General features: G+C 35.9%; 2 protein-coding genes across 4 annotated transcripts; both read right to left on the bottom strand.

Moving 5' to 3' along the window:
• Positions 1-24,259: 24,259 nt before the first annotated feature.
• LOC131146447 (tetrahydroberberine oxidase-like) lies at positions 24,260-26,033 on the bottom strand. Its single transcript, XM_058096068.1, has one exon. The coding sequence runs from the start codon at positions 26,021-26,023 to the stop codon at positions 24,416-24,418; it is 1,608 nt and encodes a 535-aa protein (XP_057952051.1). The 5' UTR covers positions 26,024-26,033; the 3' UTR covers positions 24,260-24,415.
• Positions 26,034-53,962: 27,929 nt separating this feature from the next.
• On the bottom strand, positions 53,963-58,648 carry LOC131146428 (uroporphyrinogen decarboxylase 1, chloroplastic-like). 3 transcript variants are annotated; one of them, XM_058096041.1, is made up of 6 exons: positions 58,510-58,648; positions 58,218-58,375; positions 55,948-56,339; positions 55,577-55,861; positions 54,849-55,084; positions 53,963-54,369 (listed from the first exon to the last, which is right to left on the bottom strand). In XM_058096041.1, the coding sequence occupies exons 1-6, from the start codon at positions 58,530-58,532 to the stop codon at positions 54,201-54,203; spliced, it is 1,263 nt and encodes a 420-aa protein (XP_057952024.1). In that variant the 5' UTR covers positions 58,533-58,648; the 3' UTR covers positions 53,963-54,200. The 3 variants fall into 3 exon arrangements, with proteins under 3 accessions (XP_057952024.1, XP_057952038.1, XP_057952030.1); XM_058096055.1 differs by lacking the exons at positions 58,218-58,375; positions 58,510-58,648 and adding an exon at positions 56,921-57,031; XM_058096047.1 differs by lacking the exons at positions 58,218-58,375; positions 58,510-58,648 and adding an exon at positions 56,818-57,022 and having other exon boundaries at positions 55,948-56,738.
• Between the last annotated feature and the right edge of the window lie 13,441 nt (positions 58,649-72,089).

Genomic DNA, 72,089 nt, shown 5'->3' with positions numbered 1-72,089 from the left:
ATGCACCTACCTCGATCGACCGAACCATAAATCATTGTCACCCCAACTACTTGGTCAACCACACCATATAATTCAAAATTGTCTTGGTTGACTGAACCTCTTGAATGGTCAACCATTCTTTGCCATGGTCGACCGAACCCACAAAGGGTTCAAAATCGCCCTAGGACGTTCGATCATACCTACAGTTCAAGATTGCCATGGTCGACAGAACTTATTAAAGTGGTTGACCAAACCTTGCATATGATTGACCGAACATCTCGGGTTGGTCAAATTTTTACCGCAAATAAATGAGGTTAATTTTAATTAAACATCATTGAACAATTTCAAAATGACCTCTATGTCCCCAAACGATCATATTTTTCACGAGTCTATACATACCCCTCCCATTTGCTTAATTACCAACTTTGATTAGCAAATTTTTCTCTCAAATTTTTTAGTTAATCAAAGTTCCCTCAACTACTTTTTCATTGCAAAAAACTTTATGGGGTATGTTAGACCAAGTGGTTAAGGGTCTTTCATTCCAACTATGTTTTGATGACAACAACCCATTAGCAGTTCTTTAAGGTTACTAACCTTTTTCTCTAGTCTAGCTCAAATGCTCGGAATGGATCCAAAGCAAGCAAGTTTCAAACTAGCCAAAAGCAACATGTGACATGACTAGAACTCGGCCACTCAAACCAAAGCACTCATGGACTGTACATAGCAAGCACATGTTTTAAGATTGAGTATGAGAGTTAGAGAGATTGTTTATGTAACCCTTTGTAAATGGAGTGACTCAAAAGAACAAGCAAGAAATGGGCATATCTCATATACATCACTTGAATACAGGCACAAATCCCACACACACACAACAAGACAAGTAAAACTACGTAAGATGTCTAAAAAACCCTCAAACATGTCTTATTAAGCTAGAGACATCTTATAGTAGATCAGGGATCACTTCTCAAAAAGAATAAGGACCTTTTTAATTCAAACTTAAAGTAATTGTTTTAAGTAGAAAAAGGGGTCTCGTCGATGACCACAGGGCTTCGTCGATGAGAACAATACAGGACCTCATCGAGGTACACAGGGTACTCGTCAACGAGAAGATACCGAGAAAACCAAAAGTTTAGAGGCACCTTCATCGATGAATATAGGGAAGTCCATGACTTGTGCACATCTCGTCGCTGAACATAGGGTCCTCGTCAACGAAAAGAAACCGAGACCTACCTAAATTCAGAACCAGTATCTCATTGACGAACACAGGGTTTCATCGACGAAATTACTAAAGGGCTCTTCGATGAAGGTAAGACCTCGTCGACGAATGTCAGGCTGTAGGCCTCATTAAACGCAACATAACAGCTAGTTTTGCTCTTGTCTTACATCAATAAATGCCCAAAGACTCTCCAGCGCCCAGCTCGCCCATTTGGTGTTTAAATAGGTGTTTTGCATTAACTTCAAAAAAATGAAACTTACTTAGTTGTTGAAATCATTCATTGTGCATTTACTTTAGGGTTTCATTATGCAAACCACTTGCCCTCTTGCTCTTGCTCTTGTTTTACTCCATTGAAAAAAAAGGAAATAGTGTGAGCATTTTGTTGTGATACTCAGCTCAAAATGAGCATTTAAGATTGTGTCTACCTCTCTTCAGCTACTTGTATTGAAAGGCTCCTTGTGAGCCATTGTAAGGTATCTTTAGGTGAGTACCATTGTAAAAACTCTTTGTGAGCAGCTGTGTGTATAGGCTTCTCTTCCGGAAGGAGGATTGAATAGTGGATTTTGGGAATCCTTGAGTTGGTCTCAAGGCATGGACGTAGGCGGGGTGCCGAACCACGTTAATATCGCCGTGTTAAGCTTCTCTTCTTTCTTCTGTATTGCTCATTCATTTCCATTTGCTTTACTTTTATATTGTGATATAATACTCTTGTTCTTGGCAAGATTTTATTTGTGTTTGTAGAAAATTTGCATATCCACAAAAAATGTCCATTCACCCCCCCTCTAGACTCTTAACCAGGCCAAAAAGTGGTATCAGAGCGCCAGTCGCTAGATATTCGGAGTAACTCCCAGGCGAAAAGATCAATATGGTGGATATGTTTGCCCAAGGTTAATCCATGGACCGCCCCCCTAAATTTTGCGGAGCTAACTATCCTTCATGGAAAGATCGAATGTCAATCTTCATCCAAGCCTATGACTACCGAATGTGGAACGTCATCATCGAAGGAGACTACACCTTCAAGAATGAGGAAGGCGATGACATACCTATTGGAAAACTTCTCGAGGTGGATGCAAAGCTAACAAAATTGAACTTCAAGACCAAGAACTTCCTCTATTGTGCTGTGAATGATGAAGAGTTCAACCAAATCAGTGGATGCAACACGACTAAGGAGACGTGGGAAAAGCTTTAGGTAACGTATGAAGGTACAATTCAGGTAAAAATGTCAAAAATTTATATGTTGGTCAAAGAATATGAAATTTTTAAAATGGAAGAAGATGAAACAATTACTGTCATGTTTACTCATTTTACACACATCACAAATGGACTAAAAGCTCTTGGTAAAGAATACTCTATGGAAGATAACGTGCAGAAAGTCCTTTGCTCTCTACCGACATCTTGGCACGCCAAGTCCATAGCAATAAATGAAGCAAAGGACCTATCAAAGGTCACTCTTGGCTAGCTGATCGGGTCTCTCATGACCTATGAGATCAAGAAGAAAAATGCTACCGCAGAAGCTAAAGCACCCAAGAAGGCTACTGGAATTGCTCTAAAAGCTGGAAAGCAAAAAGAGCTCGTAGAAGAGGAAGAAAATGACGATGATGATGAAGTCACTCTCCTCACAAGAAGATTCAAGAATTTTCTAATGAACAAACAAGGGGGCAAACAAAAGGAGAAAGGAGAATCGAGCATAAGATGCTATAATTGCAAAAAGATCGGGCACCGCATGGCCGATTGTCCTCTCTTCAAAAACAAAGGCAACAATCAATAGGGAGACAAAAAGAAGTTCAAGGCAATGAACGCAACCGAATGGGATGAACTAGATGGAACCTTAATCAACGAAGAAATCGAGGAAGAAGTTGCTAACTTCTGCCTTATGGTGGACGAGCAAAGTGAAGTAAACTCTGTTGACGAATATCTTCCTTCTTATGAAGAACTAGAAAAAAACTGTAGGAAACTCTATATTGAATTGATAACTACTAAAAGGAAACACAAACTTTTAGAAGAAAATCATGCAAGATGCAAACAAAAACAAATCTGCTCATGTGATACTTTGAAAGAAGAAAATGCATCTCTTAGTCTAGAAATCGAAAAGCTCACTAAGGAATGTAAAAATTGCAAGGAGTCTTTTCAAAAAGAAGTTGGAAGCTTAAAAAAGAAAATTATCGAAATCCTTCAAGAAAACTCAAAATTGAAAAAGAAGGTGGAAGATCAAAATAATACAATTATAAATTTACAAATGGTAAAGAAAACTTTGATAGGCTACTTGGAGTTGAAAGATTTGGAATTTTCAAAGAAGGATTAGGATACGACCTATCGTCATCCGAATCAATAGCCTTTGCAAATATTTGTGCTAAAAGAAGCTCTATATCAAAGAAAAACCCTGCACGTAAACCAAACCCCTTGCATGCTAATAAATTTTGCTTATATTGTGAAAGAAGAGGTCATGTACGCTTTACTAGCCCCTTCAAGAGAAATAGAGGAAAAAGTATGAAATACAAATGGGTGATTAAGAACACTAACCCCATAGGACCCAAGACAATGTGGGTACCAAAACAAATCACTTAATGTTGTGTGCAGGTATGCTTAAAGACCAACTCCACAAGGAATAAATGGTTTCTTGATAGTGGACGCTTAAGACACATGACAAAAATGCAAGCAAATTCCTCTCTCTCACCTACAAGAAGGAATGATTAGTCACTTTTGGAGACAATGCCAAAGGAAGAATCATCGATAAAGGTAAAATAGGTAATTCATCATTGACTATTGAAAATGTAGCTCTTGTAGACACACTCAAGCATAACCTATTAAGTGTCAATCAGTTGTGTGATAAAGGGTTAAACATTACATTTCAATCCACCCAATGCCTAATAAATGATTTACATGGAAAAACCATACTTGTAGGTAAACGTGAGTCCAACATTTACACAATTGAGTTTGATGACATTAAAACTTGTGACATTGATGTTTAGCATCTACTAATGAAAATTGTTGGTTATGGCATAGAAGACTAGGTCATGCTAGCATGGATTTACTACATAAGCTATTGTCTAATGAACTAGTAAATGTCCTACCAAAGGATAATTACGTAAAAGACAAAGTTTGTGATGCATGTCAATATGGAAAACAAGTTAAATCTTCCTTCAAAACCAAGAAATTGATATCCACCTCAAGACCTTTAGAGTTAATCCATCTTGATTTGTTCAGTCCAAATGACATTGCTAGTATTAGTGGAAAACTATATGCCTTTGTTATAGTTGATGACTTCTCTAGATTCTCATGGGTAATCTTTCTTGCAAACAAAAGTGACACTTGTAATGCCTTCATCCATTTTTGTGGAAAAATTCAAAATGAAAAGGGAATGTCAATTGTACACATTAGGAGTGATAGAGGAAGGGAATTTAGAAACAAAAAACTAGAAGACTTTTGCAACGAAAATGGCTATTCACACAACTTCTCCGCAACGAAAACTCCACAAAAAAACGGAGTAATTGAAAGGAAAAATTGAACACTCCAAGAAATGGTTAGGACAATGCTCAATGAACACAACTTGCAAAAATATTTCTAGGCAGAAGCTGTTAGCACACCTTGCTATGTAAGTAATCATGTCATCATTAGATCCAAGTTAGGAAAAACCACATACAAGATATGGAAGGGTAGGAAACCAAATATTTCACATTTTAAGGTTTTTGGATGCAAATGTTTCATATTAAATGATAGGGATCATTTGGAAAAATTTGATTCAAAATCCGATGAGGGAATCTTTATAGGATATGCTTTGAATAGCAAAGCATGAAGGGTATTCAACAAAGGAACTCAAACTATTCAAGAATCAACCCACGTTGTGTTTGATGAAACAGACCCTCACACATCGAAAACAATTATTGAGATGGAGGAAGATAATCAAGTCACTAACTTTAGAATTAAAAAAGAACTTGAGCAACTTAAGATAAATAATGATCAAGATAGAAACTGTCAAGACACAAACATTAATCATTAAGAATCATCTCCTCAAAAGTCTAATGAACCAGAAGAAGAAAATGATGAACTACCTAGGGCTTGGAAATTTGTTAAGAATCACCCAACTGATCTTATCATAGGTAGTCCATCCCAAGGAGTTAGCACTAGATCTCACTTAAGAAGTGGATGTTATCACATTGCTTTCATATCCCATCTAGAACGAAAAAACTTTGAGGAAGCTGAAAATGATGAAAGCTGGATAAATGTCATGCAAGAAGAACTAGACCAATTTGAAAGAAACAAAGTATGACACTTAGTTCCTAAACCCAAAAATACTACAATAATAGGCATAAAATGGGTGTTTAGGAACAAGAAAGATGAAGATGGGAATATTGTTAGAAACAAAGCTAGATTAGTGGCCCAAGGGTATAACCAACAGGAGGGCATTGACTAAAACGAAACTTATGCTCCTGTGGCAAAACTAGAAGCTATTAGAATGTTACTTGCTTTTGCTTGCTACAAAAACTTTAAGTTATTTCACATGGATGTGAAAAGTGCATTTTTAAATGGATACATAAATGAAGAAGTCTATGTCAAGCAACCTCTAAGATTTGAGAGCCACACACATCCAGAATATGTATACAAACTCTTAAAAACTCTTTACGGACTTAAGCAAGCACCAAGGGCATGGTATGAACGTTTAAGTAACTTCCTCCTAGATAATGGGTTCACAAGAGGAAAATTTGACACTACATTATTTTTAAAACATAAAGAAAATGATATGCTAGTTACACAAATTTACGTAGATGATATCATTTTTTGTGCTACAAATGAAACTTTGTGTCAAGAAAAAACATTTGAGATGAGTATAATGGGTGAACTAACCTTCTTCCTAAGGTTACAAATTAAACAAATAAAACATGGAATTTTTATAAATCAAGCCAAATACGTTAAGGACGTGCTAAAGAAGTTCGGTCTTGAAAGGGGCAAGTCTAAAGTAACCCCTATGAGCATCACAACAAAACTTGACGCCGATGAAAAAGGGAAGAATGTAGACCAAAAACTTTACCGCGGAATGATTGGTAGCTTGTTGTATCTCACTTCTAGCAGGCCCGACATAATGTTAAATGTTTGTCTATATGCTAGATTCCAATCATGTCCCAAAGAATCCCATCTCCATGCAATCAAAAAGATTTTTAGGTACTTAGCAGGCACACATGACTTAGGACTCTTTTACCTCAAGAATGCTCCCTTTGATCTCACCTACTACTCGGATGCCGACTACGGTGGCTACAAAATCGATAGAAAAAGCACTAATGGAACATGCCATTTCCTAGGACACTCACTTGTGTCCTGGTTTTGTAAAAAGCAAACCTCCATAGCTCTCTCAACCACCAAGGCTGAATACATTGCAGCCGGTAGTTCCTATGCCCAAGCCCTATACATGAAGCAACAGCTTGAGGACTTCCAAATTTTAGTTAAAGGTATTCCAATTCATTGTGACAACACTAGTACCATTAACATCTCAAAAAATCCATGCCTACACTCTAGAACTAAACACATTGAAATTAGGCACCATTTTATTCAAGACCATGTCCAAAAGGGAGACGTTGAGTTAGTTTATGTTCCTACTGAAAATCAACTAGCTGACATCTTGACTAAGCCTCTCAATGAAGAAAGATTCAATAAAATCCGGCATGCCCTAGGCATGTGTACTCCCTCATATCTATCTTAGGATCTTCGTGTTGTTTCCTCCTTCATACTAAAGCTTAACCTAAGTAAAACTCCATTTTTCTTCCTGCCCTCGTCGACGAACATAAGGTATTCATCGCCGAGAAATATGTCCTTTTCGTCGACGAACACAAGGGTATCATCGCTGAATTTTCCTTAATTTCATCAACGAACATAGGGTTCTCGTTGAAGAAATCTATCGAGATGCTTCATATTCCCGCTCGCACATCTCACTCCTTTTCAAACCCTAGCCCTCACATCTCTACCCCTCTCCTTCCTGTCAAACCTCTGCCGATCTCTCACCTCCTTCCCTCGACCCACATTGTCCCAAGCAACCCAAAATCCTTCCGCCCTCCAAGCCTCCTTTTCTCCCTCACCGCCGCACGCACCCTCCAAGCTTCCATCTCCTTGACCACTCCTCTAGTGGTTGTGACTGCAACCACCACCACTCCCATCTCCAAGCCCTCTTCCCACTCACTCACTTGCCGTCAATGGCTCCCCGACCTAAGTGCCAAACCCTTCAAACTGAGGCCGGAGAGGGCTCGTCTCATCGTCCTCCCACCGCTCCTCCTCAGCCGACCCCCGCCAACTCTGATCCCTGTTTCATCTCTGCAGAAGCCACCTATCATCATCAAAATGATATTGTAAAATGGCACATCGTTCATGGGAAGATTGTGTTGTTCGATTTTCTCCAGCTCCATTTTCCCACTCTGCTCACCAAGATTAAAGCAGTCAGATGCGATGCTCTCTTTGACCTAGAAGAGCTTGTCTACGAGGACCTTGTTTGTGAATTCTACGCTAACTTTGTCCCCTAACATCGTGGCATTGCCACATACTCCATGGTCCGCGGCACCCTCATTTGGCTTTCTGAAGATACATTCTCTGCCATGCTTAGTTGTAGTCCCTATCCGCTCCAAGGCCTTCTGGCCCAAGTGCTTTGAGTGGTTCAACTCAAGCATGACGTTCAAGCTCATTACTGGTAATCCTCGTATCCCTTCCATTGCCCGCCCCAAATCCAAGAACCTCACGGTTGAATTTAGGGTCCTCCACCATATGATTACATATAATCTTTGCCCTCGAACAGGTGGATGCGATTGGGTGACTTTGGGCGACATTTTCAGTATGTACTGCCTTTGGGTTGGGCGCGATATCTACTTGCCCTCTATAATCATTCAGAATATGGAAGAGAGCCTCAAACAGCAGCGGGGTGGCCTTCCCTATGGTTTTCTCCTCATGGCCTTCTTCGATCATTTCAAGCTTATCCGCTCAAGGATACCTTGCATTCATCCTGTGCCCAAGGATACATACACCAAGGCGACTCTTCGCCGCATGCATTTTGAAAAGGATAATGCTACCAACATGTGGGTCAAAGCCCATGAGCAGGGTCAGGCCTCAGTTGATGAAGTTGAGGCTGCAATGGAGGAAGATGAAGAGGATGAGGATACCTCCTCTGATGATATCTTGGAGCACCTGGACGGCCTATAGCATGCTATGCAGCAGTCGAAAATGCATAACCATGCTCGTTTTGACTCTCTTGATGCCGCACTTGCCCGTCAGGAAAACACCAATCGTGCTCGCTTCGATTCTCTTGACGCTTCCTTCGCTACTCTTTTCGACCATCTTGGTTGCCCGTGGGAGTGGTCCCCCGTACTTCTTTTCCCCCAATTTTGATAATTGCAAAGGGGAAGAGATAGATGATATAGATATAGGCCTTCCCTTCGGATGTACTTGGTTTGGATATTTTTGGATGTAGTAAAATAGTAGCACTGTCAAATATAGGCCATGTCATAGTTCTGGTTAATAGTAAGTTTAACTCTGCATGTACTTGCGACAAATGTTCTAATTCCTTTGAATGTATTGTAATTGATGAACGTGATTGAGGAACATGAATGAACTGACATTGTATGCAAAGTATTGATATGTTTGTTGATATATTGGACTGTTAAATATTGGTTTCATGCAGGATTAAAAAACTTGAAAAATGCCTTATTTATAAACGACATGCTGCCAAAAATTTAAATAAAATCTCCATTCAAATAATGCAAACATTAAGGGGGAGGATTTTTTAAAATTCTAAGCATTTACATTGCGTAAGAGGGAGCATATTTTTCAAAAAGAACACTAATGGATTGTCATCATCAAAATGGGAAAGAATGTTAGACCAAGTGGTTAAGGGTCTTTCATTCCAACTATGTTTTGATGACAACAACCTATTAGCAGTTCTTTAAGGTTACTAACCTTTTTCTCTAGTCCAGCTCAGATGCACAGAACGGATCCAAAGCAAGCAAGTTTCAAACCAGCAAAAAGCAACATGTGACATGACCAGAACTTGGCCACTCAAACCAAAGCACTCATGGACTGTACATAGCAAGCACATGTTCTAAGATTGAGTATGAGAGTTAGAGAGATTGTTTTTGTAACCTTTTGTAAATGGAGTGACTCAAAAGAACAAGCAAGAAATGGGCATATCTCATATACATCACTTGAACACAGGCAAAAATCCCACACACACACACACAACAAGACAAGTAAAACTACGTAAGATGTCTAAAAAACCCTCAAACATGTCTTATTAAGCTAGAGACATCTTATAGTAGATCAGGGATCACTTCTCAAAAAGAATAATGACCTTTTTAATTCAAACTTAAAGTAATTGTTTTAAATAGAAAAAGGGGCCTCGCCGACGAACACAGGTCTTCGTCGATGAGAACAATACAGGACCTCGTCAACATACATAGGGCACTCATCGTCGAGAAGATACCGAAAACACCAAAAATTCAGAGGCACCTTCATCGACAAATACAGGGGATTCGGTGATGAAGCTTATGCACATCTCGTCGATGAACACAGGGTCCTCATCAACGAAAAGAAACCAAGACCTACCTAAATTCAGAACCAGTATCTTGTCGACGAACACAGGGTTTCGTCAACGAAATTACTGAACGGCTCATCGACGAATGTCACGCTGTAGGCCACATTAAATGTAGCAGAACGACTAGTTTTGCTCTTGTCTTACATCAATAAATGTCCAATGGCTCTCCAGCGCCCAGCTCGCCCATTTGGTGTTTAAATAGGTGTTTTGCATCAAATTCAAACCAAGGAAGCTTACGTAGTTGTTGAAATCATTCATTGTGCATTTACTCTAGGGTTTCATTGTGCAAACCACTTGCCCTCTTGCTCTTGCTCTTGTTTTACTCCATTGAAAAAAGGGGAAATAGTGTGAGGATTTTATTGTGATACTCAGCTCAAAAGGAGCATTTAAGATTATATCTACTTCTCGTCAACTACATGTATTGAAAGGCTCCTTGTGAGCCATTGTAAGGTATCTCTAGGTTAGTACCATTGTAAAAGCTCTTTGTGAGCAGTTGTGTATATAGGCTTCTCTGCCCGAAGGGGGATCGTATAGTGGATTTTGGGAATCCTTGAGTTGGTCTCAAGGCATGGATGTAGGTGGGGTGCCGAACCATGTTAATATCACCATGTTAAGCTTCTCTTCTCTCTTCTCTCTTCTGTATTGCTCATTCATTGTCATTTGCTTTACTTTAATATTGTGATATAATACACTTGTTCTTGGCAAGATTTTTATTTGTGTTTGTAGAAAATTTGCATATCCGCGAAAAACGTCTATTCACCCCCCTCTAAATGCTTAATTGGGCCAACAAGGTACAATTTTATACTCTCCAAACTCTCTTTATTATTCCTTAGAAAATATTTTGAAAGAGAGCATATATTTTTGTTTGGGCATTTCTTTTTAGAGCACTCACTCTCACACATACTTTATTTTCTTGAAATCATTTTTGAGAGTAGCCTTAAGATTTCTCCCGATTAGCTTCATATTCTTGGGAGAAATTATTTAGTGCACAAATATTTTTGAGCTTATGTCCTAGCTTCTCCAAATATTTGTTTTTACAAAAATCTTATTAGAGAACATATTTATCACGTATATATTCTCATATATATATATATATATATATATATATATTATTTGTGCAAAATTTATTTGAACACAAAAACCCTAGGTTCTCCTATTATTCTTAGAAAATTATTTTTGGGAGAAATTTTATTAAATATATATATCTTTGAGTATGTTATCATACACATCATTTCTCAAAGATTGAAAATACTGTTTTGAGAAAACACCCTTTCTCTACTGAGCATAACTCATATCATAAGAGAGTGCATATCTTTGAGCTTTTAATGTAGTACATCTTTACTTGTATTTAGAAGCATTTTTATATGTACAAAATTGATTTTAATGTACTTGTTGGGTTCAGCCCGTAATGTGAACTGGGGAGTCTCTGCCTCGTAAGTGAGACCGGTTGGGTTCAACCCAGGAAATTGAACTAGGAAATCTCCGCCCTGTAAGGGAGACAAGTTGGGCTCAACCTTGTAATTGAGTTAAGGTTTGCCTCGCCCCATAAGGAGAGGTTGTAACGGCTTCTACTCTACCCATTTAAGTGTGCAAATGTAATGGAATCATTAGGGGGTATGCCCAAGGCGGGGACGTAGGCTAGTTTGGCCGAATCTTGATAACAAATCTGTGTGTCACTCTTTCTCTACCTTATTTAAATTTCTGCACTTTAATTTCAGCATGTGTATGAATGTTTATTTAATGTCATATTTATTTGCATACACACATTTATTTAAATAATATACTGCACACGTGTATGTTTTCTTTCATTGTTAAACTTATTTTACATACACACGTGTACATTGAATGGGATATGACTTGTGGTGAATCGGCAAATATTTAAATTAGTCAAAAAATTTTAAAACCCAATTCACCCCTCTTTTGGGATCACACCAATTCCAACAATTGGTATCAAAGTCTCGTTGCAAAAAGGTTAACTGCTAATGCTAAAGATTGCAACGGTTCATTTTTTCGGTGTATCCCAATTTTGAGGGTGAACTCTTTGCAAATCCTCCACTGTTTTTATTGTGTAGGTTCTGTTGTTTGAATATTGAAAATGATTTTTGTAGAATCAAATGATTGGAGGATTTAGAAAGTGTTTTTCGAAGTTTTTCATATCCCATTGAGAATGATTTTTAATGCATAATTTCCAAAAACATGAAAATGATTTGAAAGTGCATGACTTGAACTTAACGCATATCATTTAAGTGTCATGCATGTTGTATTGTGTCTTGGCTAATATTCTTGTAAAGCTTTTGTTTTATTGTAGTGCTAAGGATTTTGGAAACCATAAGATTTTTGAAATATTGAGAGAGAGAGAGAGAGAGAGAGAGAGAGAGAGAGAGAGAGAGAGAGAGAGAGAGAGAGAGAGAGAGAGAGAGAGAGAGAGAGAGACCATGCCAAGCTTAAATGATTAAGAAGGAGTAAAACATAAAGGTATATCTATCCTCCTTCTAATTTATTGAATGATTCATGTTATAATTCACATGATATATTTTGTGTTATATTTTTGTTGTGAATCATATGATTATTCTGTGATTATAATATGTCATCTCATGAGGTGCACTTAAGAAGAAAATTTTGCTGATACTTATATGATTTTAGGATAAAATAAATAAGAGGTTATAATGATGTAAATGCTTAAATAGAGCTTTATGCTTAAAATTCTAAATTTTAATATACACTATTGTTCTTACTAAGAACAATTGAAAAGCATGCCAATATGAATATATATGTGATAAAGATCCAATCCATTTACTTAATGTATACATATTATTGTGGCTGGTTTTTATATGAAAATATTGGCAATTGCATGCTTGAGTGAATCCCCTTCAAATGAACAAAGTTTTTTTTTGTTTTAAATTGTGAAATAATGTTTTATATAAGCCTTAGTATAAATATTTTAAATATAGCATATCGCTTTGTCCATCATATTGAATTTGAGCTTTAGAAAATTAAAACTTATATAGTATATCATATTTTCCTAAATTTGTGCAATAAAAGGCAAAAGTTTGTCTATTGAGAATTTAATACTTTTGGCTAAGAATTTAATGCATAAGCTGCATAATTGAGGGGGAGCAGCAATTTAAAAAAAAAAATCCAATAAACATTTTAAATTTGTACTTATACTTTTTGGATGATTTGTTATTGAGCTGAATGTAAATGTCCATTTGTGCTAAATGAATATATTTTCTGATGGATGGATATGTTTTTTTTAAATATGATCTGCTTTGAGCTGAATGCCACTATCCATTACTCGCAAAATGATCACATCTTTTGATGGATAGTTAATTGTAATTACTGCACTGAATGCTCACAATCCATCCTTTATTCAAAGATTAATTACATTTGATTGATTGATTATATTCTTGATATAAACTGCTTTGAGTTGAATTCCTATTGCCCATTCTTCACTTAAATGATAATTTTATTTAATGAACAAATATCTTTACCTGCTCTACTGATATGCATGCTTATACTGAATGCCTCCTGCATGGCTGATGCAGTGATATAAATTGCAATCTGATAGATATTATAGGCTTTCTAAATTTTATTTGCATGATGCAGATTTTTTTTTTTTTAACTTCTTGCTTGAGTCTATCAAGTTTCAAGTACATGGTTAAAATGGGAAAATGTTTGATTTACAGACAACATGTTATCGAAATTTTGGTAGAACTTTTCCCAAGAATAAAACCATGTATTGAGATAACAATTAAATGCATGCAAAAATGTTTTTGAAAGGATAGGTGAAACATAAGAGAATACTAATTTTTCATCCTTAGTTGAAGATGCAAGCACAAAAACATATAGGGAAGACTATACTAAACAAATGATAAAATGCATTAATAGATAACCAGTATAGTTGCGCTAAAAGGAGATTGTACTATCTAGAATTTAATTCTTGATTAGCATGAGCAACACATTTCCCTTCCTAGGATGCACAATAATCAAATAGGTCAGTACATGTTAAATCCTACATGCTGTGTGCAAAATCGAAAAACATGTACACATTTGGGATCCTAGGAGCAACTAGTTTATGGACACCATTTGGTCCAACACTTTGGGTTATGAACTTCACTCAGGACTTAAATGGTAAAATATCATTCTTATAGTTAGAAGTCTCATATCTTGATGATGGTCCATTAACTAGAAAAATTGCAGAATTTAGGGAGTTTTCATTTCACACATACTCATTGTGTATTTTGAGTTGTGTTGCCTTTACATTGTACCCCTATTACATAATCTTGAGTATAGCCTTGATTAACTATCATGCTTTAAACTAAAATGCAATATGTCATGCATATGTGCTGAATGATTAATATTTGCTGCATACTGATTTTTCTTTGAAAGGATGAATATATGAGGAATGTTCTTAAATAACCATCATCCTTAAGCTATAATGCAAGTATGTGTGCACACAAATATACAGGGGGAGTTTAAGCCCCACTTTTGAGAAAAATGAATAAGAGCTTAACGTCTAAAATCTCTTGCATGCTAAGTTTTGTTATGAAGGATGAACATATGATGGATGTGCTTAAATGAAACTCATCATTGATCATAAATACACTTATGTGTGCCTAAGACCATACCGAGGAGCATAAGCCCCAATCTTAAGAAAAATAATTTTTCATGCCCCATGGACTCACAATATTATTGTTCCTACTTTTTGAGTCTGAAATTTTTTTTGGTACCCTAAACATCATATCCTATCTTCATTGAATTATCTTTGATATGGATTGTTCCTAGTACATATGAACACCATGCATGACTTAGTGTTTGATTTTTAGCGTATGTGTGTTCTAGGAAATATTTTACTGGTGCAACACAAATCGTTTAACGTATATTCAGTAAAATCTGTTAGGAATGAAAAATTATACTTATACTGGTTAAACTCTTAATGAAATTTTCACAATTAGTACCAGCATAAGCAGCTAAGTGAATCTAAGCATGTATTCAAATTGATAGAGTAAGCATCTAAAAGTATATTTCCTATTGTGTTATGCTCTTCAATATCTATGACTTAGATTTATTACTCACTGTGGACTGTATATTTAATAGAGTGAATTTCCTTCTACCCACAGTAATTCTCTAACTTATAGCATCTAGCCTCATATTTAAATTAATAGGGGGAGCATCTAAATATAAAATCTTATCTTTTCGTGCTCACCAACTTTTTTTTCTTAGATTTCATATTCTTAATTCATTGTGGCATGTGCTTAATGAAATGATTTTTTGAAAATATTTAGTTAAAATATATTGTTGGCCACAATGATCTAGCCATACGATCTTAATTTAAATTATCATATCCTTAGGATCCATATGGTTGTTTTTATGGTTATCTATTGAAGTATTTTGTGCTTAAATGCAGAACCATAAAAACATTGTGTTGACTCTATGAGTTCAATCTTGTTTTGATAATGACAAATCACTTGGTATTTGATCTGTGCATTGAGAGTGTGGACAGGAACATTATTTTTCATGCACGGAAGTTGAGGAAGTCATGGAAGCCATGAGAATTAAAGAATATACAACCAGGCACGATCCATGAAACTAAAAGAGTAGAAGAATGGAGATGCAAGCGTCAAGTTCAAGGTAGTCGTGGGAATGGGTATTTAGATTTCCTTGTATTTACATAATTTATATGATATTAACTAGAAGCTCAAAATCATACCCTAGACAGACTTTAGGACACATGCATATCATGAAATCTTTATTTACAATGTCCTAAGTTTTAAAAATTTTAGAGGCAAATTTTTAGAGGCCTCGTCGACGAACTCATGAAGGTCACTCTACGACGAACACTTCGTTATCATCGATGAGAAAATGCCGAGAGCCCAAAAATTTCAGATAGGTCTCTTGTCGACGAACTCACATTCACGTCGACAAATAAGTGTGGAACACTCGTCGACGAATGTCGGACACAGAACTACAATTCAATGGGGATACAGGTGGAATTTCGTCCATTTAAATTGATCCAACGGCTGAGATTAAACCTAGGGTCAAGAACTCATATAAAATTAACCTAAGAACCCTAGTGCCTCACTTTTTTGAACACATCTTGAGAGCATTAAACGAAAATTTTCTACAAGTTTGCATTCCAACTTCTATACATCAAGTTTTGGGCATTCTCATTCAAAAGTCAAAAGCTTTCATTCATATCTTACTGCAACGTTCCGTACATCTTAAGGTTTAAGGTTTGGTAGAAGTATTTTACACATTTAAATCTTATTTTTGTTATTCCCATAGCTCATTAAATTATATATATATTACTTGGGAACAAAAATAACAATTTGAATAGTTTATTCACTGATTGAATATACATACTTGAGAAAAATTTGTTTGAACTAAACTCTTTGAGATATTCTTGAATATATTTTTTGTCCTAAGATTGACTACTAAAAAACTATTTGATTGCAAAATTTGAGTGTTTAAATAAATGCTTGTGAGAAATTTTTGCAATATTTCAAGTCATATTTTTATTCAACGAGTTAATCTTGCAAATTACTTGATAGCTGGAACCTAGATCTGAGTGTTACTAAAAATTATTTTTACAAGGATCATATATTGATTTTCCTGCATCAAGTGGACTGGTTGAAACCCTAAAATCTCCAAAGCGTTTACTTATAAGAAATTAATTTTTTGAAGATACTATCTTGAAGGTAATTTTTGTGGAGCATATCATACCTATAACGATTTTATCGTTACATACATACTGAGCTTCAAGTTTTATCATATGAATATGTGTTAGGAATTTCTATTGTGCTCATCAGCTTGTGTAGAAGCGTTATGAAGTTTTTTGCAAGGTTGTTATATTGTAATCACGGTTCAGGCTATGAACTGGGTTTGAGGAGAGAGTTGTATCTCTTGTAAGCAGCGGATTAGGAGGAAGTTGTACCTCTTGTAAGCAGCGGATGTAAGGAAAGCTCCGTCCCAATTAAAGGAGTAGGGATTTAGTGGAATCCTTGAGAGGGTTGCTCAAGGCGAGGACGTAGGCCTAGTTGGATGAACCTCGTAAAAATTGTGTTTATCTTCTCTCTTCCTTTACTCCTTTTAATTTCCGCAATGCATTTCTTTACTTATCTTGCATATGTGTATGTTGAATAACCTTGCAAGCACTTGGTAATTAATTGGGTACAATTGAATATAAAATTATTAGATTGATTTAATTTTAAGCCTTGGTGATTGGTTGTGTTAAATCTTAAAATAGGGACTGATTGTTGAAGTAAAATTAAGTATTTTCAAAATACCCATTTCACCCCCCCCCCCCTCTTGGGATTGCGCTTGAATTCACACATTGCTTGCTCGATCTTAAATTAAAATTTCTTTTTCAGCAAGCATTGTCCCCTGTGTTTATTGAAAATCATAAAGGGATATATATTTAAATACATATTTATTTATATTATTTTTTTTTTAAAAAGCAAGAATTGAACTTATATTGAATACATTTTATGTCTTGCTTGTGTGCTGAAATGCCTTCATGAGTTGTACTATTCTATGTTAAAATTTTGTGTCATGAATTTTCAAATATTCAGAGGGTGTTGCATTACATAACTGGTTCATGGATTTTAATTGAAGTGCATGTGAACTAGTTTGATCATTTTTATGCTCAAACCAAATTTTTATGTGTCGCATGCTTTTAAATTCCAATCTTTTGGGAGGTCTTATGTTATGCTTAAATGGAAATGGTTTTTACATATTTCTGACTTGGCCTTGTTCATCATGTCATTTTTTTATCTTTTAGATGATCAGTTAAATTGTTTTGTGTGCTTAATTGTTATTTTTTAAAATAGTTCAAAATTTTCTATGTCCAGCAGTTATATCAAAAAAATGGAGAGTTTTTCAAAGAAAAGTAAAAATTATCTTAAAAGGGGAGAGTTCTCTTTGTTGAGTCTGTTTTAAATGATAAAATTACTTTCTACTTAGCTTAGAAGGGGAGAATTTTCATAAGCAAAATGTTTATGACCAAACGAGAAATTTTTTAAGGGCAAAAATATAGGAGTAAAATATTTGAACTTGTGCTTTAACACAAAATTTTAAATACATAATTTCTTGTAATGTCATCTTTCATGAATATGTTTGAGTGTTACTGTCTATATTTTATATTTTTCATATTATTAGGGGGAGCCTTTTCAGGTTGTACCTATTTTGCTTTGGTGCATTTGTCATCATCAAAAAGGGGGAGATTGTTGACTTTTTGAGTCCAATCCCTGTTTTGATGTTGACAAAGTACATGTATCTTATGTGTGCATTTAGTGTGTGAACAGAGTTACATGTCAGCACGGACATAAGATACAGGAGAAATGGAAGCCAAGATAGAACTTAAAACCCACATAACAGCTTAACGTATTCCATGAAGAGAAGAGCAAAAAGAAGAAGACATTTATTCTTTATTGCAATTGCATTTAATTTTTATTATTATTATTATTTGGTTTGTAATAATGCATGCATCTACATGATATGTTTATATGCTCAGACAAGACCATAGTTTGACCATAGGGAACCAAATGACCTTAGGGCACTTAACATTTCTAAGAAAAACCTTTTTTCTAAAAGACTTAATTCAATATATAAAAAAAAGGTATAAATTGGTTAGGTTCAACATCGAGGCAAAAGCAAAGCCTTCAATCGACCAATGTTGCGTTTTTAGGCTTAATTAAAAGCCTCGGTCGACCGAACAGTTTATGTGTTATAGCCCTTGGTCGACTAAACACACTAAAAGCTCGAAGTCAAAGTTTGACTTGGCTCGGTCGACTGAACCCACCATGCACAAATTGGCTTGGTCAACCGAACTAGTTAGAAGTCAACATTTTGACTTCCTTCGATTGACCGTTTCGAATTGTAACGACTTCTACTCCACCGGTTTAAGTGAGCAGGGATAGTGGAATCTTTGAGGGGTATGCCCAAGGCGGGGACGTAGGCTAGTTTGGCTGAACCTGAATAACAAATCTGTGTGTCACTCTCTCTCTCTCTCTATTTTAATTATTTAAATTCCTGCACTTTAATTTCAGCATGTGTGTTGACTTTGATGCAATCCCAAGAGGGGTGGGTGAATTGGAGATTTCAAAAATTTCTCCCCTAGGTTCAACTAATCCAGCAATAGTATTACATAACCTAGGGTCTTTTAAAATAGACTCAATTCCCCAAGAAAGTATGTATACAAATATTTAAAGCAATTAAAACATTCATAGCAGTTCAAGTACTAGCATACATGTGCGGAATTGAAAGTGCAGAAAATAAACACAGAGCTGACACAAAATATGTTATCAGGGTTCGGCCAATACTGTCTATGTCCCCACCCTAGCTCACAAGCACAAGGAGTCCACTACAAATCACTTAACGAGTGGAGCAGCACCTAATACACCCAGGTCAAATTAACACAGGGATGACCTCAACCTTTTCAACCAATCCTTCCGGGCTGGATTAACGTCCCCTCAAGCCACGCCTAGAATACAACTAATTCACAATACAAGATATGTACAAAATTTATGCTTCTCAGACAAGCAGATTTGTACCAGTATCAATCAATACACATCAATAATATAATAACTATAAGCTCAGTGTTATATGTGTGCAATCAACATTCAATTTAATGTCTATATTCAATCAAGCACAAGAGTGTATTAACAAGCTAATCTTTAAAACAATGTATAAATGTAAATTTCAATAACAATTCAGGGTTTCAAAGATTTTTACCAAGAGTAATCAATATATCTCAAAAACATTTTCTCAATATTCAAGCACAAGAGATATTCTAAGAATGAGTTTGTTAAAATAATTTTTGCACACTCAAAAACACAAGCTAAGGTGTCTTGTAATTCAAATGCCAAGATCCACAAGCTTTAAGTTTTCCCACACAAAAGATTTATTAACTTAAACCTGGAGAAAACTTATGCTCAACTCTCAATTCAAAAATCAAACAAACAATAAGCAAAAAGAGAGTTTCTAGCAAATGGAAATAAAGTATAATCACTCAAGGTACTCTCACGGGGCTTGATTTAGAAAAGGAATAGTAGTATGTAAGGGTATAGGCTTTTTGAGTTTTGAAAAATTTCAGAGAGTTTTAGTGCTAATCACAATGCTAATCATCCCTGATTTGAGCAAATGAACTCATATTTATAGAATTGGCCAAAATTATAATCGTTGAGGATACCAAGGGAATTATTAAAATTATTTTAATTTAGTTTTAAAAAAATTAATCCTAACCCCAATTAATCGTAGTAAAAATTACGCCAACCCGAGAGTTTCGGTCAACCGAGCCCTAGGTCCGGTCGCCCGAACAAACACTTGTGAAAAAGGCAATTTTGAACTTTGGGTGCCTGAAAAATAGTTTGGGTGGCTGAACAAGGTGATTTTCCAAACTATCCGCAGTTCGGTCGCCCGTCTGTAAGTTCGGTCTGCCAAACCTCTATGTTCGGTCACCCGAGGGTATTTTGAACGTAAATGTTCGGGTGCCCAAGTTGTTGGAAAAGGTCAGGATTTGAGTTCAGTCGACCGAGGACACTTAGTTCAAATTGGTTCAGTCGCCCGAAGTCAGGTAAACATTGTTGACTTTCCAACGATTTGGTCAACCAAGGCATTTTAAATGCCAAGGTTTGGTCGCTCGAAGCCTTTACAAATTAATAACCTAAGTCTTATGTTTACCCCTGATTACATATGTGATAGTCGAGATTATCCTAAGTGCTTGTGTAAGGTCCTAAGGTCTTTTTTATGGACTTTTTTGAGCTAACCCTTAAAATCCAGCGTCGGTCGACCCCCTAAGGTGCATCTATGGTCTTGAGCTTATAGTCCCTACATGCATGATATGCATCAATTATTACAGACCTTGAAATAATTATTACAGACCCAATGAATTGAATATAAATTACAACAATTAAAACACTTTGGTCTTCATTTTTCCTTTGAGTCATCATGTGCCACCATATGATTTTGCTAATTGATCATGCACACAAACTCAACAAACATTAAATACCAATGTATTTGTCATGATCAAAACGGGATATGACCCATAAGGTCAACAATGTGTATGAATGTTTATTTAATGTCATATTTATTTGCATACACACATTCGATTTAAATAAGATACTACACACGTGTATGTTTTGCTAGCTTTAGTGTATTCCCAAGAGGGGGATGAATTGAAATTTTAAAATTTATTTCTAGGTTTAGCTAATTTAACAGCAGTGTATTTGCAACCTAGGGTCTATCTATGCAGTTCCAAATGCGCATATAAATATAACATGGGAAAATTAAATCACGCACGACATTCACAATATAACATACACATGCGATAAATAAATTACGAAAAAATTAAATGCACACACGATATGTTCTCGAGGTTCGGCCAACTAAGCCTACGTCCCCGCCTCTAACTCACAAGCCCGAGGATTCCACTAAAACTCACTTAACGGGTGGAGCAGCACCTAATACAACTAGATCAATTAGCACAGGGCTAACTTCAACCTTTACAAATTCTCCTAGCGGGGCAGAGAAGACCCTAGGTCAAATTCTCAGGGCTGACCCCAACCTGATCCTTTTGGGCTAGATCGAACCCTCTCAGGCCACGCCTTGAAATGTAACAGTATTTTTCATAAAGTAACTAGTACAATGATTATACTTTCATGTAAAGCAGATATGTACCCCAATACGCACAGTATACTTAATCAATCACACATCAACAATATAGGAAATGTAAGCTCAGTGATGTGTATTTTTTGTACAAGCCACACTCAACAAGATATGATCACTAATATGCTCAAGAGTGTTCTAATCAAGCTATTTCTTTGAAACAACATATATCAAATCTCAATAATAATCAGGGTTTGAAAGATGCTGCAAATATTCAGAACAACTCAATATATTTTCTTCAATGTAATATGCTCAAAAGTTGCTTGAAAGAATAATATAGCTTGTAAAAAAATATTTTTGCACAACAAAATCAAGCTATAGGAATCTTTGCAATGAAAATGCAAAGATCCTTAAGCTAATGAGTTTTTCCCAACACTAGATTTATCAAATAAAAATATGTGGGAAAACTCTTGCTTGACTCCCCAAAAATAATATCAAACAATCAACTAAACAAATGGAAGTATTAGCAATATCTAATGAACACACGAACACTCAATAAACTCTCACAATATCAAGATGTATCAAGGGAATGAATATTTGATAGTATTTTGGGAAAAATGGGATTTTGAGATAGAGAGAATTTTTGCTAATTATTTTGGCTAACCTCTCTCTAATCTTCACAAATGAACCCATATTTGTAGACAAGGTAAAAAATATAACAGTTTAGGACCTATTGGGTATTATTAGAAAAGTTAAAAAATGCTTAAGCACATTTAACCCAACTTAACCCATTTTTACCTCAGTTAAATTAATTTTAACTCGGCGAGGTTCGGGTGGCTGAGCCTTGGTTTGGTCCCCTGAATAGACACAGTCATAAAAGGTTTTTAAATAGGTACGGTCACCTGAGTTAGAGTTCGGTGGCCCGAATTAAAGTCAGAAACATTTCTTCATAAATTCGGGTGCCCGGTCATAGGTTCGGTCACTCGAACTCGTGTGTTCCGTCGCCCGGGCTCTTTTTGAACTAAACAGTTTAGTCACCCGAGTTGGTGGATGTCCCTTTCGAGGGGTTCGGGCACCCAAGAGCTCAATTCAATTGTTGACTTTTCAACAATTCGGGCGCTCGAGGAGTTTGAACTCCAAGGGTTCGGTCGCCCGAGCTCTCTCAACTTTCCTAATAATGTTCAATTAAGTGCAATTTTAACACACTCCTATATTTTGTATAATGTATGTGCGTCAGTTTATGGCATTTCTAAGCTTACAAACCTACATGCATGACATGCAAAGATTATTACAGACCGATATCCTAATTACTATTACAGACCGATATCCTAATTACTATTACAGACTCATATAATATAAATTACAAAAAGAAATAATATTCAGAGTCTTTAGGCTTTACTTCGTGTGTCATCAATTGATTTGCTTATATAAACCTGCACACAAACTTGAAAGTCATCAAATACAACAAGAATTTATCATTATCAAAACCGAGTGTGACCTGTAAGGTCAACATGTTTGCCTTTATTGTTAAACTTATTTTACATACACACATGTACATTGAATGGGATATGACTTGTGGTAAATCGACAAATATTTAAATTAGTCAAAAAATTTTAAAACCCAATTAACCCCACCTTTTGGGATCACACCAATTCCAGCAGATTGAGTCAGGACCAACTAGGCCCCTTGTATTTTGGTCTTGGACATGATTAAATAGGGCTTGGCCATATATGCTAAACCCAATAGGCTCAGATTGGGAAATGGGCTCGGATTAGTTTTTAGTTTAGTTGGTCTTTGGGCTAGGGGTCAATGGCCCCAAGTCTGGCTCTTGGATCTTCAGATCAATTGAATAGGATCCAAGTCAAGTTGACTCGGATCTAGGCTATTGTATCAGGATATGGGTATGGGTATTCGGATCTGAGTATCTAAAATTCAAGTCAAATACCTAAATTTTGTTTGAAATATTTTGTGATGTTTTTCCAAATTGATTTGGTTTAAAAACTGACTTTTGTTTAAGAATTTGTTCAAATTTAAGCTCAAATTCATTTTTTTAAATATGCCTGAAATTGAATTGAATGACACAAAATTTAAGGAACCAATCTTTCATTTCAAAATTAATGCTATCTTGCTTCCTCCTTTGCCCGAGCCCTTCAATTCCAAGCTTCTACTGCAATTCGAGCCCTTCAGTCCTCAATTCTCCTCAATTTCTTCAATATCAACCACTTAGTCTTTCCCTCACAATTATTTTCTCAAAATTTTTAGTGATCAATTCCCCTTTTTCCATGTCTCTGTATCTCAATCTCTGACTCTCAATGTTTTTGTGTGTGTCCTTTCTTTCCTTAAAAGTCCACTATTTATAGGTTTGATCCAATTCAATCAATTCTTACTGCATTTAACTAATCAATCTCATTTAAATAGAAAGCTCAAATTATGCTTGCATTAAACTCACATTTTGCCCACATGTCTGATTGCAGGATTTCGTTTTGTGCTTGCAAGTTTGAAGTTGAAGATGCTAGCCCACCATTTTAATTTCATTTTTCCTTCTCTATTTTTTTATTTTCTTTGTTTCAGGCAAAAATTCAAATTTCCCTGTATTCAGAAATTTTTCTGCATTTTCTCATTTTATGGAATTAATGAATTTTTCCCAATTTGTGATTTATAAGCCCCGGACAAAATTGGGTGTCCACGTTGACAATGAAGAAAAATCCTAATTATTTTGAAAATGCATAGAGTAACGAACTGTGATCATACTGGCCACTATACTCCTCTTTTTTTTTTTTTTTTTTTTTTTTTTCTAGAGCATGCAATTAACAAAAAAAAAAAATGAATAAAGAATGAAGAGAGAAAATGCATTAGAATTACACTTCTCTTCACGAAACAAAATGTTTTACAACAAATCTTTACAAATTAACCAAATACTTATTGACATGACAACTATATACTAAGTATAGTTTCCTTGTGCCCATTATTCCTGTTTACAATATGGCAAAGACATAAATTTATTCATAAGCTTTTTCTTCTTAGAATCTGCATGTATATATATAATCACGTACCCATCATTTTTCTGCAAACAGAGATGGGATGCTTTGTTCATTTTTGAAGAAATTGGAAGGATCAACCTTGGTCTTCACATGCACCAATCTGTTGAAGTTGTTCTTGAAATACTTGACACCCCAAACACTCGCCTGTTTATAACCGGTGTTGCCTTTGTTGTTTGTTCCCACGTCAAGATCCCTATAGTTGATATACGCAGCTCTTGGAGATTTTGAGACGAAGGGAGTCATGTAGCTATAAAGCCTTCTGATCCACGCAATGTATCGTTCAGAGTTCGCAGCTCCCTCTTCTTCCCAATACACCAAGTGTTGGATCTTGTACAGATTCCCAGCTCTATGTGGGAAAGGAATTGCATATTCCGAAATCTCACTCATTCTTCCACCGTAAGGACTCAATATCACCTCCGCCTCCTCTGCTTCGTCTTCGTAAAACCTCTCCCATATCCCCTCCAAACCTGTTTTGGAAATGGGCTCCCTCACATAGTCTGATTTAGCTTTGAAGTATCGCCTAGACAGAGGAGTCCTGTCGAGTAGAACATCGAGGGATTCCCCAGATGGGAATCCTGCAAAATAGAGAACAGATTCAATCCAGCTCATTTCAGTGCAATCTTCTTTAGTTAATCCTAGCTCAGGAAAGCTCTCTTTCATCCCCAGAAGGAGCTCGTCCGCTCTTCCCAAGAACAAGGAATTAAATGAAGCTTGTATTGTGTTTTTCCCACTGGAATTTGCCTTCGTTATGATGATTCTGATGAAAAGGTTTTCATCGAGCTTGGGCGCGACAGATTGCCACCGGTGCACAAGCTTGGTTGCATTTTGTTCTAAGGTTCTGTCAACCGTGAACACAGTCACGGTCGATGGAACTTGGACCAGTTTTATTTTCCAAGCAAGAATGACTCCAAAACTAGCGCCGCCACCTCCTCTAATGGCCCAAAACAAATCCTCCCCCATGGTTTCTCGGTCAAGAATTCTGCCATCAACACCAACGAAGCGAGCATCAATCACATTATCAGCGGCAAGGCCGTATTTACGCAACATTGTGCCGTAACCTCCGCCGCTTAAGTGTCCGCCGACGCCCACCGTAGGGCAAACCCCGGCCGGGAAGCCAAGATTTTTACTCTTCTCTGCAATTCTATAATACAGTTCACCGTTAGTTGCGCCGGCTTGAACCCAGGCAGTGCTATTTTTCTCGTCAACGTCGATCCGCCGAAGCTTTATCAAGTCGAGGACGAGAAAGGGGAGGTCAGAAACATAGGAAAGGCCCTCGTAGTCGTGGCCGCCGCTACGAACTCTGATTTGCATGCCATATTTTTTGGAACAACTTATGGTTTCTTGAACATGGGATTCATGCAAAGGGGTAACGATGACGAGAGGTTTAGGCGTGGCGGGCGATGAGAATCTAGGGTTCTGTATGGAGAACTCCAAGATTGATGCATATGAAGAATTTCTTGGGGTGTAAATAACTTTGGTGATGGAGGTGGAATTCCTAGAAAGGCATCGAACAAAGTTTTCATAGTGACTTTGTGCTGAAAATGCCTGATCTGGGAAAATGGAGAGTAGGAGAGGAACAAGAAGAAGCTGGGAGAGAAAAGAAGATGAGCTTGATGTCTTCATCTCTTGTGAATTTGGTGATGAAGTGAGGGTGGGAAGACCCTTTTTATAGTAAAAGCTACCTTTGATTCGAGACCCATGCATGCGAAGACATTTCCAAGTTTTTAGGTATAATTAAGTTGAACTTTCTTGATCGAAAACCGCAATATATATATATATATATATATATGAAAGTGCATGGAAAGAAGGAAACTTAAGTTGGTGGAAGATTTCAGAGCCAAGTTGCATGGCAATGGACAGTTGACATTAAACAATTGCTTTTTTGGTATTTAATTTTCAAATCTGTACTATTGCACATATCTCTTGTATTTAATTTTAGATGCCTGATTTTAACATCTAAAGATCATTTGTACAATTTTTCTATTTGTATGTGGTCATATATAGAATTGATCAAGAGTATTGAAACTTATTTTATATATTTTACATTAATCATTAGTTTATATTTCCTACAAAAATTAAAGTTAAAATATTATTAATCTGATAATTAATTCATTAAAAATTTATTAATAACCTTCTTTTGTTTTTGGTTGACCAAATTTCAAATTAACCTTATAGAGGAATGTTTATAACCTAAAACATATTAAAAGTGCCACACGCGTGCTTGTTGCGTAGACAAGTATCATTTTCTAGTTAATTGGGAATACAATGAGGATAGAGTTTGAACTTTCATGCTTAGATTAGATAAGCAAGTTTGAATTGGCATAATGGGTCAACACAAAATATAGGCATTTTAATTTTTCAGTTAATTATTATTACAACCCACAAGAATAAATTTTTTTTAATTAAACATGTATCATAAGTAAAAAATGTATAGCTTGCAATAGAAAGATTTTTAGCCACTTCATTATTATTATATTGTGATTATTATAAATCAGTAGGCTATTAATAAATAGTATATTTAGGAACCAAGAGTTCATCCTGCAACTTGAATTTAATAGTCATTAATATCTATCAATCAATAAAATTGTACATTTTCTATACAAAGCAAAGATAATGAAATTCATTTGTTGTACCATTTGAAACACTCATTGTCTTAAACAAGACATCTTAATTATTAAAGTTCTAACCTTTTATAGCGGTGGTAGACCTCTTTCCTTGCTGAAAAAGGAAAGTTGTATTATATTTGCTATAATAAATCATTGAAAAAATGTTTATAGTGAATCATCAAGAGGTTTTGAGGGAGGATAATCAATCCGTTTTTAGTTCGGATATTTGTATTTAATTATTCAAGAAACAGAAATATTAAGGTAGAAGACACGAACTTCCTTTGAAGTTTGGTGAAAAGCCACTTTCTTTCCTGGGGTTTTCAAAATTCTAAGAACTTATCTTAAGAATTACAAGGACTTCTACTCAAATTGGTCAAAAAGATACAAATTTGTCCTTATATTTTGTTAAAAGATAAGTTTTTTTAGAAGATATTTATTTCTTTTTAGCAGATCTCAAGAGACCATACAGGTTCTTTTGTTTTTGGTTTTTCAAAATATTTTTGTTCTTATTCAAATAATGAAGCTGAATTAAGAGTTATGTTAGAGGGAATAAAGATTTGCAAACATTTGGGTCATACCAGTACAGATATTGAATGTGATTCAAATATTGTTGTAAATTGTATAAGATCCAGTAAGTGCTCGTTGTGGTATTTGTAGGATTTTTAGGAGCAGCTTATTAGTTTATTGGAGGAAGTAAACTTTTCGATAAATCATTGGTATAGAGAAATGAACAAAGTGACAGATGCTTTGGTTCGACAAGGTGCTATGGGGAGGAATAGTTTGGTTACAAATAGTAGTCAACTTCCTAGAGTTATCAATGGTTTGTATAAACTGGAAAAGATGAGTACGGCTTATATGAGGTATGTTTAGCTGATTTCCTGTTGGTATTGATTTATGCTTATATGAGATTTTTTTTCTTTTGTTTGTTTTGTAGGTCCTTGTTTTATTTTGTTTGGACTTGTAGTCCTGTTTTGGTTAGATGTTGGCGTTATTTTTTGGGAGGCTTTTAAATCTATTGTTTTCTCCCATTGCTTGTCTTGTATATACGGCATTCCTCCGTCAAAAGTGAGGATTTATCAATAAAATAATGAAGGTACCGCCCTTCTTTAGAAAAAAGAAAAAAAATAGCAAATTTCAGGAGAGATTTGTGATATTTTTGAAATCTCAAAGGAGATTAATGAATTTTCAAAAATCTTATGGAAAGTCTCCATCTTTTTGTCAAATTTCAAGGAAGGTCAATGTTTTTTACCCTAAAAATTATAACAGTATACATATTCATATCGTCAATGTAAAAATTATAACAAAAATATAGCAATATACAAGCTATTATATATTAATTAAGTCATTAATGTAGAACACAATAATGTATATGCTTTAATTCTTGGAGAGACATCTTGGAAAATGTCACGTACAAAATGGGATGAAATTTCTTAGGCAGCTTGCTGAGTCATTAATTTGCCCTTTTTCCTCCGAAAGCATTTGTTTGAACTGTTCTATGCCAAACTTCTTAGGCAGCAAATAAATTAAACCCTTCTCCGTTCTCCCACGTGCTTGACCCAATTAAAGAAATCAATACACGAAAGAGAGTGGCTAGCCTTGAGATCAGATAAACTGGAATAATGTCAATTTTTAAGTATAACTTTTAAAAGACCTCTTCGTTAGGACCAGAATGGACCACCCATCCCCTTCATTAGACCTGCAAAGAACATCATTGAAGTCATCGCTATACCATGATTGTGTTCAATGTGGATAATTTTAGTTATGCTCTTTCCTTTTTTTATTTTTATTTTTAGAAAAAATAATATTCAAATGTTTACCCACTAATCATACTTTTCAACATTTAGGGGCCGTTTTGATAATGACAAACTAATTCAATGTTTAGCGCTTAATACTTAATTTTGTCAAACGTCCCTTAAGGCTTCTTTAGTAGGCAACTAATGTTACTTTTAACGTTTTAGATAATTAATATTGTGTCTGATCCAAAGTTTGCTTTCCATAAATTGATTACTAAAGTTTCTTCAAGTGTTCGTAGTAGTTAATTTATGCAAATCTATTTGTGGATTCAGAATCCACGTGATTGTGCCAAAATTCTATCTAAATTGTGACCGAAATATCTATATAAAATATTTAGAATTTTGTAGAATAATTAGTCTCATATATCTACAGCAAGCACACTTGTACAGAAAATCCTTAATATCCCGCAAAAATGAATGGCCCTGATCGAGTATTCATAATATTGTTCATTACAATGTATGGATGATACACAAAAGCAGCGGAGACAGCTCTTCTTCTGCTGCTGGTGACTGCATAAGAAGTGGAGATTATTATTTTATAGATAAAAAAGTCTTCACCAAAAAATTCTACATTCTTTAATGAACTAAATTCAATTAGAATTAGATAATATTACACTTGAACATATTGGAAAGTATCTAGGATTTAACATCATATTCGGTTTGTGGATGGAATCGAAGTTGGAAAGGAATGGAATGGAAAATTAAATTGGAAGCATGATGAAATCAAGTGATGCACCCAATTGTATGTTGGGCTTTTGTGAAACCTAGTTGCGTTAAATTTGGAGGATGACTCGACCTTTCTTTAATGAGAGATTTTTATCCTAAGGCAACGCCCCCGGGAAAATTTTTGGGCCCATTTTGTAGCCCATTAGGAACCCTATGCGCAGCATATAAAATGATTGTTTTTTGGGTGATTAGGGTTATGCGGTTGCACTTTGCGAGAAAGTGGGAGGGAGAGCATTGTACCGCCACACTCTCTGTATTTTCTTCCTGATAATAGTGAAATCCTTGCAACTCCGTGGACGTAGGCAAAATTGCCGAACCACGTAAATACTATCTTGTGCGTGTGATTGATATTTCTTTAGCGTGCATTCTTTCTCTATTTTGTTTCTCACAGGTTTCGAGAATCTGTTCGTTATTCCCAACATTCTATTCCCCTTGATTCCATTTAATCCTACACATACCAAATAAGTAGTTTGAATCTAATACCCTGTTGGTCTTTTTTTTTAAAAAAAATTTATAGAAACAGAAAATTCATTGATAGATTAAGCAAATACAAACAGGAGTGGATTTATCTTTTTAAACCAATTTTTTGGTTATCACTCGTCTTCTTTTTGTTAATGATACACTATTATTTTGCAGATATTCGAAATTAACTAGAATTCGTTTGGCTAAGGACAATCTTACTTTGTTTAGAAGCCACTGCAGGTTTAAAAGTTAACTTACCAAAAAGCAACATTCATCCAATTGGAGAGGTTGTTTTTGCTGCCATGGGGGCTAGCATTCTCAAATGCAAGATGGATTCCTTCCCTACAACTTATCTCGGGCTTCCTTTGGGTGTTAAAGCTGGTTCGAAGAGGATCTGGAACCCTATTCTAGAGAAAATAAACTCAAAGACTAGCTTCTTGGAGAAATACTTATCTCTGGGAGGTAGACTTGCGTTAATCAAATCAGATCTAGCCAATTTGCCCATATATTTCATGTACATTTTACCAATCCCAACAAAAGTGGCTTATAAGATCGAGAAGCTATGAAGGGAGTTCTTTTGGAGAGAAAACTTTGAAAGCTTCAAATATCCTTTGATTAAGTGGAGCTCTTTACATCCTTCTATCACAAAGGGCAAGCTTGGTATAAATAATAATGTCATATGAATATCGCTCTTTTTGGGAAAATGGCTTTGGAGATTCAACAATGAGGGACTAAGCCTTTGGAGCAACCTGATTTGCCTAAAATACAGCTGCAGCAAACAAAACTGGGAGCTTAATGCAAGTAAATTCAGTCAGGGTTGGGATGTATGGAAAGGCATTCAAAAGCCAAAAATTCATTTTGGGACTCTGCAGTTTTCCAAATCAGAAAACATCATTTTGGTTGGATAGTTGGGCAGCAAAAGTTCCTTGGGAAAATTTCTTCCCCTGGTCTTGTGCAACTTGTCACAGCAGAAAGGTAGTTTTTTGGGTGATCTCTTGGTTAAAAATAATAGTTGGCATTGGAATCTGACTTTTTCCAGAAACTTGAGAGGTGTTGAGAATGATGTCATCAATTTGTTGGAGATGGTTTACAAAAAGCAATTATTAGAGGACAAAGAGGATAGTTGTACCTGGGGCATTGCAAAAAATAAATTGTTCTCGGTAAAGAGCTTTTATTCTTACATGAGTGCTAGTCCATTGATGTCGAAAGCTCAGATTCCTTGGAATACTATCTGGAACATTATCCCACCATCTAAAGTCTCCATTTTCATTTGGCTCTCACCAAAGAACAACATTTTAACTCTGAATATTCTAAAGAAAATAGGTTGGCTGCTCCCATCTATGTGCTCCCCGTGTTAACAGATTTCAAGGTCGGTGGACCATATCTTCTTGCACTGTAATTCGGCACTCAAATATGGAATTCATTCACTCTTCGTATAAATCTCAAGTGGCCTATGTTGGAGTCTCCTTAAGAATTGTTAAAGAGCAGGTCCTCATTTAACCTCAAAAGTGACAACAGGAAACTAAAATTGGCTATCCTTACGGCTATCTATTGTTAGCAGGAAAGCATCAAATAATTTATTCATATGGAGTCATTGATGCGCTAGTTTGGTTTCTCTGGATTGGGATCTTTTTATCAAACATTGTGCTATCCAGGGCCTGTAAGCTTCATTCTGTGTCTCCGAGTTTTATGGTTCACCTGTAACTTTGTCTGTCCTCATAAGCTCCTTGCTTGGGAATTGCTATTTATATCAATAATATATCTAGCCACGTTACCTCTTAAAAAAAATCCTTATGACAAGGGTGTTGCGAAATCACTCCTTAAGGTTATGCAGGCGCACACAGAAAATACGAAAAATAGAGAAAATCAAAGAGAGAAAAAGAACAACGAATTTACGTGGTTCGGTAATATGCCTACATCCATGAAACCCCTGCTCAATTTTCACTATCATTAAATGAAAACCGTCTTAGGATTTCAACCCTCTGCTACAATATGTATATATAACCCCATATGAAAACTCCAAAATACCATCGTAAGATAATAAAATTACATTGTGTCCTAGCTCAAACATGATGTGTCGTACCTAGCCACCCCACACCACACCCTTCCAATGCACCCCCGCTAGGCTTAGTCTAACAAGACAAAAAGGTTTCGCGCGTAGAGGGCTTAGGGGCCTTGCAGGACTATGAGCTCCCATTTGTAACAGATTTTCAAGTGGACAACTCCTCTGAATACAAGTCATAACTCAACAAAAGGAACCCTCGATCCTCTTATATCTTATTGCACCACCATTAGTCTTTCATCTATGCATATTATTGTTGATTTGTCTCTTCATTCACAATCTCAATATTCATTAAATACTTAAAAGACTTATAAATCATTCATTCAGTATACACAAGTAGAGTAAGGAACGGTTGGGCTCAGGACCCAATAGGTTTAACCTTTTGGGTCAAGTTGGCGCTCATCCACATGCATCAAGCCCCCATGAAGACTCCCCTGGCACCAATAAGTGGTATTAGTGCCAACAGTTCATAATTCTAGGTGAACGATATTGTAAAGTGTATGAATGATATCATAAAGTCAAGGTGTGAAACTAATTCTCTTGACGTGCTAATAGTCGAAAGACCAAGTGTGTGACCGAGACCAATAAGGATCATCTAGATTGGTAGATGGATCCAAATACGGTCAGTACGTAGGAGGTAGTATTGGTTTTGAGGCACATGGAATTCAATATGAGACACCTAAGGCGTGGGAGTAAGGTCCACTTGAGAAATTGTTGGAGAATTGGGTTTAGTCTCACGAGAGATATAGTTTCCACTCAAGGAGGAGAGGTCGATTCAAGCACACATAATGATCAAGAATGCTTCCGTTCAAGGGGTAGTAGTTAGAACTCACATGTAAAAAGGACATTGTTAAGAAATCCACCTATGAGTTTGTCCCACCTTGAAAAAATAGAGTGAAGGATAAGTGTTTATATGCATAATTGGACCCAAGACCCAATAGGCCTAAAGTTTGGGGTCAAGTTGGTGCTCATGTATATGTATCAGGCCCTTATAAAAACTCCCTCGGTGCCAACAATTTTTTTTCATTTTCTCCAAAATAACACCCCATCAAAGCATATTGCTAGTCCTCCTCTCCAAAGTCCAATTCAAACTCATTTGCATACATCACCAGAGTCTCAAATGGGAGAAAACCCTGACACCTCAGAAAACAACTCTGCCTTTGAAAGGAGGATGGATACATTAGAGGAGAGCATGAATCAAATCATGGAGCTATTGAAAAAATATGTCCTAATCTAAGGCATCAAAAGGTGTCGAACCACGTCCTATTCTAGTATCAACATCGAACCGTAATTCAACATCCTCTTCTCAAACTATTACACCAAAAACTAGTGCATGAGCTCCTCATGTCTTCTTTACTATACCTCTAGTTATGACATATCCACAGTTAACCCACAATGAACCCACAAATAGTGTACATCAACCCAAAATACAAAGGCTACCGAAGGAAGGAGGAAGCAAATTTTAGAAGATAAAGAACAAAATAGAATGGTCAATAAAGTAGAAATCTTAAAGGAGAAGATCAGAACTACCGAAGGCAATGATTCTTTTGAGTTATTGACATAGATGACTTCTAGATCTTTTGGGCCTGAATCTTTTCATTTCAACAATTTCCTAATTTTTAGAAGTATGATGGGTGGGATTGTCGTAAAATTAATCAAACAATATATTCCAAAATATGGTCCCATAAAGAAAGAATGAAAAACTTACGTGAATTACTTGGCATTTAATCTTCTACACTGACCATTGACTCCAACGAAACAATTGAGAATTAAGGCAATATATTGGTTATGGTTCAGCAAAATGAAACTAAAGATTAGACATCTCTATCAAGATTCGAGAAGATTGTCTAGGGTTGTTTCGGTCATTTGACAATGGAGAAGCTCTCTACGATATGCTCTAACAAGGGCACACATCTTCAATTATTGAAACAAATTTTCTAAAACTCGGGAACTATCTCCCAATCTAGTTCCTGTTTTTAAAATTAATCATCAATGGTTTTCATCAGTTTAAAATTTCCATCACAACAACATTCATCGCATTAGGACTTCAAACTCAATTAAGGTTGCTCTAAATCACATTTCAGGTTCATTGGATTTGTTTTGAGTCCATCTTTCTTAGTTTACAACATTATGCATCATCCATTTAACATTCCTTTATGCATTTTGACATTATATCATCAACCACTTAGGCACTACATCATTCATATATGCATTTACACAAAAATGTAGGTAATCATTCAACAACTATGCCTTCTTTTTTTCGATTTTTTTCGGAGATAGTTTGCCGTCGCAGAATTGTAAATAGCAGCCACTATGTCTTATTTTCCTTTTGCTAGAGATGATAGATATTCAAAAAACCCTGGTTACCTAATTGGATACTAGTGATTAAGATACAGACAACCACTTCTTTGATAGAGATGGGTGCCAAAGCATCTACCTGCATCCCCATCCCTTTGTCCCTACTTGTTCAATGCAATATTTCCTTTTAGGATTAAATCATTTGTCTATTGCATAATCTATATCGAAATATATCCACATGATTGCTACTACTTGGAGATTTTTTTCTGGAGAATTTGTGTAACTGATCTTATGTATAATCTATATTGTTTTCCTTCTAATTTTTTTGTTGTGGTTTCCTTTATGTATCCAAAATAATGTTTTGGTTTTCCTTTTCCAGAATTTCTTCCATAAAATTTGGTTTCTTCACTTCTTCATATATTGTTCATTTATTTTCCCTCATTTTTTCTAGTTCAAAATTTAAAGTATTTCACTTTTTTTACACAAGAACTTCATCCCAAAGGTCATTTATTTTCCCATTAGAAGATTTTGGACTTATTTAAATCAAGGATTTTGTTTGGGTAAAATGGAATGAAAGGAAAATAAGAAGAAATTCATTTCTTTATTTTATTTCTCTATATACTAAATACTTTTAAAATAAAACTTATTATAATACGATTAAAAATTACAACAAATCAAATATTAACAAAGTGTGAAATTAATTTTTTTTCATTGATTTACATTTTTTTTATTTTTTTCTCACTTGCTTTGATAACCAAATATTAAAAAGTCATATTTTCTTTTCTTTCTCCAATGATTTTCAAGTTCCAAACAAGCTCTTATTTTCTCATTTTGCCATATATGAAATGTTTCTTCATGGGGAGCTAGAATAATATTGAGATTTAGTTTGTTTCTCTATATATTATTTCCTCTTTCCTAGTAGCATTTTTATAAAAATTTGTTGAGCCTTTTTTCCCTCGAGCATCTTTACTGGCAGTTCTCTTTATATAATAATGAGGACTACATCAAATTTTTATGTAGTCAAATATTCACAAGTCATGTGTCTCTTTTTTGGAAATTTTCAAAAGATTAATTCTACTCTTTTTAATAACTCATTACTCTTTTACAATTCTAATGTTCTTCTATTTTGCACATGGAGTGATACACTTACAACTACAAGAAAATGTTAATCCTTGTTTAAGATCCTTATATATGTAGATACTATTAAGTAAATTCTTCCAATACATGCAGTCTAAATATTCGCATTTATTTATTTATTTATTTATAAGTAGAATATGTCAAACATCAAAATTCTTTTTGGGCTTTGCTAGGAGGGCAATACGGAATTCTTATAAATCTAGAAATTTAAGGACCCTCAAATATAATAAGGTTGTATTTGAGAGGAAGAATTTCAAGTCTTAAATTTAAAGTTGTGTTGACTTATACAAAAGTCAATACAATTTTGTATTACTTTTTATTCAAACTCACAAATTCAAGTTTAAAATCTGAACTTCCAAATAAAATGTAAGAGCTACCTTAAAACGATAATAAAAGGTTTTTGCATATTATTCATCTAATATCACAAGGCACAATTTGTTGTTCAATGGACAAATTGAAAAATGATGGATGTGTTAAAGAGGATAAGAAACATTTTTTAATAAATGAAATGGTCTACCTTGTCTTAAAAGAGAAGAACAAATCTAATAATAATTATAAAATTATTTTGCATAAATTTTTAAGAGAAAAGCCAACCTTTTGTGAAGTTTGATCAAAGAAAAAAAGACCTTTATCCAAAAGTTTAAAATTTTCGTAAATCTGCCTTGACATTTGATCTTTGAGAAACTTTTTAATCCTATTTTTTTTTTTTTTGTTAAAAATCGAGAAAAGTCCACATATCTTTTCGTCAATCATAAGAAAGTTTCATAACATTTTTAAATATCAAGAGAAGCGCATCTTTTAACCAAATTTCAAAAGAAATTTAAAAACAATTGTTAAATCTAAAAAGATATCTACATATTTCGTCAAATCTTAAAAGAAACTATTATCTTTTGTTTAAAGTTTTATTTTTATACATATAAAGGATTAAATTATCAAATAATCAATAATCTTTTTAATAACTTATGTTACAAACATCTACTTAAATATAATTTTGACCCAAAAGCAAAATTCAAGCTTATAAATTAGGCATGCAATGGCCCCCATTCAAATCTTAAAAAATTTAAAAGGTAATATTTAAATGCATAAATTTTAAATCTTATATTTGGATGTGTGAATTTGGATAAAAGTCTATATAATTTTGTGTTACATTTTGTTCAAATTCACATAAATTTAAATCTAAATTTTGAAATTCAAACTCCCAAATATAGGAGAGAAAAAAAATTTGCTTAGGATATTTTTTCTTAGCAAAATATCTAAAAGGTTTATATCCTAATGTCTAACAATAAATGACTTGGACCAAGGTGCGACACTATATTATTAAAATTTTAAATGTTCTTTTACAATTTTGTATGATTTAATCAATATGACTAAATTTTATTTTTAAGCCTTCTCAAAGACAATTTAATGAGAATCGCTTAGTATAACAACAACAAAACCAAGCCTTAGTCCCACTAAGTGGGGTCGGCTATACGAATCCTTTTCCGCCAATTTATGCGATCATGGACCATTTCTTTTGATAGATTCAAAGACATTAAATCCTTACTCACTATCTACTCCCAAGTTATTTTAGGTCTACCCCTACCCCTTCTACTACCCCCCACAGTAACTAAGTCACTTTTCCTCACAAGTACACTATAAGGCCTACGTTGCAAGTGTCCATACCATCTGAGTCGTCCTTCCCTTATCTTATCTTCTATAGGAGCTACACCTAACTTACCACGAATATGTTCATTCCTTAATTTATCTTTTAATGTTATACCACTCATCCATCTAAGCATCCTCATCTCGGCAACTTTTACTTTTTAAAATATTATGTTTCTTCGTCGCCCAACATTCTGATCCATATAGCATAGCTGGTCTTATAGCTGTCCTATAAAACTTCCTTTTCAATTTTAAGGGTATTCTACGATCACATAGAACACTTGAAGAACTTTTCCATTTTACCCAACTTGCTTTAACTTTATGCATTACATCATCTTCAATTTCTCCTTCAGCTTGCATAATAGATCCAAGGTATCGAAATCTACAAGTGCTATTTATTTCTTCATCATCAAGTTTAACTTTGTCTCCAATATTCCTCCTATCATTACTAAAATTACATTTCATATATTCTGTTTTATTTCTACTTATCTTAAAGCCTCTAGATTCCAAAGCTTCTCTCCATAATTCTAACTCAGCCTCTACTTCATCCCTAGTTTCGTCAATTAATACAATATCATCTGCAAACAACATACACCATAGAACCTCCTTTTGAATACTCTTAGTCAATTGGTCCATCACTAAAGCAAAAAGATAAGGACTCAAAGCAGATCCTTGATGTACACCTATGGTAATTGGAAATTCTCTAGTTTCTCCATCTATAGTCTTTACACTAGTCATTACTCCATCGTACATAACCTTAATGACATCGGTATACCTACAACATACACCCTTTTTTAATAAAACCCACCATAGAACTTCCCTAGGTATCCTATCATATGCTTTCTCAAGGTCAATAAATATCATATGCAAGTCCCTCTTCTTTTCCCTAAACTTTTCCATTAATCTTCTTAAAAGATAAATAGCTTCTGTGGTAGATCTCCCAGGCATAAAACCAAATTGATTTTCTGAGATCTTCGTTTCTAACCTTAATCTTTGTTCAACTACTCTTTCCCATAGTTTCATCGTATGACTCATAATTTTAATTCCACGATAGTTATTACAATTTTGAATATCTCCTTTATTTTTGTATATAGGTATTAAAGTACTTTTCCTCCATTCATCTGGCATTTTCTTAGTTTTTACAATTTTATTAAATAAATTAGTTAACCATATAATTCCGTTATCACCCAAGCATTTCCAAACTTCAATTGGGATGTTATCTGATCCCATAACTTTCCCATTTTCATCTTTTTTAGTGCAAACTTAACTTCGTTAACTCTAATTTTTCGAATAAATCTTATATTTTTAGTCTTTTCCTCATTTGACAATTTTAAATTTAAGCCTTCTATTTGGTTTTCGTTAAACAACTTACTAAAGTAACTTCGCCATCTTTCTTTAATATCTTCGTCCTTAACCAAGACAATATCATCCTCACTTTTTATACATTTTACATTTCCTAAGTCCTTGTTCTTCCTTTCTCTAGCTTTAGTAAGTTTAAATATATCTCTTTCCCCTTCTTTTGTACCTAATCTATCATACAAACTATTAAATGATCTATATTTAGCTTCACTAATGGCCCTTTTTGCATCTTTTCTTGCCTCCTTATATTTTTCAAAGTTATCGCTGTTTCTACATTTTTGCCACGTTTTATACCAAATTCTTTTTGTCTTTATGATTTTTTGTACATCTTTATCCCACCACCAACTTTCTTTGCTATTTGAGAATCTTCCCCTTGATTCGCCTAAAATCTCTTTTGCTATCTTTTTAATAGAGCTAGCTAATCTATTCCAAAGAGTATTTGAGTCTATCCCATCCTCTAAGGTCCAATCCCTTCTTTGATCATTTTATCTTTAAATTTTATTATATTTTCTCCTTTTAGGTTCCACCATCTAGTTCTCCCACACTGGTTTATTTTATCCTTTTTCTTCCATTTTTTAATGCATATATCTAACACTAAGACTCTATGTTGTGTGATTAGACTTTCACCTGGAATAACTTTACAATCCTTGCATGATACACGATCTACCCTCCTAGTTAAAAAAAAATCTATTTGACTTCTATTTTGTCCACTTTTAAAGGTTATTAAGTATTCTTCTCTCTTCTTAAAGCAAGTATTCATTATACTTAGTATCATTATGAAAAATTATGAAAATAAAATTTGAAATTTGAAATTAAAGCTAAAAATTTTAATATTTTTAAAATTATAACAAATTAAAATTTTGATTAAACAAATATGCTTTTTGTCTTTGAAACAACTACTAATTAAAAAATAGTACAAATTAAAATTATTATAATAAAATAAAAATAAAATTTACTATAATTGTTTTACTTATTATATTTCAACATTCACTTTACAAGAGCAAACTTATTATGCAAGACAATTAAAAAATTAAAAAAAAAAAATTGTAAAAAGTTTTTAATATTTTTTTAAAAAAAAATTGTGGACGTTTTTATTTTAATTACAGTTTAAATTCATATAATCATTTTTTCATTATAGTTAAAAGGTATGTATAAAACGAACGATTTAATTCAAAAAAAAAACCTAATTCTTGACATCAAATATTCATTTTTTTTCTGCAAACATTTAAAAAATTACAACAAAACTAGAAAATTGACAATGTAAATAAATGCATTTTCATAATCTATGTTGCACAAAAATGAAAATATAAAATTGAAAAAAAATGATAATAACAAATAGAACCTTTAAGTTAGTCCAACAATCCTGTCCAAAAGTTCAAATCTCAATGATGGATGAGATGGATTTTGGCATCGAAATGCCCATTTTGTACCTCAAATCTAGGCCTCCCACTAAACCTTTAAAAACAAATAATTTTTAAAGTTTAGAATTATTTGTCTCCCTTTTTGAGTTAATGAATTTTATTAGAAAAAAAAAAATCAATTTTTCACTATGCTCTATTAATAAGAATAAAAAGGTATTCAAATATAATTAAAAATTAAGAAAAATTAGAGACTAATGGCCTATAGAATTTTTTTTTTTTGCATTAATTTACTATATATTGTTTTCTTTTCCTTTTCTTCATAACCAAACATGAAAAAATATATTTCTTAATATTTTCTTTTCATTTTCCTCGTTTTTCAAGTTTCAAACAAGCCCTTAAAATTGCATTCAACCATCTCCACCCCAATTGAAGCAATTCACTTTATTCCCCAAAGCAGCGTTTATTTTGTAACATCTTTTAAAATTTTCGAGAATGCAATCCCTATGACATCTCATTCTCACGTTTGTTGGACCGTGGGAATATAACGTGGGGACATATTCACATTCTCGGAAATGAAAGAATTTCCATAAAACATAAGCATCCTATTCCCACCTCCCCCATGGATAAGTTACATGAGAATCTTAGTAGGTTTCTATGTTTGAAACATAATTACTCTTCATCTATTGTTTACACACATGTCAAAGGTATAATGGTCACCTTCCTAAAGTGTGTATCAAGATTCCCAACTTAGTTAAACATTGGTATGAGAATCCTGCATACATTTCTAGAAATCTTACGACTTGAACCAAACAAAAATATTTCAACGAGGTAGTCTCATCCCTAAAAATTAAGATTTTTAAGAATGTCATTTTCCAAGGAAATATTTTTTACGCCAGGAACCAAACGCCCCTCAAATTTATCAAAATGGTATCCATTAAAGCCTCCAAAGGCAGTTGAATTTCACAAATTATATTATTTTTAAATTTATGCAAATTTTAGGATAAACTTATAAAATGACTTACACACAAACACTTGAGGGGATTTGAGACCTCATCACTCCATTTGCAGGCAGAGAGATGACCACTTAGTCCATAATCTCCATTCTTGAGTCACTATCCTATTGTATTGTGGTCTCAAAAACTATTAGATGGTGTTTCAAAGTATAGATTTTAAGTCTTGAATTTAAATTTGTGCGAATTTAGATGAAACTCAAAAAAAATTTATAGTGTATTTTCTCTAAACCCACAAATTCAAATACCAGGCTTTAAATCTAAACTCCCAAATGCAAGGTTACTACTTTTACTTCGCAATTGCATTCTAGATGTACAAGCGTTTATGAGATAGAAACCAATAATAACTATAACTTAGATTTGTTATGTGATGGTTGGGAGTATGGAGTTTGGAGTTTGGAGCTTGGACCAAGTCTCCTATGTTAAGTCAAGTTTAGTTCAAGGGATGTCTATTCAAAGAAACAAAATGGAATAAGGTGAGAATGTAAAATAAAAATTGTTCAGGATATAAATTTTTTTATTAAAAAAAGTCACACGGAACAAGAAAAAAATAAACATTTCGATGGTGAATTTGAAAATAGCTATTCATTCACTATTCCATGTCATGAATTTTTTTATTTTTTTATTTTTTTTGGCATTTTCATTTGCTTGTGGATGACAGTACTTTTTCTTTCATGTGTTATCAAATCCATATTGTGAATGTTCTACTACTACTAAGAATAGACATTTTGTGAATAGAACATAACTATAGTTGAGGCTGCAGATAAACCAAGAAATTTTGTGACATCAGGTGAAAAGAGATGGAATTAGGAAATGGCATGGTGACATCTTCCCTTAAATTAATACTGGCTAGACAATTCAAGGAATGCTTCCTGCAATTGCATGGTTGTTTATGCAGGAGAAGGAATATCGGAAATTGAAGATATGTAGTTTTGACACGCTCGAACACTCTCTGCACTATTGTTTATAGTAAGGATGCATATGCGAGGCCTCATGACCCCTGTCATGCATCTATCCTGTTTCATTAGAAAAGCAAAACAGAAAAAAATTGGGCCTGCCTATTGTGAAGAGAAGAGCTGGGTTACCAAAAAACAAAAAAGAACAGAGAGATCTAGACAAGCCCAAATATCTAAATAAGACCAGTGAGGCTAACAAAACCTTCAAGATGTTCCAAATGCTACTTCACAGGTCATACTCAAGAATGTGCAAAGCACTAAAGCACCAAGGACAAGTGGAACTGCTATATGATGCATTTGTTTATGTATTTGAGTAGTGGTTAAGCTTATTTTTTACTGAAAAATTGCGTTTTTTTAATTGTATTGTAGGGTTCCAAAAAAGCATTACATACATTGAGGGAAATGTTTTAATGCATTTAATAATAGAAATCACAAGCCAAAGGTATATTTATTAAATTGTAACATCAGATATTGTTCAAATTATGGAAAGTGCCGTATTCATTGATGTAGGTCAGCGGGCAAAACTGAAAAGTAGGCAAGGAGCTGGTTTAGGCCAAGGTGGATACTGTGTGTTAATTATCCTTCTTGTTAAAATCTACCAATGATTCTGTTGGGATTGCTTTGGTTCAAGGTCCACTGTTAAAGCCACGAGTATAGCTATGATCATCAGGGGTAAAAAGTATGGGCATTCTAGGATTATTTTTGGAACTTCTGGACCAGCATATGTTGGAGGAAGTCGATTAAAAAGGGTTGGGTTGAGTAAAATACCAGAGGACAAGGTGAAATTGGAAACCCTGGGGCATCAATAAATATCAATCACAACAAGAGGAAAGATGCCATTGTGGTAGCACTACAGACACAAGGGTAATCTGTTTTATATCTAAAGCTAGTATTTGAGCAATAACCCCAAGACCTAATCACAACGATAGGTCTCTCCCTCTATTTATGATATATGTCAAGTTTATACCAATAACCATAATACCCTTACTAACCCACACTTACCAGCATAAAATATTAGCACATGCAATAATGCTAAAGGATGAAAATAACCACTAATGCTCTCCCTCAAGTTAGAGAATATATATCATATGCTCCCTTGTCACAAATGAATTTAACAAAAGCAACCCCCAAGAGTCTAGTGAATAAATTAACAAGCTGTAAATCAGACTTCACATGTGGTGGTAATGAGCTTATCTACAAGTTTCTCCCCAACAAAATAGCTATCAATTTGAGAACATGAGACACAAAAGACACTAAACTTAGAACAATCTTTCATTATATACAACTAAGTTGTTCTAGAGTAGTCGTCCCAACTTTGAATGTGACACAATATAGGACTCCATACATCGGAATGAACCGACATGAAAGGGCTAACTACCTGTTTATTGACTTAGGAAGTAAAGGGAACACAATGATGCTTCCCTAATTGACAAGACTCACACTCAAGATTATGTACAAAACTCTAGATAAGAACTAGTTGTTGAACTTGTCTAATGACGGATGGCCAAGGCGAGCATGGATTTGATGTGGTCTAGCAACGGCACTACAAGCAATAGGAAATGAGAGCGACTCAAAGTAGTAAAGTCCACCAGCCTCATGTCATATGCCAATTCTTCCTCGTTATCAAATCCTAAATAACAACAAAATCAGGAAAGAAGGCTGCAAAGCAATCTAGTAACGTTGCAATCGTACTAACATACATGAGATTGAAGCAGGATTTAAGAATGTATAAAACAGAAGAAAAAAAAATATGGAAGGAGTAGGATGTACTGTTCCTATCTCCTTAACTGTAGCAGTAAACCCGCTAGCAAGGTGTCACGGTCCGACTATTTTCACACCCTTGTGAAGGGCCGTGCGGCACTAGCTAAAGCACTCTTGCTTAACTAGCCAACTTATCGTTTACCAACATTCATCCACGAAACACTTTCATTAGCATTCATTCAAATAGAAACGGAAACAGTAATCAATTCATGAAAACTGTGGCAAGCAAGCAATAAACATTGAAGCAAACATAATTCATCAACAACACCTCTGTTGACATCGTGTGTTTAGCGAGGGAGGAAAGTAGGCTAAACACGTTGACAATAGCTAGTGAGTTTTACAATGACTAATGAACACTCACCCTCCCCTAAAGAGCTTTCTAGGTCATTCCCACTCTAGCACTAGGAAACATCAAAGTGACCGAACAGTCATACTGCCTTATTTGGCATACAAAGTCACTACTAGCAGAAAATAACCCTACACTAGTATTTACATGATGGAAACCCATCCCAATCACACAAGGCAAGCAGTCACAGGCAAGCATAACGCCCTGAACAAGCTTAACTCATGACATTCTCCCCCACTTATGCAGTCGACGTCCTCGTAGACTTTGGCGCTAGGTACACTTTAACTTTGTCCACGAACGGCTTCAAATCTTCCATAGAAATCCACCTGATTTCTTTGTCATCAAGGCATTTCCACTTCACTAGGAACTTCTGCCGCTTCTTCCTTGAGGGTATGAACTTTCTGTCTGCAAGGATCTCTTCAACATCATGTCTGTCAAGTTGCATTGTCTTCAACTCTGCTCTGTTGGACCGACTTCTGCTCAGGTCATTGGTGTCAACATTGAACGGCTTGAGATAGCTGACATGAAACTGTGGTCTTCTCCCTTGATCAACCCACTTCTTCATCTTCTTAGGAACTTTCTCCATATAGGCTCGGGCAAACTCTGCATTCTGTCTCCATTCTCTAGTGAAGATGTACGCCCTGGGACACTTTCATCTGTACGGCTCCCCCACTGTGTGAGGTAACAGCGGCAGCTGGTCTGTAATAAGCTCAAAAGTGCTCTTGTTGGTTGTTAAGCTCCTTTGGGCTTTGCCACAAAATGGAGCCACATCAAGTAGTTGTACGTCATTCTTCTGGTTGTCGTTGACAAAATGGCACAAGTACTCTTTCAGTAGCTCTCTAAATCTCTTCATCTGTCCGTCTGTCTGTCGATGATAACTCGAAGAGATGTCAAGGTGTGACCTGAATATCCTGAAAAATTCTATCAAGTTGTAAGTGAACATTAAGTCTCGATCACAAACAATAACTTGGGGAACACCCCAATGTTTCACAATAGTTACAAGGAACAATTGTGTCGTCTCCTCTGCCAAGCAGTACTTTGGTGCGGCCATGAAATTACCATACTTTTTCTGCTCCCCCTTTTCTTGTTGGCAAGTGAGACAAGTTTTGGTATAATCAACCACATCATCCCGCGTGTGCGGCCAACAATACCTCCCCAGTAGTCCTGTCATTGGAGTCATTCTCAGCGAATACCCCTCAACGAATTTCCTACAATATATAGTAAGGCCAAGAAAGGAACGCAACTCCTTTACTGTCATGGTAATCTTCCGTTCTTGAATCATCCTTACCTTCTCCATACCCCTCCGGATACGACCTTGTTCAATCACATGACCAAAGAATTTGTTGCTCCGCTAAATGAAAGAGAACTTCCCTTTCTTCACATACAGACTGTTTCCCTCAGCCTGTCGAACACCTTCCATAGATGCTCTTCGTGTTTCCTCTGAAACAACACTGATGCTCCCAACGGTGCTTTGGAAGGGCGAACACATCCCGCTTCCAATTCATCAAGCTATTTCCCCAACTCTACTATCTCTGGAGGCGCCAGATATGGCCCTTTGGCAGGTGGTTTCACTCCTGATAACAACTTGATCTCATGCTTCACAGTCCATCGTGAAGGCAAATTGTGAGGTAGTTTATCCAGCAACACCTCCTTATACTCATCCAACACCGCTTGGATGGCCGTAGGCTCCAGCTCTTGGCCTACTTCTTTGTCTACCACTACCGTGGCAAGACGTGTTTGCTCACCCTAACCCAATCCCTCATTGAGTTGTATGACTAAAAAGGACTTCCCGTCGTCTCCTTTCATCGCAACGACTTGCACCATGCACAAGTGATCACCCATCAGACACAGGGAACCAGCCAAAGGCATCAGCACTGCCCTCGCCCCCCTTAGGAACTCCATTCCTAGAATGACTAGAAAGTCATCCAATGACACCGCTGTGAAATTCGCATGACCTTCCCACTGTACAAGCTTTACACTCACTTGCCTGGCTACTATCAGAGTAGGTTGGGCTATAGAGTTAACCGCTTTCATGAGTCCTACATCCTTCTCTAAGGATAAGTTGAGTCTCCATGCTTCCAATTGCGAAACAAAATTATGAGTAGCCCCCGTATCCACCATAGTGCGGGTGCTCTTCCCATTGATCCTCAAGTCCACAAACATTAACCATTTTGCTCATGTAACCTTCGGTGCTTTTGCCTGCCTTTCCAATGCACTCACCAGCCGCACTGAAGCCACCTTCGGGGAATGATCCTCTTCCTCCTCGCTTCCTACCACGTTTCCCGAAGTGGAAGCTTGTAAGGCATTGAGTAATCCCTTGTGTTGACACTCACTCACTCTGTGAGATCCACCACACAAGTAACACGAAATTTTACTCTTCCCCTTTCCATTGGGTGTGTTGAACCCTTGAGACGATGAAGATTCCTTTGAGGTTGATGATTTAGAGTCGGCTCCCCCACTCTTGGGTTTGCCTTTCTTGAAAGACTTTCCACTGTTTCCCTCTCCGCCAAACCATTTGGACGAAGCAGTATCATCACCAGCGTAGTCAATCAAGCGTTCTACAACAGCTTGTGCAGTTGACAAGTCTTGAACCCTTTACCTATGAAATCCTGTTCTTGCCCACGGTTTCATCCTCTCTAGAAAATAGAACTTGTCCTTTTCCGACATATCTCGAATATCCAACATCAAAGCAGAAAATTGTTTCACATATTCCCTGATCGACCTCGTATGCTTGAGATCTCTCAATTTCCTACTTGCATACTCAACATTCTCAGGAAAGAATTTGGTCTTGAGCTCTCTCTTCAAGTCTTCCCAACTATCGATTACACAACTTCCACTTTCAATTTCTCTATACTTGGTATGCCACCACAATTTGGCATCACCAACCAAGTACATGGTCGCAGTATCCACCTTTGCCTGTTCTGAGGCCATCCTCACAGCGCGAAAGTACTGCTTCACATCAAACAAGAAGTTCTCTAACTCCTTGGCATCTCAGGCACCCCTATACATCTTGGGTTCTAGTACCTTGGTCTTACTAACTCCCGGAGTGTTGGAGTTCCCCATAGCAAGAACCATCAAATTCACCTTTTCATCCAGATCAGCCATCCGTGACTGCAAAGTTTCAACTGTATGGCGAAAGTCCTCTGACATGTCGCCTATCAAACCCGCTTGATGTTTTTGTGATCCCATCACTTCATCAACAAGTTCTCTCATCTGAAATATTGGTTGTTGCTTCAACCTGTGCTTCTAGCACACTGATCCTCTCAGCATTGTTTGGTGCCATGGTCACTTACCAAAGCTTTCCAAATCCCACAACGAAGGGAATTGAATTCACGTAGCAACTCAACCTTGGGCTCTGATACCAAGTGTCACGGTTTGACTATTTTCACACCCTTGTGAAGGGCCGTGCAGCGCTAGCTAAAGCACTCTTGCTTAACTAGCCAGCCTATCGTTTACCAACATTCATCCACAAAACACTTTCATTAGCATTCATTCAAATAGCAGCGAAAACAATAATCAATTCATGAAAGCCAAGCAAGCAGTAAACATTGAAGCAAACATAAATCATTAACAACACCTCCGTTGACATCGTGTGTTTAGCGATAAACACGTTGACAATAGCTAGTGAGTTTTACAATGACTGATGAACACTCACCCTCCCCTAAAAAGCTTTCTAGGCCATTTCCACTCTAGCACAAGGAAACATCAAAGTGACCGAGCAGTCATACTACCTTATTTGGCATATAAAGACACTACTAGCAGACAATAACCCTACACTAGTATTTACATGATGGAAACTCATCCCAAACACATGAGGCAAGTGGTCACAGGCAAGCATAATGCCCTAAACAAGCTTAGCTTGTGACACAACAATAACTCGAGGTAGATTTTTAGAACACTAAATGGCAGAAAAGAGGTTGGTGATGCATGTTAAATAGTTAATAGCAGCAGAGTTGATAACCTAGGAACTAGTAGAAGAGACACCAAATGACATACAGATGATAGGATTACCTTTCTAAGTAGAGACTGCGATATAATGAGATGTTTTCAAGGATGTCTGATACTGTGAAAACCTATAAATTATAATACTCCTCCTCTAAGAGAATTATAGTACATTGTTCATCCAAACAAGTGACAATCAAGGGAAACACACTTTTGGGATTTGGGGACTCATCACAACACACACAGCCTCGATACAGCAGCAAATCAAAAGGACACAGCCAACAACATGCTTTTGGAATTCATGGCCTCCAGCCCAACACACACAACCTTCAATAACTGATCCAAACTACAAAAAAATATCAAACACAGCAAATACCAATGTTTCAGGCCCCAATGAACTCGATAAACATTGACAAGTAGCTTTAGGAAGCATCAAACAATCATTCCCTAGGTATCGCACATGAACAACTAAACAAGGTGAGATTTTTGGACAAAAACTTCAATAATAAAGAGGGATTCTAATGCTACAGGAGGAATTCAGGCTAGAAACATGCCTGAAATAAGCTTCAAAGGACAGAACATGTGGTCGGCCCTGCCTACCTTCAACCAGCACATGAGGATGCATGAGAGGAGCTCTTGGGATGGGATTTCAATGGTCGTCCCGGGGCAGGGGGGTGACAGATCGGAAATGCCTGTGGGTAGCTATGGTGTTGGTTTTCCAAAATCTATGGGGGTTTTGTGTTCATGAATTGGCAATGTTGTCCAGGAAATTTCCAGGGACTGATGTGGCTTCCAATAGCTGCTGATTGTTTTTCAGGGCTATGCTGGTGTTGGGAACTCTCCTATGATGGTAGACATACAGCAGATTTAATGTTTAAGTCTTCAATTTTTATGATGGTGATGGTTATGGCAATTAGGGCTTGGGTCTCAGAATCATGCTCTGATATCATGTTGAATAATTGGGTAAAAAAGGAAAACCAAATCACAGTGGTAGGCCTCTCCCTCTATTTATAATATGTCAAGTACATACCAATGACCATAATAGCCTTAGTAACTAATGCTTACCAACATAATACTAGCACAGACTAATAATGCTAAATGACCAAAATAAGCATTAACATTTTTTAATTAACTTAAATATCTAGGGAGAAGATGAAGGCACAACATCCATTCAGAGCAGCAAGAATATGCTCTATAAGAAGAGGTGGAAGATATCTTCCATTATTTACCACATAATTGTCCCCAAAAGCCTTCATTTTTTAGCTCTTGTTGCTTATCTTATTGTGTATGATCTTTTTCTTTTGTACAAAACTTTTAACGGTATTCATGGATCTGTGATTTCATAGAGTAGATAGTTATAAAAATATTTTGAAATTGTAAGGATGTTATGTCCAAACCGAGAAGTCAAAGGTCCATATCACGAAAACAATATCTCCAAGCGTGGAGATAAGTTTGTGCATATCATTCGATTCATTGCCCTCCCCAAACCCCCAAATGGCATGTGAGCCTTGGGCATTGAGTGTACATTTGGGACTAGTATTTTAAAACATTGTCCCAAGTATAACTTGGAGGGGACATTGAAAATGACCCAAAACTTTGGGCGCAAAGTGAAACTAAATGCTTTAAACCATTATAGTTACACCAATTTACACATTTTTTTTTAATCTGATAAATTAATTAAATATTGGGGCAGTTATTGTAACTTTAGGGCCATAAAGAGCGAAATTAAAGTTTCTTAATCTGGCCCTGGAGAATGAGTCACAGTCCAATCAGTCAGACCTGCATTGCATCAACTAGCTCGAGGAGCTGAGGGAATCAAACCATTCAAATTCGAACTTGTAACAGCATTAAACTTACTGCATCAATGTAGCTGAAGCAACTAACTAAGCATTGCAAGTAAGAGTGCAAAATTAATGAGAGGTGCAGGGAATTAAACGCAAAACTACATCCACATTTTCTACCAAACCATCCTCACTGCATTGGATATTATGAAACTACATAATGGTGATGATAATGATAAGAGTAAATTGCAGGAAAAGGAGCGCACCTTATTTTCGTCTTTTTGGATGAACCTTGCTTTTTTATATCAGTGTATGCCTGCTGAAAGAACATGTCTCTACATATGAAGTGGCATTTGGATGTCCCATGAAGCCCATAAGCAGACCCTGTTCATAAATTTCTATTTTTCAACCAAAAAAGAAAAAATAATTATATTTTAATTTTATAAATAAATTATATTCAGGGAATCAAATGTAATTGAAATGAAGACATCAATGTAAATAGGTGGCAATGGTGCAGTACAGTTAAATATAAGAACAAGAAATAATTGAATATGAGAGAAATTAAGGGATACACCTTTGAACATTAATATGAAATAGATTCTAATTCATTAGAAAGAGGTAGCCCTAAATGGAAAAGGATTCATGTACCAAACCCCAAATAGTAGGGACAAAGGGTTTGTTGCCGCTTTTGCTACCACTAGATCCCTCTTTATGGTAGAATGATAAACTTCGCCAAGATACTAATTACGTCAGCAATAAGAGCTTTAATTTAAATATAAGAAAAAACTATTTTCATCAATGCTAGAATAGCAGGGAATAGAAACTATATAGGCACGACAACATCACACAAAATGGGAGGACTGAAAGTTCACCATGATATGCTTTGAGCATTAAAAAAGAATGACTCGGGCCTTCAACTTTGTGGAATCTGTCTATGGCTTCATGAAATTTAAAGTGGATGGATCGGCAGTTGCAAGGCTAAACAAGCTGGCATATATAGGAGGTGCACTCAGAGATCAAAATGGCATAAGATGACTTTTGCTTCTGAGAATCTCAGGCAAAGGGGGTGCAGGATTCAAACGTAGCTGAGCTGACATTTCAATGTCTTATAGGGTGGAAGGTTTATCTTATGAAAAATATAAGCAAGTAAATATTTATTTTTCCCCTTTTTATCCTGTTTTTTTTCTGTTCGCCCCTTCTACTGTTACTTTTTCCACTTTCTATAGACTTTGGTAAGTTAAAATATTTTCAGAATATGCTATTTTTACCCTCGTTTTTTGGTTTTCTGAAGCATTTTGAGCATGGTTTATCTCTGTCCTGGAGCTGCTTTCTAACGGATCTTCCTTATGATTCGGCTTTCGAGGATTTGTAACAGGAAACTGGCTCTCAAGTCTGAAAGAATTTTGGCTCACACAAAGACAACAATTGTTTTTGTCTTGTAGTTTCAATCCTTCTATCATTTAGCTAACCCAGATAAGTGTTGGTGGCTCAACTTCTGGAGCTTGATTGTCATCTCAGAGGGAATACTGATTTATCTTCAATTTGAGGGCGAGCATTGACCCAATGATAGAGGTGTCACACTCAAACCAGATGGTCACATATTCAAGTCATGAAAACAGCCTCTCTGCTTGTGGAAGTAAGATTCAGAACACCGTGTCCTGCCTAAAACCCAATATCCCAAGGTAGCTTTGTGCATTGGGTATTGTGTTACTGATTTTTCTGCAATTTCTACAGTTTAAACAGAACCTTGGAAATTTGCTACTTAAGATTGTGATATATATTGACAACATCAATGGGCATTTTGAAGGCTATTGCATCTTCAACTCATTTGACTTTTTGATATACAGCAGCAGCCGCAAGTCCAAATTGCTGCTTTCTTTTGGCTTTCATCTCCATACTGTTCAACTATTCATTGCTTGGTACTCAGAGGTGTGATACATGTCTTGGTTTTTGTTTAATGTAAATTAACAATCAGAAGAGCAGTAGGCTGATGCAATGGTGTTTTTTGGTCTGTAGCCTCTTTTGTCGTATTGCATGTTTTTTTGGGTGCTCTTGTTTGTGTTGGTTTGGGGTTACTCATCCTTTCTGTGGGCGATCGTCCTAGCCTAGTTAGTTTACGGTCTTCTACTTTTAAGGGGGAGTATCTCTTTCCTCCGATCCCATGTACAACTTGAGAAATACATCATTTTGCTGATTAAAAGAAATCATTCTGCACAAGGTCACAGTGATATCGCAAGACAGTTTATTGACCAAAACAGTTGCCTCTGAAAGCAAATTCTGTGATTTTCAAGAGAGATTGAAGTCCAAGACTTTCATGGCAGAACAGAAAAGACCGGCAAAACCCTCTTTCTTCCCAGCTGTTCAATTTATGAATTACAGTATTCAAACATTTGCCAACCAATCTAGATAAGAGTAGCCCATGCCTATCAGCAAGTGAGAAGTTGTACACTTGCTTGTGCTCACTTCAGGTGATCTGGAACACATTTGCACACAAGAATAGATCACTCCCACACTTGAAAGCAATAGTGCCAAGCACCCATAAACGCTAAGTTCTACACTGTCTATTTTAGAAATGCCAACACCATAGTAGAAAAAATGAGCTTATATAGAGCATGACAAGAGCCCTATGAACATCATATTTTGAGGTTTACCCAAGTCACAAAGACATTTTAAGAGCAATTTTATATTAGTGGACTTGTTGCGAGTATGGTGCATTTGAGATAAAATGGGAAGCAATTTGTCCACAAACTTTTCATGGTAATCATATACCGATGGAGCTTAGACTCAGCTGAGTAACTAGCTACGATGAAAATTAATGCAAGAAATGCACAAAACGATGAAGTACGAATACTTCTAGACTGTGAATGTCGACATATTGTATTCATATCTGATATCAATACACTTCAAATACTCCTACATATTAAATAAATACTTCAATGAGAATAAAAAAAATTTTAAACTAAACTATAATTGCAATGTCACAATTTAAAAAAAAAATCGAAAACAGATAAATACATGATGAACAGCAAAGCAGTAAGATCACAAAATAAATATTTGCACATTGAGAAAGATCATAATATTATGAAGTGAATGGAAATGTAAAAGAGAAATGCCTCAAAGACAAACACATTTAGTAATGGCAATGATACACAGCAGGATAAGAGTATATTAAGGTTTTCCAACTTTTTATTATTCAATAATGATTTGATAACAAATGAATTACTTCAGCATTTTTAGTAAAATAACATTTGAAACTATGTTATACTTCTCAAGGTGTGTTTCCTACCTACTATAACTCTCAAGATATCTTCCATTAGATGACTTCTGCTGGTGATTATTAGCAAAATAAAAGGGTGTAAAATGTCATTTATCAAAAGTGACAAGAACTTAATGCTTTCAAAACTTCAACCAAGGAAATTTCAAAGAAAGTCAGTTTTCTCAATTGTGCATCATCTTATTGACATGTGTCACCAGTTGTTCTTAATGTCAAATCTCTTATTTCAACCCCCTATCCCAAACTCTCCCTATTTGTTTCCTCAAGTCTTTACTATTTTCACTTCACACATCTCAACTCCAAGTGCTTAAAACTGCTTCCAGCTGTTCATTGTTATTTTCTCTAAATGACTTCCTTCAGATGTGTCATCAGCATTCATTTGCAATGTTGGGTACCCCACTTTGATCTACTAATGAAACTAAGACTAACCACCATAATACCACACATTTTATTTATTCCAACCATACCGCTGGAAGCAAAGAAGTAGTTCTTAGTTCTCACAGATATTAGCAGGATTCATAGGAATTCCATATATTTGGTCCCTGAATCTACCGTCGCTAAATTAAACATGAAACCTTAGCCACATCCCTTTCCCTCCAGGTTTCCTTTGGTGAACACTACTCTTAAGAAAAACAGCAATGTGTTGTCCCTATGAAGATGGGCAGTTATTTGGGACATATTTGGTGAAACAACCTTCCCATGAAAGCTATGTGTTGCTAGATCATCCATGAATCAACCATATGCACGTTCAATATTCTGGCAAGGAAAATCATCATGTTATTTGACATAATGGTTAGAACATTAAACTAACAGCAGCACCCAAACAGAGATGTTTTTTGGCACTACCAGAGCAACTCAAGGATAATGTTGCAAAGAAGGTCATGGAAGCATCATCATTGCAGAGTAATGAAAATAATAATAAATTGTTGAGGAGGAAAACACCAAGGTCCAACAACTGGTATCTGATACCAATTCACAAAACTTGTGTAAAAGTCTCAAATTATATCCTTATACCACCAAAATTAAGTGCAAAGGAAAGGCAAATTATAATGTTACATAAGTGAATTTATTAACTCATCAGAGTATCAACAGTTACTGATAAAAATATAACAGAATGAGTCAGCTCACTGACAAGCATGTAGGAAACTTCAAGAGACAAACACTAAACACATCCAGGCCACTGACGGATCAAGCAATCATGGCACAGGATTAAGGTGCAAACTCAAAGCTAACAACCAATTTATTAAAGGTGATCAGCGACACAAGCTTAACTAATATCCTGTCCTCAAACCACTGATTGAGGTTCCTCCGCAATATGATCATCAAAAAGCATATTTAATTTCAAGCTTCTAGCAACTTCAAAGAAATAGGCAACAGCTTCTTCAGGTGTCCCAACAGGAATGCCTTGTCCAAGACTAAGAATGTGTCCTCTTGGCCCCGCACACTTCACAATCCTGCCAAAAGGATTGTATCAGCATAAGCAGTTGGAATCAAACTCAGATTTTAAGGTTGCATTAAATAAAACTGTAATAGAAACATTTGTCCCACAACAGTTATTTATGGTACAAGGAAGACACCAAAGTCCAACAATTGGTATGTGTGTTGTGGACTAACAACCACTTGGCCTCAGCTCTATGGATGTAGTGAACTTTGTAATACCAGCATCATGCATCCACTATAACCTTGGTATAAAATATTTTTCATTAGAATTCATACAGAGAGAGTAAAGCTTAGTTTTGTTTTATTGAAAATTATTAAACAACCAACAAAATTGCCTACCCAGTCATGACAGGGTAGTCGAACAAGTCCAATTAATATTAGTTTGTGCACTATAACCTACCAACAACATTATCTAGTCAACCAATCAACAACGATGCTAAATGGCTTGCAAGATAAGGAAGTTCATTCCCGAATGCTAGTTCACAAGACGAACCTATGAATTTCATCAGTCAGAGCAGGAAGGGGAGAAAATAAATAAGAAGGGTCCACATTTCCTTGTATGCTGATTCCACTGCCCAACCGCTTTCTTCCATCTGCCATATCCACTCTCCAGTCAATCCCAATCACATCTACTCCAGTTCCTTTCATCCGTTCAAGAAGGCCACCAGTTCCATTAATGTAAAGAACAAGTGGTATTCCAGGGCACGTCTTCCTCACAACATTCACAATCTGCATTATTAAGAATCTCACTCAGATCATCAAAATGGACAGGGAAGAAAACAGTAATGGCAGAGCCAAATACCTAAATATCCTAAGGAGATACTGCAAATTTCATGTTTCCAAAGAAAAAATTAAAGGGAGATGATCATGTTTTCTACTTCATGGATTATTATCCTAGCAGAAAGTTACATTCAATATTCAGCTTCAATTCAGTCTGTGTATATGTATGTTTGTGCATATTCCATCCTTAGTTTTTGAAAGCTCGGGAATCAAGAATTTCTAATTCTCAATAAACCTAAAACAAAAATCAGAAACTATATAGAAATCAGCTGGAACAACCCAAAAAAAAGGAGAAAATTCCAGAAAATAGCTTAACTGTAAGCGGAAAAAGAGCTCAGCAAGTCGGGAAATAATGAAGCAGAAAATTTTGAAAAAGAAAGTACAAAAAAATATGAAAACAAAGCATGTTTTCACAAATTAACTGAAAGGGATCCTTGTTACCTTTTCAATAGAAGGCTTTGACCAGCGCTCCCACATATCCGGCGGCAGTTGTCCACCCCAAGAATCAAATATTCGTACGCATTGAGCCCCAGACTCCACTTGATAAACAATATAATCAGATATTGCCTCCTCCAAGTGAGAGAGAATAGCCGTCAACACATGAGGTGCTGAATGACACATGCTCTTTACGGTGGTGTATGTGTTAGATTTACCCCCTTCCACTATGTAAGTAGCAATTGTCCAAGGTGCGCCCACAAAACCCACAACTGCAGCTTGCTCCCCAACCTACATTAAATGAATAACTTGGAGAAGTGGGTTAATCTGAAATGGCACGTATCCTAGCAATCCTCCTCATGAAAAACTAAACTTACCTCATGACGCAAAATCCCAAGGGATTCTCCCATAAAATGAAGTTTCTCCAAGTCAATGGGATGCAGTGCTTTCAAATCATCCTCAGAACGAATCGGAGAGTGAATAATAGGGCCACGAGCTTCTTCCACGTCAAATGGGATACCCAATGCCGGCAGTGGGGTAAGTATGTCAGAGAAAACAGTGACCCCATCAGGATGGAAAGCTTCCCAAGGTTGCAGAGAAATCTTCACAATGAGATCAGTTGTCTCTGACCTCTCTCTGAAGGATGGATATTTCTCGGCAAGCTTTCTGTAAGCAGCCATATACCCTCCTGACTGCCGGATCATCCATGCTGGAGGGCGGGGAACAGGATCTCCCCTTGCAGCCTTAACCAAAAGCGGGTCTTTTGGATCTGAACCTCGTATAAAATGTGAATTAACAGAAATGTAAAACCAGGCTCTATCTATCTCGAAAACATGGGGAAGATTTTACACCAAATTAAAGAGCAACACCTAGGAGTTGCCACGTAGTGGCCTCGCTTACGAGGATACTATTAAGCTATTACGCGTTGACAGAGGGAAATGGTGCATTCAAACTTCTCAGAATAAGGGGAGGTGAAATTGGTAGCTTAATATCAAGTTAAAGTGCATTGAATTGGAGGGTTGGGCAATCCATGTAGAGGAAAATAAACATATAAACAGAAACCCCTTTAGAAGATTTTTTATAAGAGAATTCTGGGGGGGACTTGTTTCGTTGCTCTTTTCATTTTTCTTCCTGCGCCCCATGGAAAACTTGCTTTCTTCAGAAACGTCTGAAAGGTGTTCGATGAAATTCCTGTTAGAAGAGTGAACTAATAGGTAGCAAATTGATCGCAACAAACGATTTCGTACCATAGAATGGGTTTCGGATCTTTTCTCGGGGTTCCAAAAAGGTGAAAACAACTCAGGAGTAAAACTAAACTAGAAAGCATTCGTTGGTGCCCTGAGCACTCACCCCTCCAAAAGACGTCGCCGGAATTCCCGCCGGCGAGAAAGAGTGAGAGAATCCCGACTTGGTGCTCAGCTTCGTTTGTGAACGGGGAGAGGAGCGTGGGAACTAATTGGCGCCAATGAAATGGATTTCGTCTTTATTTCAATCTTATAATTTATTTTATTTTATTAGCGTATATTAAATTTGTGAAAGAAGCTTTATGTGTGAAATGAATATATATCATAGTGAGACTGACTTGGACAATAATAATTTTAAGACTATTAGTTTGGTGTGCCACACAAATGTCATGTATAGGATTTAAGAAAATTAGGGCATTTAGTAAATTAGGTTTGGTTACACATACAAATTAGCATAATGAACAGCTAATATAATTTGATAATATAAAAAATTTATTGAATGTAGTTTCGATTTTTCACAATTGGATTGTAGTCTATAGATTATGTATAGAAACTGCCTTTAAATTTTATAAACACGATAAAGAAATAAGATCACCCCCCATTTGTACATTGAAAATTTCCTTATCCAATTCTTCTCCATAAACTTCTCTTATCCCCCTCTGCAAATTAACCATCCAAGCTACTTAGGATCATTTTTTATTCATTAAACCCTAAAGTGAGCATCTCCCATTGGGCGATGTGCATTTCCATCAACTATTTAACGTCAATTAGATGGATTCTCTACATTAGAACACTAATAATAATCTAACTATTAAATTTTTTTTGTGTCAATATCTAGATCTTATATGGCAACAAATAAAAGTAATTTTTTTATATATATTTTATGGGCAACTTTCATGAAAAGTACAAAAAGTTATTTGTAATTATATATGACAAATGGAAAAAACAAAAAGGTAAATTTGAGGGTTCAATATGGCTAAACTACCCAACAAATGTTACCTATTTAATCTCTCAAACTCCTCCTAAACTATTTTCATATGCAAAACTTGAGACTTGAAATATAAAAGTCGCGTTTTAACAATTCAAATTTTTCTCACAAGACAAAAAAAAGTTTTTTTCTATTACCCATCCAAATATTGCAAGCAACATAAGGTGTCTTCAAGATGATTTGGTCCTGAATTAAACAACACATGCAATTAAACATACAGACAAAGTAATAGTTATATCATGTTATCATTGACATGCCATTCAAGACCAAAATGTGAAGAGTCCAACAATTTATAGTAGAAGTAAAAAAATCATAAAGCCAATACCACATATATAATAGTAAGACAAAAATAATTATATATATGCACCGCAAATTTCTTTTACATAATAGAAAAGAAGAAAACATGCATATGTACCAGAAGATGGTGATGACGGTGAGGCCAAGCAACTTGGAGGGGACATTTTGCAAGAGATGAAATTGTCTTTGGAAGAAGTATGTGAAACTCGATTTGTACGTACGATAGGAGGAAATCCAAATCCTAAGAATATAGTTGAGGAGCTCCAGCACATAGACCTACATCCATACGAATACAACCCCACACTAAGCTTATCATGATTGTCAAAATATTATGCATACTATATATATATATATATATATATAGAGAGAGAGAGAGAGAGAGAGAGAGATGACTATGAACATGAACTTACTTGGTAGCATAAAAGAAACTCATTTTGTGAAGAAATGATACCAATTGTTATTAGGTTTTGGAGAACAATGGACTCACAAGCCACCATTTTATAGTCATAGATTTATGCATAGGGTGAGATGTGTAAATATTCACACCATGCAAAATTAGTTTGGCTCAATTTTCTTTAATCATCATTTATTTGCATATACACATCATAGAAAATTGTTTGGCTCAATTTTCTTTAATCATCATTTATAACCCATTTACCCTTTTTCCTCTAGCAAGAATATAAGAAGCATGAATGGATCAAATTCAATATGGCAAGAGCACTTAATGTTTACACTAGATTGGTAAGGAAAAAAGAAAGGAAGAAAGAAGGGAAAAACATCTTTCATTGAATTTTATCCCTTTCTCAAGCAATAGAACTAATAAAAAAATGTATCCAAACGCATTGATAAATGATTAAGAAAAAAAAATAATAGGTTGGGGAAAAATAGTATTGTTTATTGTTCCTTCTATTGAAAAAATAGTAAATTATTTATAATATTTTTTTCTTTTTCCTAATGCATATTTTTATATTTTGAAGATGATGCAATCTTATGCATCACACATGTTTAAATATACATAGCAATCAAATTTAAAAAATACTTTTACTTCTCCATAAAAAATTACTAATGCAAGGTCAAAATGACTAAAAAAGCGATGAATAATGCACTTCCCCACGTGTACTTCTCATAATTATTATACCTACAAAATCACATAATTATTATTGATTACAATTAATCCAATTTTTTTTTCTTCTCTCTAAAAGTCAAGGATGAGGGAACAAACACTTCCACTTTTCATATATAATTTCATATAAATAGTATCTCAAAAGCTAATTCTTTAGTTTATTTGTTGACTTATTTTTATATATTTGTCACAATCTTCAACCAATAACCCTTCGTGCTAGTTAGAACCCTTCGCATAGTTTAACCTAAACACTCTTTGGTGCTTAGTTGTGCTCGAGAGAGATGTATACCCTTCAAAAACACATGGGCATTTAGGACACACATCTTGACCTTCTTTATTATTTATATATATATATATATATATATATATATATATATAAAATTATTTTCAACATACTAATTGAGTGATTAAACTTCTATTCAAAACAAAAACAAAAAAATAATATTAAAATTATATATCTTGTAGGACGGGAATGATCGATCTAGTCCTACGGTTCAACACTCACACAAGCACATGCACTCAAAACACTTTGGATAAAGAATTCAATTAACTAACATAAACACCATAAATTATGCTACCTTTCACATGTTGTCAGATTTTTGAAAAGGTGTATGTGTTTGTTCATAATAAGTCCCAAGAGTTACTGATCAAGGAATCAAGCTTTATGTGTAAACATGTTAATTTCAAAGTCAAGATTACAAGTTCTAAGCTAACAAACTAATATCCATACGATTGATATTAGCTAGCAAGTAACAATATTGAAATCTATGGATTCAAATGTGCTATTCATATATGGAAGTTCGGGCTTCGGGAAAAGGTTTACACAATATTAAGTAAAGGTTTACTCAAGTATTGAATTTACCAAGAGATTAGTTGGATGACTTGACGTTGTTCAACACGAGTTAGACCACGCCGTAGGTCCTTCGAACAAGCTTTGAATCCCTAAGATGAACGTAGAGTGTAGGGATGGTGGTCGTGTGGTTGTATAAGGAGAAGTGGTCGTGTGGTGTTTAGATGGGGGTGGTCGTGCGGGTGAGAAAGAGGAGATGGTGATGGTGTTGCTAGATAGAGTGGTCTCTTAGCACTTGATCTCCGGAGAGAACGTCATAGCCTCACACTATACAATCGATAGATTAGACAAAACTAAACAAGCTTGAACAATGGAAATTCATTCAATATTCAAATATAAGCTTTTCCTTAGAGTTCTTACAATGGAAAGATATAAAGCTAGAATGCGGGAACAAGATATTAACTAGCTTACACTTCCACCATAAGCATGGGAGATAAAATAATAAATACTAACACTAACTACTAACATCATAAACACTTTCACAATTTACTAAACACACACATGCAAGCTTAACTATCGTGCAATATTACAAATTAAATATAGAACTTAAGCAAGTGCCAAAAGGGAGACCCAAATCCTCATGGGGCCTATGGAGCCATGTGGAGCCCACAAGCCGTGTAAGGCCCACATGGGTCTTGAGGTGGAACTTACTTCAATACTTCACTTGGTATTCAAGCACTTAATAATCTTAAAATAAAATAACTATGCAAATACAAATCCAAAATAATAAAGTCTTCAAACAATGTCTTCCATCAAAAGTCTTCAAATAATCCATGTGTACCTACAAAACAAATTTAATGATAGTGGACATAGGGAGGTCGTCCACGTGTCACCATATCAGCAAAGGAGTGGACATCGGGAGGTCATCCACGTGTCACCATAAATGCAAAAGAAATGAGTAAGGCATGTTGATACCCATCAATATTTTTCTTTAATCAATATGCAACTTTTCTATGCATAGGTCATAAAAAAAGTGTAAGCAAGTTATAATCACGTGTAAGAAAAATAGTGTTAGAATTGGTGTATTCCCAAGAGGGGGGATGAATTGGAATTTAAAACTTTTTCTCCTAGGTTAATCTATCCAACAACAGTATATACACAACCTAGGGTCAGTCTACTCAATTTCCAAATGTGTAGATAAATATAATGTGGAAATTAAGTCATACGCATCATTCACCCATAACATATATGTGCTGTAAATATAAAGTGCGGAAATGTAAATGAACACACGATATGTTATCGGGGTTCGGCCAATTGTGCCTACGTCCCCGCCTTTAGCTCGCAAGCTAAAGGATTCTACTAAAGGCTCACTTAAGGGTGGAGCGACACCGTTTACAATCAGGTCAAATTAACACAGGGCTGACCTCAACCTACACTAGGTCAATTAGCGGGGCTGACCTTAACCTACACGCCTTAACAGGACAACGCACCTAGCTTTCCTAACCGGGTCTAAGCCAATCCAGGACTATTGCAGGGCTAGTCTCCCTCTTCAGGCCCGTGCCTGGAAATACAACCAAAGTGTATTACAATCAAATGGTACAGTGATTATACTTTTGTGTAAAGCAGATATGTACCCAGATGCGCGCAATAACATACACCACAATGTGATTCAATATGTAAGCTCAATGTGGTCTAAATGGTTCAACTCTCAAAGGTATTTTCTATCAGTGTAATGCGTACGTGAGAGTGACAAACAAACAGTCTTTGTATCACAAGATATGTTGTTCAATAAATAAGTTCACACAAAGATGTCTAGTCTCAAGTATTTCAATCAGCAGGATATTTCAAGCATGTGAGTATCAAATGAAATATAAGCTCGGTTTGCAAAAGATGCGTAATCTTTGTCTTCAGCAAATAATATATAAGTGAAAGAATATTGCAACAAAGACCACTATCTCATAAACAAATATCTCTTCAAATATATTTATCAATACAAAGCACACTAGATATTTGAAAATGATTTTGAAAAGATTTTGTAAATAAAATACTATAAGATCTTCTCAAGATATTGCAATGAAGGTGCAAGCTTAAAAGATCTAACAAGGTCTTCTTAGGATAGACTTATCAACAAAGTCCCCTAAGAATCCTTAGGTTTTGCTTTCTAATAAAATCGTGCCAAGCAAACAAAATAAGGAGCGCAAACCTATTTAAACACACTCAATCCACTTACAAATGATGTAAACAATGATAGAAGGCAAGCTTGAGTGAATGAGGCCCAAAAATGAGTAGAATAGGGTTTTTATTTTTCAGAGAATTCTTCCCTAATCAAAGTGGCTAATCTCTGTTAATTTTCTCAAATGAACTCATATATATAGACATGAGAGAAAATATGACCGTTGGAAACCTATTGGGTATTATTAAGAAAGTTTAATGATGTTTAAAGCATTTTAACCCTGATTAAAAAATATTAACTGCGGTAAAAAATCAGGGAAACCCGAGAGGTCCAGTCGACCAGAAATGTCTCGGTCGACTAGGACTCAAGTGGTACGGTCGACCAGGGGTAATTTGAACTGAGTGGTCGGTCGACTGGGGCAAGGCGATTTTCCAAAATTTTGAGGTTCGGTCGACCAGGCCATTTTGAACTGGCTAGTTCGGTCAACCAGACCGCTGGGGATTCTCCCGAGGGCCCTCCGATCGACCAGGTAGTTGGAGTACAAAAAGTTGTCGGTCGACTGGGAGGTCAAAATGTTGATTCCCAGGTGGTTCCGTCGACCGGAGTCAAATGAATTGTAAGGGCTCGGTCGACTAGGGCCTTGGTCAACAGTTGACCTGGACCGATTTCGGTCGACCAGGCCAAAATGTACTGGCTTGGTTGGTCGACCGAAAGTGCATCATGTGTGCATTTCGGTCCCGTTTTAAAACAAACAAGCCCTATTCAAGTGCCTAACAAATATATGTGAAAGTGTGAGTGTCCTAGGGGCACTTGGGGTTCAATTTGAAGACACCAAAAAAGTCCGTTGTGGGTCGACCGAAGGGAAAACCCCAAGGTCTTTCTATGGTCATTTTCTCATTCATGGTTTGTTTTAACTTACGTAGTAAATCATACATGTGATGTATGTGAACTTATTACAAACCAAATACCTACTTACTATTACAGACCAATATAAATATATTACAATGCTTAATTATAAATTGGTCTTCAAGCTTTTCTTGCTTTGTGCACATCTTGATCTTATCATTCTTAGTTCCTACACAAAACTTCAAACACTCATTAGATACAATGAGTATTTGTCATAATCAAAACCGGGCGTGACCAATAAGGTCAACAAATAGGTTTTTAATCTTTGAATTGAAGTATATTTCCAAATTCTAATTTTACACATGTATTAATTGGCGAAGTACCAAAATGACACTCTTCCATAGATTTTAAGTGATTTGTAAGGTTTGGTTAAGCAATCTCAAAATAATTTTTTCTTAAACTAAACACCTAACGTTGCGATTACCTAATTTTCCATGGTCTAACATAGTCCAAGATTAGATTCCTCCCCATGCAAAAGTTTAGGCTTTTGGAATTGAAATATTTTTTTGTTGTAATCTAATCTTTGAGTCAACGTGCCATAGTCTACTAGAGATGTAGTTGAAAATTAGGGTTCAAAAACTCCACTCCTATTGTCCTCATATCAAACATTGAAGCAAAATGGGCAGTCCACTAGTGCAATGAGGAACACCACATGTGCTACCTAGCATATAAAAAAAACCTACACGTGAGAAAAAGCACAAATTAGAATATATTAAATAATAAAATATAAAATAACCCAGGTAAATTACTCACTCTTCATAACCTAGGTTTAAACTTTTAGGATCAATAGTAATTTGACAAATCGAAGAACATGCATACTATTTAGAGATAAATATGGCTTGAATTCGAACTCCGTAGTAGTCTTAGCGTTCGACAACAAGTTCACATGATTAGTGAAAAGTAAGGTGTGTTCCCACGAAGGGGGAGAAAAACTTCTTTAGAAAAATATAACCCTTTTTAAATCTTGAGTTGATTTTAATTACACTTTTACAATCAACAACTCAACTCTTTATCAACCACATAATTTAATAATTATTGTAATGTAAATATGATGTTACCAATTCAATTTTCAATACTATCAATTTCATATTTGATTTTCTTTTTAACAATGAATAAGAATAACTTGAATGAATAGTTTCAAATTACCAATCTAAAGTATCTTGTAAAATAGATGAGATAATCAGTTGTATATTCAACTATTTCATATTTTAATTCAATTCAATCATAAACTCCTTGTTTTAAATCAGTGTTCAATAATATTCCAACTTCCAAAAAATATTAAAACATCCACACAGTTAATACATTTGTAGAAATTTAAAGAGATTTAGGAAAAGAAAAGAGACACCGATTTTTTACAAGATTCAGCCAGCAACCTACGTCCTTGTCTCAAGCAACCGTTGTGAGGATTTTTCTTTCCAACTTCTTTACAGACCAAGTCACAACCTCTCTCCCTCAAAGGTGGAGTTGACCTCTCTAGTGAGAATCCCCTCTCGCTAGGCAATGATCCAACAGCTTTGAATCATCAAGAAAACAATAAACAAGAACAACTTTTGTTCGTACAAGTAAGACTCTCAGTTAGAGCATATTTGTACAAGTTAAATTTCAATATACTTCAGCAATAATCAATATAAAGAGATGAAGCTCAAAGTAAATATCACCGGGGTTCTTTAGATTTGAAAAATCTCAGTTAGAAGAGCTAAGAAGCGTGAACTTTTATCAGCAAAATCATACCAAGTACTTCAGCAAAAGTATTAGTAAGAGAGCTTTGGAGAATAGCAAGAGTTTAGCTTGATTGTTGCTTGTTGGTGTATTTAATCTTTAGGTTTCACATGTATTTATAGATAGAAACACTTAATTTCATATTCCCCTAGTTTACTTGCAGTATTTTCCAAGTTTTTACAAAGTTTGGGGTCCAAGCAATCAATTTTGGAAACTTTTCCTTGCTGTTTTAAATTTAAATAACCGAAGGTCAGTCGACTGGACTATCGGGGTCAATCGCCTATGTCTTTATAATTCAGAAAAATTTCAAACACAAAATGGGGTTAGTCACCTGATCCTGATAGGTCAGTCGCCTAATGCTATTCTATCTACTTAATTTATTCAAAATAAAAATGTCAGTCAACTGATCAAATATGGCCAGTCGCCTGAGCTTGCATCTTTCTAAAAACTTTGATTTTCAATACTTTGATCCTTAATTCAAAATTTAATAAAAAAAATATTTTCCAGAGTTTTCAAAAACTTGTCTCTAAGTCAATAATGATTCCTAAGAGCTTCAAACACTTATATTGAAAATATGCGAAGTACTTACATGAGACTTGTATACAACTATGACATATCTATTCACTAAGTTTTCATGTATAGCTTCTATTCTTCATGTATAGCTTGACTTCAAGTTTTGATAGTCTTTAGCTTTATAAAATCTTGTAGCATTAAGTTTGAGCTTTTCATCAGACTTTGTCAAACACTTGTTCTTGATCTGAATCCCCTTGAGTCACTTGATCTTGAACACTTGAGTCCTGAATCATCACTTAACCAAACATGTTAAGTTCTTTTGATTTATTATCATCAAAATAAGATTTTAAGCCTTGTGAGGCCAACAAATAGTCATTTCAATGGAGGGTCACACATGTGATGGCTCACATGCATGACCCATGTATGAAGAAAAATTGCCAAGGAGGAATGTATGGTGCTATCTTCTTTACCCTTATTAACCTCATTTCACATTGCATAACTTTGAAACAAAAGAGACATATTTATCAAATGGAAATCAGCCTTCAGTTTTACATCCATATCAAATTGAAACAAAAATAATAAATTTTTGGCTCTCATTGCTTTAATATTTATAATTCCCATCAAATTTAGAAGAAGTAAAAGAAAGAGAACTATATAAGGGGAAGTGAATATCACTTGGTGTACTTAGCTTACAACTTTGAGATGTATATAGAGTTATACAAGAGAGTGAGGTTATCCTAACATTCCAATGTGGGACTAAAAAACTATACACTATGTTCGATACTCCCCCTCAGGCTAAAACGAAGATGTTGACAAGTCAAAACTTGGAGATAGCAGTCTGTAATAAACCTAGGCCAAAAAAACTTGGTGAAGACATCATCAACCTGGCCTTTGAAGAAGATAAATTGGGGAGAGATAATCCTAGAATGAACTTTTTCCTTAATGAAGTGAATATCCACCTCAATATGATTGGTCTTCTCATGCAGAACTAAATCAGAAGAGAAATATATAATAGACTTGTTGTCACAAAACAACAAAGAAGAGTCTGTCACAAGAAAATCAATCTCAAATTGGAGAGAGCGAAGCCATATGATCTACCAAGCACCTTGTGCCATAGCACGATACTTAGCCTCAGCAGAAGAACGTGAAACCACCGCCTGTTTTTTACTCTTCCAAGAAAGAAGATGATCACCCTTGAAAGTACAAATACCTAAGGTAGATCGTCTGTCAATATTGGACTCATCACAATCAGCATTAGTAAACATGGAAAGACTTGGTTGTATTCCAAATGAATAGAATAATCCCAGACCAGGTGAGGTCTTCACATACCGTAATATGTGATAGACAACGTCAAGATGTGAAGTCCGGGGAGAATGCATGATTTAACTTACTAGGCTCACTGTATATGCCAAATCAGGTTGAGTTTTGGTCAAATAGATGAAGCAACCAACAAGTCTCTGATACACCAAAGGGTCTGTCAATAGATCACCATACTTTGCCGAAAGGGAGATATTCGAATCCAAATTCATAGATGCGGGCCGAAATCCAAACAAACCATTGTCCATAAGCAGATCTAGGGCATATTTCCGCTGAGAGAGGGAAATGCCCTTGCGGGAGCGTTCTATCTCAACGCCCAAGAAATACTTGAGGGGTCCCAAATCCTTGATGTTAAATGTGTCCCCCAAGTTCCAGACAAGTCATTACCTGTAACAATGATATCATCCACATAGACAGAGATAATAGTGCAAGGACCATGGGAGAGATGCCTAATAAATCAAGTGTGGTCTGACTGGCATTAAATAAATAGCATAGAGAGAATCACATCACTTAATCTTCTAAACCATGCCTAAGGTGATTACTTAAGCCCATATAAGAACTTACGCAATTTACACACCTTTGCAGAATACTTCCCCTTAGTAGAAAAACCAGAAAGGGATCCATATAAATAGTATCAGTAAGATCACCATTCAAGAAGGCATTCTTCACATCAAGCTGAAAAGAGATCAGGAGGCGAACAGTAGTAAGCTTCGCCACAGGAGCAAATGTAGCATGAAAATCTTGACCTGGAATCTGCGTAAAACCCTTGGTCACCAAGCGGGCTTTATACCTATCAACAGTACCATCTGCAAGGTGCTTAACTATGAACACCCATTTACAACCCACTGTGCATGCACCTGAAGGAAGGGGAACAAGATCCCAAGTATGTTGCTGATGTAGAGCTTCCATCTCAATAAGCTTGGTTGCAACCCATTTAGGGTCCTGGAGGGCCTCATGAACTGAGCGAGGTATGATAATAGCATCAACCTGTCTTAAAAATGCTTGATAACTCGAGGAAATATGTAACGACCTCAAAATTCATACCTTTTATATATATATATATATCCATGTCCATACCTAGGCAACGGAAACACAAATCATATAGTCATTCACATATATACTAAACAACACCAGAATCTAGTATTTACAGACTATAGCCAAACAAAAATACCCCTTCAGCATCATTTACTCAAAAATACACCACTCTGACAAAAACTCACGCAATAACCAGGGTGATCAAACTACTTTCTATTCGCGAGCTTGATCTACTTGCCTAGTTGGCTCACCTGAAAAATGGTAAAGTAATGGGGTGAGTCGACGCTCAGTAAGTGGAAATATGCTATTACTAGTGTGTGGCAACTAAGTTAAAGATACTTTTAAAATAATAACTGAATTGTAATGCAACAAATAATCTGTATTGTCTGTATTTTCTTCTTTTCATATTGATAATATCATACTATACTCATCATATTCTGTAAAAATGTATACATTTACATATCTATACTTTATCCCTGGGACTTTGTACGTCATGATTTGACCCCTCATGACAGGGTTGTGCGGCCCGTAGGCGAGACTTCATCTGGTCGGCCTTCTAGATAAGTCAATATACTTTACACTACCTCAGCTCGGCCAAACTAAATCCTCTCCTAGGCGCGGGACTGGCTGCTACCTCGTCTAACTGGTCCCCCCTACCCAGCGTACTGGGGAGCTGCATCCTCTCCGAGCACAGTTAGACGGTACCTACACACTATCTGAGATATGTGGTTGCACTCTATCTGTATATAGCAACGGTACCGTACTCTGTAATCTATATTGGTACTGTAACTGTCTGTAATCTTTCCACAGGGATCTGATACTATATACATATATACATATATACTCTTTTACTATTTTCGCCATGTTTCCAAAGTTACCATAATGCTATCTTTCTGTACTGTAAATACTATAAACTCTGTATATTGTATCTATAGCATCTTGATGCTACCTCTATATATATATATCTGTCTGTATCCCTGTCTATATTCTCTGTTTGTATACTTTGTATGTTATGGTAATAGGAAACATGGCATACTATAACTCTGTATATATTGTTCTGTATAAAGCTGTGATATAAATACTAATCTGAATAAAATTGTATACATGTATATGTATATATGTATATATCTATTTCATGAAACTATTCATATAAAAATTGTATATACAAGTACATTTCTCTGTATAATCTCTGTGAATATATATATATATCTGTATGTTCTGTATGATTCCATATACTGAGAAAAACTATACAAACTGTACATACTGTCTACATCTATACATTCAGTATAGTATGATATATATATATATATATATTATAAATGTTATACAAATTCCTTCATCTCATGAAAATCTACTCAGGCCACATAATCATTTAAACTTATATTATGTGAAAACTGTATAGTAAACTGGTATGAACATATATTTATGAAATCTCTGTTAACTTTATTAAAATTCCTGGCATAGCATATTTCCCTTACCTTAACTTTGAAAAGCCCCTATAAAATTCTGGCTCTATACCCGCAGGGTTCCTAACTCAACATCCTGAAAACATAATCTCCCAAAACAAAACATCAGTATTTTCCTATCTACAACATTTCTTATAACTAGGGAAAAGGCAAATACTGAATAAAATACCTTACCCTGAGATTGGGACGAAATCCAACCCAACTTTTCTAGTGATCAGCTCCGGCAGACTTGTAGAGAATCTCGCCAATAGCGTCATGGTAGCCTCAGATCTTCAATCTGACGAGATACAGGCCCGGAAACGAAGAGAGAAGTGAGAGAGAGTCGTGGAGAGAGAGAGAAGAGAGAGAGAGAGAGAGGGGCGCTGAAAAATGGGTAAAAATCCCAATTTTCTACTATTTATACTGCCAGATTCATCGACGAGACACGTCACCTCGTCAACGAGTCCTTCATTAAATTTGTCGACGAAACCCTGTATTCATCAATGAAATTCAGAGCAGCCCATATCCGTCTCTCGGTATTTTCTCATCGACAAGGCCCTGTATTCGTCGATGAATTTCCTTATGTACTCGTCAACAAAGCCCTGTATTCGTCGATGAGTTTCCTTATGTACTCATCGACGAAGCTCTGTATTCGTCAACGAGTTTTGGCAATTCCTTGAAATTATTATTATCAATATTATCTCCAAAAATACGATGTCGTCGACGAAACCTAATGCCTCTTTTTGTTTCTATTTCCATTTCCTCTCTCTTTAATATTTGAATATCAATACTTTCTAGGTCATTACAAAATATCTTGATAAGAAAGATACTAGGAGATAGGGTGGTCAGTAGAACAGGCTAAAGAAAGTCTATCAGGAGCTCAATGGATTCAAGAAGGATACCATGAGGAGAGAGCAAGGGGATCAAGGACTATAAGAGACATACTTGAGCTCAGTGAAGATATTAGCAGAGGCTCCCAAGGGCGCCGTCAGCGAGTGTAAACCTGTAGAATGAGGGAGATATGGTCGTGCCTAGTGGGGGCAGAGGAAGGAGGCTCAGAAGATGAAGACGAAACCAGAGAAGAGGGCATTGGTACAAATGGGAGAAAGATAGGCTCAGGTTGAGGAAGTGGAGATGGCACTAGTTGAGATATGGAAGGAGAGGACTCAGTGTAGAAGAGGGCAAACTCATGGAACGTGACATCAAAAGAGTGATAAGTGTGCGGACCAACAGGATCATAATAGTGATATCCCTTAAACATAGAGGAATACCCTAGAAAATGCAGTGGGTGACCTTATCATCAAGCTTGGTCCGAGAAGGACTCCGGTCATGAACAAAGCAGGTGCATCCAAACACTCTAGGAATAAGAGAGAAAATGGACCTGTCAGGATGCGAAAGATGAAATGGAGCAGAATTTTGCAATGCACGACTCGGGGTACGATTGAGAAGATAAGATGCAGTCAGAACGGCGTGAGGCTAATAAGACTTGGGGACTTGCATTCCTCGAAGAAGACAGCGGACAATAGACATGATGCGGGTTTTTTTTCATTCAGCCACACCATTCTGTTCATGAGTGTAGGGACAGGTCAGCTGTTGGAGAATACCCTGTTGACACAACTCAGCATGAAACTCATTATTGAGGTACTCAATGCCATTGTCAGACCTCAAGATATGAACCACGGTATTGTATTGAGTCTTAATCATTCGCAAGAAATCCTGAAAATGAGTGAAAACTTTTGATTTATTTTTCATGAGGTAGACCCACATACAACAAGAGTAATCTATTGGTGTATATGTATGCAATGCCCACCTCCCATGAGTTAATTGGCACACTTACCTAATGTATGGTTCTGATGAGGTATAAGCGGTAGACCGCAATGGTACTACGAAGACAGAAGATGTTCCCTTTTGAGACATGGGGGTTTGGAGGCAACGACCCCAGTGGGGGGGTATTGGGGGCAACACCACCCGAGACGGTACGACCTATCTAGTGTGAACGGTGGGCACGCTATGTCAAAGATGGCCACTAATGTCAAAATGGCCACTAATGTCAAAGACGACCACTAATGTCAAAGACGGCCACTAATGTCAAAGTCGGCCACTAATGTCAAAGACGACCACTAATGTCAAAGTCGGCCACTAATGTCAAAGTTGGCCGCTAATGTCAAAGTCGGCCATGGTAGGTGAGCTACCACCACCTACCATGGTAGGTGAGCCACCCATGTGCTTCTTCCATGAACCAGAGGCTATAAATAAGACCACCCCCACCGGAGCACTACACACATCTCGCCTACAAGATTGTGTCCTCTTTTGTTTTTCTATTTGTTGTCCTTTCGCCATTGAAGCTCATTTAGTGAGTGCATGGTTGGACAAATTGTTGTAATCCAATTGTTGTAATAAAATTTTGTGTTATCTCTTCAATTGTTTCTTCAAAATAAATCTTGGTGTTGTTATTCTACATGGTATTAGAGATGAAGGCTACTAAGAAGAAACAACTATAATTATTAAGACGTTGTAATGGCAAGAACTTCATTTTCAGCTACTGTATCTCCACTAGCACTTCGGATACGTCCACCAGCATTCATAGAAGGAAAGCTAGACAGCACGAGATACACTTTGTGGAAATTCAAGATGAGTGTTATTATGGATTCATATGAACTACTTGATACAACTCAAGGTATGGATCCATAACCGATTGGAATGCTTGATGCCATCAATCCTAAGGTAATCATCCCTCCAGATGCTGCCCTCGTCAAAGCATGGAAAAGGTAGAATGCAGATGCACTTTGTGCTATTGTCACAAGTGTATCTGATTCTATACTTATGCTGATCCAGCATACATCCAAGGCTACAAATGCTTGGAATGGTTTGAAGAATCAATATGAAACAAGGAACCAGACATGCATTCAAAACTTAGAGAATCAACTTGCTACAGAAAAGCTACATAACGGAGAATTGGCAGAAGTATT

The sequence above is a fragment of the Malania oleifera genome, chromosome 1 (genome assembly GCF_029873635.1).
Source record: "Malania oleifera isolate guangnan ecotype guangnan chromosome 1, ASM2987363v1, whole genome shotgun sequence".
Taxonomy (NCBI): Eukaryota; Viridiplantae; Streptophyta; class Magnoliopsida; order Santalales; family Ximeniaceae; genus Malania; species Malania oleifera.
This window is presented reverse-complemented; position numbering and strand designations above follow the sequence as displayed.

Excerpts from the sequence above, each read along its gene's own strand:
- LOC131146428 (XM_058096041.1), bottom strand. The coding sequence starts at position 58,532 with ATGAGTTTCTTTTATGCTACCAA. Across the intron at positions 55,085-55,576 it reads CAAAGCCTTCTATTGAAAAG|ATTGTGAATGTTGTGAGGAA; the intron begins GTAACAAGGATC and ends TTAATAATGCAG. Across the intron at positions 54,370-54,848 it reads CTGACTGATGAAATTCATAG|GATTGTGAAGTGTGCGGGGC; the intron begins GTTCGTCTTGTG and ends TCCTTTTGGCAG.
- LOC131146447 (XM_058096068.1), bottom strand. The coding sequence starts at position 26,023 with ATGAAGACATCAAGCTCATCTTCTTTTCTCTCCCAGCTTCTTCTTGTT.